General features: G+C 36.8%; 2 protein-coding genes and 1 long non-coding RNA gene across 4 annotated transcripts; 1 reads left to right on the top strand and 2 right to left on the bottom strand.

Moving 5' to 3' along the window:
• The first annotated feature begins 16,200 nt into the window (after positions 1-16,200).
• On the top strand, positions 16,201-42,848 carry LOC110699749 (chlorophyllase-2, chloroplastic-like). Its single transcript, XM_021877268.1, has 2 exons — positions 16,201-16,577; positions 41,937-42,848. Exons 1-2 carry the CDS (start codon positions 16,287-16,289, stop codon positions 42,615-42,617), a joined length of 972 nt encoding a protein of 323 aa, XP_021732960.1. The 5' UTR covers positions 16,201-16,286; the 3' UTR covers positions 42,618-42,848.
• Positions 39,405-40,182, bottom strand: LOC110699750. The gene is made up of 2 exons (XM_021877269.1): positions 39,803-40,182; positions 39,405-39,637 (listed from the first exon to the last, which is right to left on the bottom strand). The coding sequence occupies exons 1-2, from the start codon at positions 40,170-40,172 to the stop codon at positions 39,429-39,431; spliced, it is 579 nt and encodes a 192-aa protein (XP_021732961.1). The 5' UTR covers positions 40,173-40,182; the 3' UTR covers positions 39,405-39,428.
• A 17,355-nt stretch (positions 42,849-60,203) lies between the features above and the next one.
• LOC110699748 lies at positions 60,204-62,848 on the bottom strand. Of its 2 annotated transcripts, XR_002506992.1 has the most exons (3): positions 62,608-62,848; positions 61,631-61,733; positions 60,204-60,460 (listed from the first exon to the last, which is right to left on the bottom strand). It is a non-coding gene; the product is annotated as an uncharacterized LOC110699748 (long non-coding RNA). The 2 variants fall into 2 exon arrangements; XR_002506993.1 differs by lacking the exon at positions 61,631-61,733 and having other exon boundaries at positions 62,608-62,846.
• Between the last annotated feature and the right edge of the window lie 9,241 nt (positions 62,849-72,089).

The following is a 72,089-nucleotide window of genomic DNA, read 5'->3' as shown; positions in this document are numbered from 1 at the left end:
TTCCTTTGAGGTATCTCAAAATTCTCTTGACAACCATTAAATGTGATTCTTTAGGGTTAAACTGAAATCTTGCACACTATCCAACACTAAAGGAAATGTCAGGCCTACTGGCTGTTAGATATAATAATGAACCAATCTTACCTCTGTAATAGTAGTTTGATCTATACTTGTTCCTTGTCGATCCTCATCTAGTCTTGTTGTTGTTCCCATAAGTGTGTGATTTGTCTTGGCATTATCCATGTTTTACTTCTTAAGAAGTTCCTTGACATAATTCTGTTGGTGAATAATGATTCCTTTTACAATTTTCTTTTATTTGGAGTCCAAGGAAGAAATTTAATTGACCTATCATGCTCATGTAAAATTAACCACCCATTAGTTCGGCAAAGTATTTTTTTGTTGCACCAAATATAATATCATCTACATAGATCTGTACAACCAACAGACTAGTTCCTCGAGATTTAAGAAAAAGAGTTTTATCAACTTTTCCTCTTTTCAATTTTTCAATAAGAGCTTTGAAAGCCTTTTATGCCAGGCACTTGGAGATTGTTTAAGCCTATAAAGAGCTTTATCAAGCTTGAAAACATGATTTGGAAATTTAGGATTTTCACAACCTGGAGGTTATTCAGCAAAAACCTCCTCATTTAAGAAACCATTAAGAAAAGCACACTTCACATCCATTTGATAAAGTTTTAAACCCATAAAAGAGGCAAAAGCTACTAGGATTCTAATAGCTTCTAATCTAGATACAGGAGCAAAGGTTTCATCGAAATCAATACCTTCCTGTTGGTAGTAGCCTTTCAAACCAATCTTGCCTTTTCCTTACTATGGTGTCATGCTCATCTAGCTTGTTCCTGAACACCCATTTGAGCCCAATCACTTTCTTATTCTTAGGCTTTGGTTGAAGGTGCCAAACTTTATTTCTCTCAAGCTCATCTAGTTTCCCTTGCATGGCCACTATCCAGTTAGCATCTGCCAAGGCTTATTGATGATTTCGAGGCTGTAGGATGGACATAAATGCTTGGAACGCAAAGAAGTTCCTCATTTGCGATCTTGTTTGAGTTCCTTTTCATATACCACTGATTATGAGATTAGTAGGATGGGAACCTTAATACTTGAATGGTCTAGGTTTAAATTCCCTTGCTAGAACTCCAATCTGAGCTGCTTCTTATTATGTTCCTTCTGCTCCTTCTTCTTCAACTACTTCCTCATTCACATATTCATGTGGTTAAGGAACTTCTTCATTCTCTGGTGGATTTTCATCTGGAGCAGGTTGCTTTTGTTTGGCTGGCTTTTGAGTTTCTTCTTTATCCCTGTCTCTTATCAATCCAATTTCAAAATCATTGTCTTCTTCCTCAACACACTCACAAACTGGTTAACTCCATCAAATATTATGTTAATGCTTTCCTCAACACACGTTGAGCTCTTATTGTTACATTTTTGAGAGCTATTATTGATATCAGAGGCATATCCAAGGAATATGGCCTCTTCACTTCTTTCATCAAATTTTCCTAGGTTTTTCTTACCGTTATTATGGACAAAGAACTTACAACCAAAGGCTCTAAGATGAGATATGTTTGGCTTCTTTCCCTTGAACAGTTCATAGGGAGTTTTGTAGATGATGCTTCTGATTGTTACGTTGTTAAGGATGTAACATGTTGTATTCACGGCTTCATCCCAGAAGTTCCTTGGTAATCCACTTGCAATCAGCATTGTTCTAGCCATTTCCTCAAGGGTTCGATTCTTCCTTTCTACAACTCCATTCTATTAGGGAGTCCTTGGAGCTGAGAAGTTATGATTCATGCCATTTTCCCTACAAAACTCATCGAATCTTGAGTTCTCAAATTCAGTTCCGTGATCTGATCTGAGATGGACTATGGAGTGACCACTGATTTTCTGTATCTTCTTGGCAAAGGCAACAATCTCGTTAAAAGTTTCATCTTTAATAGCTAGAAAAATAACCCAAGTGAATCTAGAATAATCATCAACAATAACCAAAACATATTTCTTGCCACTCTTGCTTTGAATTCTCATGGGACCACAAAAATCCATATGGATTAATTCCATAGGCTTTGTAGTGCTCACCATTTTCTTCAATTTAAAAGATGAGCGAACATGCTTGCCTTTCACACATCCATCACAAACTTTGTTCTGTAGAAACTTGATTATAGGAAGTCCCACAACCAAGTTCCTTGACCTTAGTTTGTCTAGTGATGAAAAGCTAGCATGTCCGAAACGTTTATGCCATAGTAGGGGATCATTTTCAACAACACTCAGATATGTAAGGTTCTTCCTTGGGATTAAGTTGAGGTCGACAGTATATATATTCCCTCTTATTGTTCCTTCTAGAACAACTTTTCTAACTTGTTGTTGATGATGTTGCAAGAGTTAGAAGTAAAACTTACAGAGTTTTCTTTATCACAAAAATGTGATATACTGAGCAAATTGTGCATTAAGCCCTTGACCAGGAACACATTATCAATGGAATGAGATTTTGATCTTCCAATTTTTCCTTTTCCAATGATCTCGCCCTTCTTATTATCCCCAAAGGTTACTGTTCCTCCAGGGTAGTCTTCTAGTGAGAGAAATTTTGATTTATCACCTATCATATGCTTTGAACACCCGTCGTGGAGATACCACGAGTTGTTTCCCCTCACTAAGACCTACAAGAAAACTAAGCATTAGGATCAGGAACCCAGGTTTCCATGGGTTCTTTAGACGTGGATGCAATATCATTTTTCTTGACCCACACTTATTTTACATTTCATTTATCAGCTTTTTCTCTTATTCTACATTGACCATGGAGATGTCTAGACTTACCACAAAAAGTGCATACCTTCATGTTAGGAAGCTCAACATATTTCTTTTTCTTATTCTTTTTCTTGGTCATATAACCAAGTCCTTCAGCTCGTTTTCCTTGAGCTTCAGCTATTCACTTAGGTGTGACTTTTGGGTCAATACTTCTATCCTTTATAGCATTCAGTTCTGTTTCAAGTTGATCCTTTTGATTTTTTAAATTCAAAAGTTCATTTTTCAAATTTTCAAAATCAACATAGCATCTAATCACTTGAGGAACCGCTAGAACTGATATCAGAATTTATGAGCTTATACTGAGTTAATTCAACATTCAGAAGAATACTTTCATTCTTGATTATATCAACTATCTCTGTTATGTGTTTATACTTGATGTCTAGCTCTTTAAATTTGCTTTGGGACTTATCATAGGCCGTTTCCATCTGATCGAGGGTTAGATAGGTCGTTAAACTACTACCCTAATCAAATTAATCATTTATAATACCTAAACTTACACCAAACTAGTTAGTGGCAAGTAAAGGGTCGAACCACTAGGGAAGCACACTAATTCAACATAAATATTCACTAATACAAGAGTAAAAAGGGGATTATTTTTTGCTGGTTTTGTTGAGTAAAAAACACTAAAACTACAAATAGGCAAGAAAATGATGATTTAAATCAAGGGAAAATGACGCTAGGGATACGGGGATGTCAAATATGTTTAGAAAGAGGGGAATAATGATGATTATCATGAAATACATGCTAAAGAACACAAGATTCTACCTAAACAATTCATTCTCATGCAATAGTCTAGGCAAATCAATTAAAAAGGTCTATACTAATAAGGATCATTCTCATGCATCCAATTACTTACAATCAAATCACGAGAATAAAGAAACACAATCCTTAAAACTCCATTTTAATAACTTATTCTCATGCAATCATTAAAATAGAGATGATCTTAATCTAGTACAAATCACTTTCATGCATTTAAACTAGAAAACATCAAATAAAGTGAAACAATAATATCAAGCTATAAAAAATCATGTCTTTCATCAATTTATGGAATGAGTTCAATCCAACCATCATCATTCATCCAATATCAACTCTTATTTTCCACCCCCTTCCCCTAGCTAAAAGATTATCCTAGAAAAGGGAGATTAAACATATTATCAAAACTAGAAACAAACTCAAGAAACTCAAAACAAAACATGATTAAAAAAAATGAAAACAATAATAACTAGATGAACTAAAAAGATTAACAAAAATAAGCAACAATAAAGCAAATAAATAAAACTAAAGGAAAGGATTAGAGATTACTAAATAAAGGACTAATGAAAGATAAAAACTTGAAGTCTTGCTTGATTGAAGACTAAACTTGAGAAAAGTTGAAAACCATAAGGAAATTTGAGTAACAATCTACTTTCTCTCTCTAAAATTATCTAATCTAACCCTAAGAGAGAGAAGCTCTCCTAAAACTAATTAAGAAAAATAGAATAATAAATTCCCCCCTTCTAATTACCCAAAAATGGGTATTTATACAAAGCTAAAAAACTAAGTAAAAATAAAAGAAATGAGAAATTAAGGAGGAAACAAAAGAAAATAAAAGAGAAAAGAAATAAGAAAAGAAAAGGAAAATAAAAAGAATAAAGAAAGAAAATAAAAGAAAAGAAAAAAAATTGAAAATGAAAGTAAACTCACCAATTCCCCAAATTAAACCGTCAGACCCTCAATTCCCCTTCTTCTTCGATTTTTAGCTTCAATGGGAAATAATCCCATACTTCACTCACCATCAAACTCCATCATCAAACATCGTCATAAAATCCCCACCGTTCATCATCATCAACTATAATGGAGCATCAAATCATGGCCTTCCGATTTTCATTAAAATCATGTGATAAGCTCGTGATTGAACCCACATTTACGTGCCCGCGAAGACGTCGCACAGAGGTCACGCAAATGCTACTGCCTCGAATCTGAATTAAGACTCCATTTGTGCGCTTCCTGACAGGGATGCACGGCTGCGAATTGGCTGCTTTGTTAGAGGTTGTTGGGAGTGTGTGACGGTGGTTAATTGGAGGTGAATAATTGTGAGGTGATGCAGAGGAAGTGGGATGTTTTCATGTTTGTTGCGGTTGAGTTCGGTGGCATGCGAGTTGCGAGTTGGCTGGGATTGGTGGCGAAATGGGAGGCGCAGTAGGTGTTGTGGGCTTCTGCTATAGTAGTTGCGGGCTGTGATTGCAGGTGGTTTGGGTGTGGGGTTAGTTGCGTTGCCGTTGTTGTTATTGGGTGTATGGTGGTTGAAATGGGTGAGTGTGCGGATTTGCATCTATTGCTATTGGTGTTGTTGAGGAAAGCAGGGGAGCAGAGGAGGTTTGTGATAGCAAGTGAGGAGTAAGGGAGTGAGAGATGGAGGTTGAGTTGTGGTGTAGGGTAAGGTGTGATGTGGTGAAGGATAAGAGGCAGCAGAATGAGCAGCAAGGGGCAGCAGCTTGCTTAGCTCAAATTTTGTGCCTCGAAGCTCGAACCTTGAACTCGAATATGACTTTGAAACCCGGAATACCCAACACGACCTACAACAAAAACACGAGGGTAATATCAAGAGACAAAATAAAATAAAATAAAGATAAAATAACTTAAAAGTAAAATCAAATGAAATTAAATAAAATAGAGAAAACAAATATGAAAATAAAAGAAAATAAGAAAATGAGATAAAAGAAAAATTAATAAATAAAATTACGAAAATAAACTAAAAACTAATAAAATGCAAAAATGCTCAAATATAAAGACTAAAAAAAGGAAAATAAGCGAAATAAAGCATAAAACTAGTAAAATTATTAAAAACTAAACCGGAAAATAAGCATAAAAATGCCCTAAAAGTGACATAAAAGTCACGTATCAAACTCCTCCAAGCTAAACTTTTTCTCGTCCTCGACCAAATTAACACGAAACACAAGATAAGGAGATTGATTTATTCAAGCAAGAAAAAAAAAGAGAAAAAAAAAAAGAGAAAGAATATACATTAACTCACTTTCGTAGGAATCATGGTCAATTTTAGCAACAAAAGACAAGCCCTTTAAACCACTAGATCGCCCTAGAGAACGAGTGTGCTCTCGTGAGGGTTTCCTAAGAGGTTAACCCACAACTGTAGACAAAAACCAAGGCTAAAAAAAAGAAAAGAAAAGCAAACACGAAAAACAAACACAACCATGACCAACATAACATGGAAAGGTTTAAGAAAACCAATCAAGCTCAAAGGCGGAAAATACTCCATTTGGACTCAAAAAGAAGAGACATGCACCAAAGAATACTTACCTTTCTCAATTCAATGAGGGAAAACACGTTCTAAGATGCTCATGGTTGAAAGAGACAAACCTAAGCTAAGCATAGAGAACTAGAGAATTCATTCTCCGCCCTAGCCCCATCCAAGACGGTCCACGTTCTCTCCACTAGCTTCAAATCACCCCTAGTTAGCTCCTCATGAATCCACGAAGGAACCAGAAAAAGATTCAATTTGTGAAATTAGTGGGTCATCCCGACATCTCAACTATGCAAACTCTCTCCATATGGTTGAAATCTATCTCCCTCCACCAGAATTTGACCTCACCCCTCTAAAGTCTAAGAGTCTTAACTAGGGTTGTAACGTAAGGCAAATGGTTACACTACTAAAATTCAATCAAATTGCGACCGTTTTTTTATGACCGTCATTAAAACGGTCGCAAAATATAAAATCTTTGACCGTTTTTAATACAGTCGCAAAATATAAAATATGCGACCGTTTTTAACACAGTCGCAAAATTGTGACCGTTTTTAAGGCGGTCGCAGATTTACGAGCGTTTTTGGGCTATTAAATTGTCGCAAAGGTAATTAAATATTTTTTTTAAAAAAAAATACATGCATAAAATAATTCTAAATAAATATAATTATATTGCGACCGCTTAAAACGGTCGCAAATTACCGGAATTGCGACCGTTGCAAAAGCAGTCGTAAGTTGCGACCGTCTTCAGCGGTCGTAATAGGATTTTTATTTTTGTAATAAAAAAACAGGTATAAATTGAGTGGCCAACTCCCCCTAATAACCCTAGATATGAACGCCGCTTCTCACTTCTATTTCCTCTCTCTCGCTTCTCACACTTCTCCTCCCTGATCTGCTCTCTTCTGTTTCCTCTTCTCCATCTCTTTCTTCCCATTTCCGTCTCTCCTTTTCTCTTCCTCTTTCCTCTTCTCTTCTAAACGGTTCATGGAAGTTTCCACCTCCCTCTGAACACCGCCCTCTTCTATCACCTTTCTCTCTTTTCTCTTTTACTTCCACCTCCCTTTACTCTCTAAATGTCGCTCGAACCATGCTTGCCTTCTTCACCGGCGCTTGACTTATCTAATTTTGGAGTTCATGGTCGAATTCGACCATGAAAATTTTGGATCTGGAGTTTTCATGGTCGAATTTGACCATAGAAACCCTAAGATGAAGAAATATTAAGAAAGGTATGTTGATTTTCTGAAAATGGTGTTTGTTTTTCACATATTTTTTTTATTTTTGTGGTTTACTTTCGTTTTTTGTTCGAATTTTTGTTGATTTTGTTCGAATAGTAGTTCGAATTGGGTTCGAAATTGTGTTTGTTGGAATTTTTGTGGGTTTTTTGTAAGTTTTATTTTTGTGAGTTGAATTTTTGTGCGATTTGTGTTCGAATTTTTTGTGGGTTCGAAATTGTGTGATTGTGTGTTCGAATTTTTTGTTGATTTTGTATTTAATTGTGCTTTTTTTGGTTTAATTTTCGTGCGTGTTATTTGTGGGTTAAATTGTTTTGATAAATTTATGTTGTTTTTTTGTTCGATATTTGGTTTGAGTTTTGTATTTTTGTTCGAAATTATGCGGGTTGTTTTTGTTGATTAAATTTCTGGGGTTTTTTTAAATGTTTTTTCTGGGTTAAGGGTGGGTGGTGGTGGGTATTGGTGGTTGAAGGTGGGCGATAGTGATGGTGAGTAGAAGGCAGCGATGGCAGTGGTAATGGTGGTCATTTAGGGTTGGCAGTGGTAATGGTTTGGGTGGGATCTGGTTTGGGACTTTGAGTGGATGTAGTTTACGGGTGGGTGCCTGGGTGGTGGGTCTTTTTCTTTTCTTTTTTGTTTTAAAAACTTTTAGCGACCGCTTATGACGGTCGCTAATTTCAATATTTGTAACTGTTCCGTTAAGCGGTCGCAATTACTAATATTTGCGACCATTTGCTAAACGGTCGTTGAAAATAGTGAAAACGGTCGCAAAAAAATTACGACCGTCAAACGGTCGCAATATTTTTTTTTGCGACCAAGAGAATAACGACCACCATGTTACGACTGTTGACGGTCGTAATTTTATTTTGCGACCGTTTTTTTCTATTTTCTGTGACCGTTTGAGGCGGTCGCAATTTGGCCGAAATTTAGTAGTGTTAAGGCGGGGTAAAATTTTGAAAATTTTGGTGATGTTTCCTAAGTGAAGCAAAAGAGTGAACAAACCTAAAAAACAAACTCAAGAAATTACCAAACATCAAACAAAAATACCAATAATGCCATCTCCCCCAAGCTTACTCAACACCAACATTCCATAAAAACAAAAACGAAGTAACGCTCCCCCCAAGCTTGAACAAAGCATTGTCCTCAATGCTTAACTTAGGGAAGAAAACAAAACCTACTTTTCTTATTTTTTTTTCTTTTTTTTAAACTCTTATTTGATGTCCTTGCCTTTTTTTTAACTAAGGACAACTTTTTTCTGGGATGCATTTCCTTTATTACACACAATATATACAATTTACTTTCTTGCTTGGTACAAAGAGCATAATACTTTCTCATTTTCATTACAACACAAAACAAATTCTCAAACCGAAATGCTTCACAAACTAAGGGTTAGGGAAACGAAAGGTCATAAGGCTTGTAATGCGGATCATAATCAAGAAGGGAAATAGGCTCAAAGGGTTAGCAAGAGGAGCAAATACAAAATAAAAAAAAATAAGTAACAAAACAAAAAGAAGATAAAGTAAAATGAGAAAAGGGTGCCCTTTTCCTCCCCTAGAGCTGCTTGGTCACGATCTTGAGAGCTAGAGGACAACATAAGAATTAAGATATTCATAGTCAAGGATCCTAAACGGCGCTCAACAAAATTGATGATGGCTTGAACAATTTAAACCTCACAAGGGATGGGAAGTAAGCAAATACTAACTAAAGAGCTTCATATCCACTATGGAGAGCAACAACATCTTACCACTATCCTGTGAACTAAGGGTTCAAACTTCCTCAATAGTTCTTAACCTTTCTACCTTAGCTTAAAATTTGTCTATCTCAACCACAAGCACCCTCAAACCGTGTAGGCCATCATAAATTAGGAAGAAAAACATTCTTTGGCACATTATCAAAGCAATCAATTCCAAATGCATGAGCGAATCCCAAAACAAATTCATTTCATCTTTCCGTAGTCATGTTTGCCACAAAAAAAAGGAAAACAAAACAAAAGAAAGAGGAAGAGGAAGAAATCAAAAAGGTTCACAAACGAGGCATATAATCCAAATAAGTCCCAATCGTCAAACAATGATCGTTCGATAACAACCTCAACGATCCCTGGTTCTATAGAACCAATGCAAAAAACCTTAAACCATTCAAGTTCTTCCTAAACTAATCCTAAACTAAGCACTCAAAGAAAAAGTAACAGAGTGAAAACAAGAAAGGTCTCATAGAGAAGTTGGCTTAAAAGAATAAAGGAGCATAAAATAGAGTTCACCAAATGTCACTCTGTCCCAAGCTTCCAAAAAGCAAACTAAAAGGCAAGAAAAGACACAAAAGAAAACATTAAAAGAGAACAAAGAAAGAAAATAAAAAGAAAAAAAAAGGAAGGGGAGAAAAAGGGTTAGAAATCCTCCGGATTGCCTCCCGGGAAGCGCTTGTTTATGGTCTCTAGCTTGACCCTTCACCTCATTCAAGGTGGATTAAAGAACATCACCCTCATCAACTTCAGGATTGAATCATAGATGCCCCCAAGCTTGAGAACTAGAACTCCTTGAGGTCTTACATCACCAGAAGGAAAAGGAGGGAATGAATCAAGAGCCAATGGTGGCTCATCTTTTCTCTTTCTCTTCTTCTTGTTGATTCTTCTTCTTTTTTCACTCTTCTTTCTTTTCCTTCTAAATGGGCTATTAAGCTTGGAATCCTCAATATTGGAAGGGCAACCTCACCATACTCAAGAGAGTCTTCAAACCAAGTGGGAATTTCAAGGAAGTCATCATACCTCATTGTCACCTTATCATCACATGGAGGTAAGCTCTCATTAGCCATCACACCATCAACCACATCAACTCTACATACGCTCACCGCCATAGGGCTCTTCAAAACGACATTCTTAACTAGACTACAAGGAAAGGGAACCGAGCCTTCAAAATTGTTTGGTTCACTAAAATCAAATGGCTCCTTATTTTGTTCTTGAACCTTCTTCTCAACCACATCCTCTAAGACCTTGTCCTCCTTGCAAGTTTCGGGTTAATAAGTATGTGAAGGGTTAGTAGATGATTGTAAGGGGAGTTTTGTGGTTAAATGGAGAGAAGATATTTTGGCTAGTTGGGAATCAACAACTTCATTGTGAGATTTGATCTCTTGGAATTGTTGAGTGATAATTTGACGTTGTTGAAGAATTTGGGTTTGTGTGTGGTAGGGTGGGGATTTTTCTTCATACGCTTCAAGACATAGGTCATGATGTTGATCTTGAGAGTTCTCTACTTGGTTGGAAAGGTAGGAAAAATTTTGGGTTGGTGGATTGAAGAGAGGTCCATCTTGGGGGTAGGAGTTTTCTTGCCTTGGAGGTTGTTGAAGTTGTTGAGATTGAGTTTGGGTTACAAACTCTTCTTCCCTCAAAGCCAAAACCTCGCCATATTTGGGATTGAACTCTCTACAATAGGATGCATCATGATCCGTCCCACCACAACGAGCACATGAGAAATCAATGATTTGTGACGGTTTCGAACCCAAACCAACACTTGAGTTCAACTTGGAAAGACCTTCATTCAAGAGCTCAACTATGTGCTTAAGTTGGCCAACTTTCTCCAACTCATAAAGATCTCTTTGCTTCCCTTGGGACCTTGTTTAGCCTCCCCAAGAATAGCTAGTAGCCACTTCTTCAGTTGTAGCTTCAACTTGGCTTTGAGGGATCTTAATCAATTGGCCACCGGCACCCGCATCTAGATTGGCCCTTGACATTGGATCCAAGCCATCATAAAAGAATCTCATGAGAAAATTACGGTTGAATTCATGATGAGGACATGCTCTAATCAAATCCTTAAACCTTTCCCATGCTTTCCCAAGAGTTTCATCCGGTTCTTGCTCAAAGGAAGCTATCTTCCTCCTCATTTTTGCAGTTTGCTCATCGGAAATGAACCTCTTGAGAAAGGTCTTCGCAACTTCCTTCCATGTGGTGAGAGAGTTGAGCTTCAAAATCTTGAGCCATTTCTTTTCTCTTCCGATGAGAGATTGCCGAAAGAGATGCATACGAATGTAATCTTGGCTCACTTCATTTGTTTGCATCATTGCACATAACTCAAGGAATCGGTTCAAATGCTCAGTGGGGTCTTCACTTTCACCTCCGGAAAATTTCTCAATTTGCACCATCCTAGCATATTGTGGATGGATTGTGAAATTAGTCTCGGTGGTCGGGAGAAGTATACCACTCATGAGGTCATAGATTTCCGGATTTCCAAACACCCTAATACAAAGGTCATCCTCTTGTCTTGCCATATCTCTTTGAACACAACAAAGCCAAGCACACGATTAGCAATAACAAGTAGAATTAAACAAGCAAAACAAAAAGGAAATCAAGTAAAAAGACTCTAACAATAGCAAAAATAAATGTTAAACAAGCCGCTTCCCCGGCAACGGCGCCAAAATTTGATCGAGGGTTAGATAGGTTGTTAAACTACTACCCTAATCAAATTAATCATTTATAATACCTAAACTTACACCAAACTAGTTAGTGGCAAGTAAAGGGTCGAACCACTAGGGAAGCACACTAATTCAACATCAATATTCACTATTGCAAGAGTAAAAAGGGGATCATTTTTTTTTGTTTTGTTGAGTAAAAACACTAAAACTACAAATAGGCAAGAAAATGATGATTTAAATCAAAGGAAAATGACGCTAGGGATATGGGGGTATCAAATATGATTAGAAAGAGGGGAATGATGATGATTATCATGAAATACATGCAAAAGAACACAAGATTCTACCTAAACAATTCATTCTCAGGCAATAGTCTAGGAAAATCAATGAAAAATGTCTATACTAATAAGGATCATTCTCATGCATCTTATTAGTTACAATAAAAAAAAGAAAATAAAGAAACACAATCCATAAACTCCATTTTAATAACTTATTCTCATGCAATCATTAAAATAGAGATGATCTTAACCTAGTACAAATCACTTTCATGCATTTAAACTAGAAAACATCAAATAAAGTGAAACAATAATCTCAAGCAATAAAAAATCATGTCTTTCATCAATTTATGGCATGAGTTCAATCCAACCATCATCATTCATCTAATATCAACTCTTATTTTCCACCCCCTTCCCCTACTAAAAGATTAGCCTGGAGAAGGGAGATTAAACATATTATCAATACTAGAAACAAACTCAAGAAACTCAAAACAAAACATGATTAAAAACAATGAAAAAAATAATAACTAGATGAACTAAAAATATTAACAAAAATAAGCAACAATAAAGCAAATAAATAAAACTAAAGGAAAGGATTAGAGATTACTAAATAAAGGATTAATGAAAGATGAAAACTTGAACTCTTGCTTGATTGAAGATTAAACTTAAGCAAAGTTGAATACCATAAAGAAATTTGAGTAACAATCTACTTTCTCTCTTTATAATTATCTAATCTAACCCTAAGAGAGAGAAGCTCTCCTAAAACTAATAAAGAAAAATAGAATAATAAATTCCCCCCTTCTAATTACCCAAAAATGGGTATTTATACAAAGCTAATAAAACTAAGTAAAAATAAAAGAAATGAGAAATTAAGGAGGAAACAAAAAAAAATTAAAAGAGAAAAGAAATAAGAAAAGAAAAGGAAACTAAAAAATAAGGAAAGAAAATAAAAGAAAAGAAAAAAAATTGAAAATGAAAGTAAACCCACCAATTCCCCAAATTAAATCATCAGACCCTCAATTCCCCTTCTTCTTTGATTTTTAGCTTCAATGGGAAATAATCCCATACTTCACTCACCATCAAACTCCATCATCAAACATCGTCATCAAATCCCAACCGTTCATCATCATCAACTATAATGGATCATCAAATCGTGGCCATCTGATTTTCATTAAAATCACGTGAGAAGCTCGTGATTGAACCCACATTTGCGCGCTCGCGAAGACGTCGCGCAGAGGTCGTGCAAATGCTACTGCCTCGAATCTGAATTTGGACTTTTAACTAGTAAAAATGAAACTTTTAACGAGTTTGTTGCCTTTGCCAAGAAGATACAGAAAATCAGTGGTCACTCTATAGTCCATCTCAGATCAGATCACGGAATGAATTTGAGAACTCAAGATTCGATGAGTTTTGTAGGGAAAATGGCATGAATCATAACTTCTCAGCTCCAAGGACTCCCTAATAGAATGGAGTTGTAGAAAGGAAGAATTGAACCCTTGAGAAAATGGCTAGAACAATGCTGATTGCAAGTGGATTACTAAGGAACTTCTGGGATGAAGCCGTGAATACAACATGTTACATCCTTAACAAGGTAACAATCAGAAGCATCATCAACAGAACTCCCTATGAAATTTTCAAGGGAAAGAAGCCAAAAATAACGGTAAGAAAAACCTAGGCAAATTTGATGAAAGTAGTGAAGAGGCCATATTCCTTGGATATGCCTCTGATAGCAAAGCCTACAGAGTTTAAAATAAGAGCTCAACGTGTGTTGAGGAAAGCATTAACATAATATTTGATGGAGTACGGGAACAGGAAGAAGACAATGATTTTGAAATTGGATTGATAAGAGATAGGGATAAAGAATAAACTCAAAAGCAAGCCAAATAAAAGCAACCTGCTCCAGATGAAAATCCACCAGAGAATGAAGAAGTTTCTTAACCACATGAATAGTTGAATGAAATCAAAAACATTTCCTTAAATCATTATATATTAATAGAGTTTTTAATTTATTAAACCAGTTTGTATTTTAATTATTTTATTTCTGTGAAGGAAACAAACTTATACGTTTAGATATAAATTTTTTACATTTAATAACTATTTTATTAAAAACAAAAAGTATGTTAATAAGTTAAAATTTTACAAATTTGATAAATATAAAAAGGGAACCTATTCAACTAATAATATATATTAATATGTAATCCAATGAATGTGCTGATACCTCCTTAGTCCGGTGGTCTAAACATTATCAAAATGTTGTATTATATAAACGCATTCAGTATTTGAACCTTGCGACCATGAAAAAACCTTTTTTTTTCCCCTAAAAACATTTATTATTTTAAAGAATCATTCTTCTGTTTATAAAATCTAGGAAAAATTGATGGGAATAATCCCACCTTTTGAGCATCGGAGATTAATAATCCCACCTTTGGGATTCTTTTTAATAATCCCACCTTTATACCTTATCCGCTCCTAACAGTCCCAGCCGGTCATGTGACTTGTTATAACAAGTTACCAGACACGTGTTGGTCTGTGATTGGTCGAAAAAATAAAAAAAAAATAAAAATTATTTTTTTTTAAAAAAAATTTTAGGAAAAAATTAATAATTAAAAAAACCACCCACCATCCTCGGCCAGGCAACCACCCTCCCCGCCACCTGATCCCGCCATCACCGCCAAAGTGCCTTGCCCCATGACGCCGACCGCCCAGATCAACTCCCCTAGCGCCGGCTGGGGTGGGTTGCGGTGGTTTCGCGTCTGGGTGGTGGTGGTTTCGCGTCGGGGTGGGGATGGCGTTCGAAGGTGGTTTCTGGTCTGGGTTTGGATGGTGGTGGCCTGATGGGGATGGCGTGGCTGTGGTGTTTGTTTTCTTTCTTTTTTTTTTGTTTTTACTTTTTAATTATTTTTACTTTTAATTTTGGACAAATCAAATTGTGACATGTGTAAAATAAACTAAAAAAAAAATTACCTCTTCAACCGGTTACTAGTCACCCGGGACTGTTAGGAGCGGATAAGGTATAAAGGTGGGATTATTAAAAAGAATCCCAAAGGTGGGATTATTAATCTCCGATGCTCAAAATGTGGGATTATTCCCATTAAATTTTCCTAAAATCTAATTTGATAAACGTATCACTTTGAGATCTCGGTACAACATGTTAAAATCACTATAGTTTTAAATGAAATTAATAAAACTTATGATATATATTGTGGAACATGTGGACCAAACTTCAATCCGTGACTTTTTTTTTGTGGTGTTTTAATCAAAATCGTGACTTTTTTGTGCTGTTATTTTCTAAAATTTCCATAAAATAATAAGCCAGGAAATTCAGTCCAATGGATACACTATAAAAATTAATTTGTTTTCATCTGATGTATGTATTTTTACCCCTTAGTCTAGTAACAAACAAACCCCTTGAATGACTATGGATAGTCCACTTGTGTTGGAATCTTGTGGAGGTATAAAGAGACACATTTTGATTTTTCTATAAATTTTCATTTTAAGTATCATTTTTGTATTTAAAAACTCAAAAAAAAAAAGTATCATGAATGTATTGATTATATGATCTTATGACCATTGTATTTTATAAGACTAAACAATGCAATATTTATTGTTATTGTTTAAAATAATATATTTGACTAGTATCAACATTTGATAATTCTTATTATATATAATATTAAAATAAGTCAGGGGGGATTAAAATTAAACTAGGAATAGCTGAAATAAAATTGGAAACTATACCAATGAAATTAATTAGGGCTCTATTGTCATAAAAAATAGATAAAAAAAAATACAAGTTTATTGTACGCACACTTTATTGTAAAGGAAGAAACAAAAGTTAAAATGGTAAGATATATATTAACATGAATACTCCGTATATAAGTCAAGAAGGGGTAAGTAAAAGTATAATTTTTACTAACTAATTTTTTATTATTATCTGAGCCTTATATATACTTTTGGTTTAATCAACAAAATAAACTCTCTTTTCGTCCCATAATGTGGTTACAAAATTTTAAATTAGTTAACTAAGCTTGGAGAGTAGAATTAGAGGATAAATTTGTATACTTAGAGGCTACACTATAATATATATGAGTGATTATTAATAAAATTTAAAAATATTCATAGTGAAATTGTTGCTAGTAAAAAAAATTAAAAAAAAGGTACAAATTTTAAAAAGTTGACATTCAGAAGTTAAATTATTAATTACTGAGACGAAACTAAGAGAAGAGAAAATGAAAACGAATACAGGCCACAAGATAGAAAACTTATTATCCAAGAGAAACGAAAAAGATCACACTAGAAAGTGGGGTGTAAGGAAAAAGAAAGAGATATTATTTAACAATGTCTTCTTCTACCTCAATTTCTTCTCCAGATACACTTGCTAATCGAACCAATGTCTTTGATGATGGAAGTTATCCCACTGCCCTTCTTAGAATCAAAGCAGAAAGCCACTTTAACAACAATAAGACAAACCCACCACCGAAGCCGCTGTTGATCGGAACTCCGTCGTGTTTAAAGGGTGGCGAGTTCCCGGTGTTGCTGATGCTTCATGGATATATGTTATACAACCATTTCTACTCACAACTTATTCATCATGTTGCTTCTCATGGTTTTGTGGTCATTGCTCCACAGGTAACTTATGCTTCTTTAATTATTTGTAAAATGTTATTGAACCAATTACATGTTTATGCTGAAAAATCTAAAATATGCTACTTAGCTAGACTTTTGTGCACGGAATAACAATACATAGGAAATCTAAGGTTGTGTGCTATTTGGAAATAGTGAAAATGATTTTTGTTCATTTGATAAGGCTAATTGGGAGCAATTTAGGGTACACTTAGTGTACAAAGGAATCTTGTACACAAGCATTCCATTGGTTCATGGAGAATCTTTTTTTTGTATGAGTCACCTTCATTTTCATTTGAATTTTAAACCTTGTTTTTTAAATTTTAACTTATGAATTTCAAATTTATCAAACCTTTCATCTACCAAAATTAAAATAGTACTCCATCCGTTTTTAAATACTTGCTCCATTTCTCCATGCGCGGAGTTTTAGGAGAAATTGTAGAAAGTAATAAAATATAGAGGTAGTGGGGTTTGTGGAAAAATAAAAAATTATAAAAACCCAAAAGTATTGGAGAGAATTGAAGGAGAAAGAATATGGAATTAATATTGTTGGGTGCACTTGGTGAGAAAAATTAATTAAATATTATAAAAGCTTTCCAAATTAGGAAATGGACCAATTATTTAAAAACGGTCGGAAAAAGAAAGTGGAGTAAGTATTTAAAAACGGAGGGATTATATAATCCCCCCAAAAAAAAAAAAAAAACTTTGAAATTTTCACCTCATTTTTTTCTCTCTCCTAATTTTTTTTCTCTCTCCTAATGTTTCCCCTCAAATTTATCTCTCTACATAACGAATGAAGAACACTATAGAAATCTTAATTTCTTCGTTGAGTAGTTTGACCCCGGTGCAATACGGGCTGATTTATCTGGTGAAAATCTGAACGTCGTCGGTCAATTTTATGTAATCTTCCGGTCGATTTCGGCCGTACTCGCGGTGGCTTACAATTATTAAAATGAATTGTAGTGATAATATGCATGAAGAATAAACTAATTTGAATAAAATTTTGGTGGATGTGTAAAAACAAAAATAAATTTAGAATTATATGCTGCAAGTAAATAAGTTTGGTTAAAGTTGATGTTTTACAATTTTCGTATAAATTGTAGCAAGAAAATGATTTAATGTTTGCTGCTACGAAGATTGATATTTTACAAAAAAAAAAAAAAACCGATATTGTAATTGACATCAAAGTTTCGTCGAAACACTCATACATAGATTTTAATAAATAAATTTTTTCCACATAATGAACGTGTTGATACTCCTTAATCCAATGGTTTAGAAAAAAAGCTACCTTTGTGTACATGATACCATCGTTCGAACTCTGTGACGGTGTAAAATGTTTTTTTTTGGTGTTAAATATTTTTAATTTTACAGAATCATATCTAATTTTAAAATATTAGAATAACAAAAACATATTTTTATTTTGTATTTTAATTATTTCATTTCTGTGAAGGAAACAAACTTATACGTTTAGATATAAATTTTTTATATTTAATAACTATTTTATTTAAAACAAAAAGTATGTTAATAAGTTAAAATTTTACAAATTTGATAAATATAAAAAATGAACCTATTCAACTAATAATATATATTAATATGTAACCTAATGAATGTGCTGATATCCCCTTAGTCCGATGGTCTAGACATTATCAAAATGTTGCATTATATAAACACATTCAGTATTCGAACTTTGTGACCATGAAAAAACCTTTTTTTTCCCTAAAAACATTTATTATTTTAAAGAATCATTCTTCTGTTTATATAATCTAATTTGATAAACGTATCACTTTGAGATCTCCGTACAACATGTTTTAAATTCTTATACACACTATAGCCTTAAATGAAATTAATAAAACTAATGGTATATATTGTGGAACATGTGGACCAAACTTCAAAGCGTGACTTTTTTTTTGTTGTGTTTTAATCAAAATCTTGACTTTTTTGTGCTGTTATTTTCTAAAATCATAAAATAATAAGCCAGGAAATTCAGTCCAATGGATACACTATAAAAATTAATTTGTTTTCATCTGATGTATATATTTATACCCCTTAGTCTAGTAACAAACAAACCCCTTGAATGACTATGGATAGTCCACCTGTGTTCGAATCTTGTGGAGGTATAAAGAGACACGTTTTGATTTTTCTATAAATTTTCATTTTAAGTATCATTTTTGTATTTAAAAACTAAAAAAAAAATACTATCAATTTTAAAGGAATCATATTTGTATTTGAAAAATCAAAACTTACACAGTATACTGTAATTTAAAGTCTTGGAACTTATTATACCTCATTGATGTTATTAGAACTTATTATACCTTATTGAACCTTGTAAGACCTTATCAAACTTATTAGTCCTTATTAAATTATCAGACCTTACTGAACTTATTGGAACTTATTATACCTTATTAGTACGGGTATCCATCATTCGGATTAAAATCGAAATTTAAACCAATCAAAACAGAATTATTAATTTGGATCATATCCAAACTTTAAATCAAATCGGATCGGATTGAATTTTTTTGAAAATTCGGACGTTCAAATCGAATTGGATTGACCTTGTTAGAATCCAAAATACTAAAATAAATTATGAAATCGTTAGTTTATAAATAAGTATTGTTGATATAATCATGCTAAACTATGATTATAATTATTAATATTTATCATGTAACCTACCTATGTTTTCAATACTTCTATTAATCGTGTACAACTATACTTTTAAGAATTAATTTTTATTATTGTATTTTAATTTTTATTATCACATTAGGCCCAAAAAATATGCAACGTATATTAATTCGCACTTTCGTATTGGGTCCAGATAACCTAATTTTAAATCAGGATCGGATTGAATTTGGTGAGGAATTCAGATCGAAATGGATTTGATAATTGAAATTTAAAATTTATTTTAAATCGGAATGGATTTAGGCTAAATTCAAACCATGAACCGAATGGACACCCCTATTTATTAGACCTTATTATTAGACTTGATTAGAACTTATTGAAATTTATTAGACCTTATTTAACATAATGTAACTTATTAGACCTTACTTAACTTATTGGACTTATTATAAATTACCTTAACTTATTAGACCTAAAACTTATTTTTTTTGCGGTGAAGACAACATGCCCTTAATGAATGACGGTGTGCAATTGAAATAGTTTTAAATTTGACCGCCTATTAAAATATCTCACATTGATTATATATTTAAGATTGAAAAATGAATTCAAGATCCTAACACTTTTATTAATATCAAATCATATTTCTATTTCTCGTATATATTCTAGGCTAGAATTTGAAAATGAAATTCTTATTTTAGTAGCATTATTTTTCAATTCTTTCTAGCCCTTCGCTAATGTTATACTTTTACCTACCCCTTCTTGACTTATATACGGAGTATCCATGTTAATATATCTTTTACCATTTTAACTTTTGTTTCTTCCTTTACAATAAAGTGTGCGTACAATAAACTTTGTATTTTTTTATCTAAATATTTTTTATGACAATAGAGCCCTAATTAATTTCATTGGTATAATTTTCAATTTTATTTCAGCTATTCCTAGTTTACTTTTAATACCCCATGACTTATTTTAATATTATTTATAATAAGAATTATCAAATGTTGATATTAGTCAAATATATTAGTTTAAAAAATAACAATAAATATTGCATTGTTTAGTCTTATAAAATACAATGGTCATAAGATCAGATAATCAATACATTCATTTTATTTATAAAATTATTGCACGTAGTCGATATTGAATGAAACAAGATGCAGAGTCAAGTGGCGCCATAGACTTGTTTTTGAATTATATTTCTTGGTATCAAGTTACTAATAAAAATATTCACTGAATATTTTTTAGAATTTGTAGACGAATGAATTTATCAAATTTTATTATATTGAATGAGATGAAGAAACTTTAGGTATGCGATAATGGTGAAAAAGGAGATTACGTTTTCTCTTTTAATTACAATTTCCAAAGCTAAATGTTGGTGCCACATGAAATTTTACCAGCATTAAAAGTTCATTGTATGGAATTTTAGCGAAAATTTTCCCTCTTTTTTATTTTAAGTTAAATTTTTAATGTTGAGTAATCATTTTTTATTTTATAGAATCATAACTAACAAAAGTAATGAACGAATCATTTATGTTTTACAAAAATTGAAGCTAACAACCATCAAATAATCTTTAGGAAATTAACTTCTGTCTTCTTTTAGCTTCGTCCGCCATTTGCAGCAAGGCAATCAACTTATAAATTCTTCAAAGTTATAAATTTGCAAGGCAATAATCAACCATTACTCCAAACACCAAAACGTAAAAATCTTCCTTTTTTCAATTTGTGGATATAACGAAATAATGTTGAGATTAAAATCGAAATGCTAGCACGAAATTAAATCCATTTTTTTTCTCTTTCTCAAATTAAATCATAGTAATATTAAGTTAAATCAACTTATAGAATATATGATAAGATATTCTGTTATTTTACAATATATGTGATATATTTTGTATAATTATCTTTTGAGTTTCCTAGATCTGAAAGTCAATCCAATTTGAAGAGTTTTACAAGATCTAATATGATATCAAAACTTTAGGTTTACGATTATTTAAGCTTCCACAGTTTTAATTTTTTTAATTTTTCATATTCTAGCTGGCACCCCTATCATAGTATTCTTCCGTTACTAAAATTTCCTCAGCAACCTCCTCAAAAAAAAAAAAAAAAAATACCCACAGCAACTTTAATTCTTCGTTAGTGTGCCTAATTCATTCCCAACTTCCGCTTTCTTTTGCTAATCCTTTTATTTTTTGAAAAATTCATTTGCTAGTACTTATTTTGTGCGCCTAATTTCTTTGTTGTCGCTATGGATAAAGATAGATGATGAATCGTCTCCTAAAAGGCGAAAAATTGCAAAAAAATTCTGAAAATATTATCAAATTAGAACATATCATAGAACATGGTTGATAAAATTAGTAATTGTAATTACAGAAACAAAATTTGAAATATAAAGAGAGAAAAAAGAAAGGGAAAAACGGATGACAATAGAAGAAGATAAAAGCCACACCAAGGTTTAACAATGGAGTTTTACAGAAAAAGCAAAAAGGTTGAAAATAACAAAGATCAAAGAATTGAATGCAGAAAGGATGGGATTCCCATTTTCCAATGCTATATGTTGGCGCCAACCCAATTGTTCCCGCTTCAAAGCTTCCTACCCGGGAAAAAGCCAAAAAAAAGCCCTCCTAATTTTCCCTCTTAAAATTTCAACTTTCCTCCTATATTTAATATGATTTGCTTAGTTGGCGTAAAAATATTGGTGGTGTACAAAAGACTATTATACACTAAGTGTACCCCTAGCTTTTTACTAATTTTGGAGAACATCGATCAAACCAGTTAATTTGTTGAGGATTTTACAGCTATTGATAAATGTGCAATCAGTTAACGACTTGGGAATAAAAACCTTTTCATTTAGAGGTCTACATTTAACAAAACACACTTATTTCTTATATCGCAAATTAGCTTTATAAAAACTGTAGGTAGTGATATTATCAAATTATGTTAGATTTCGGGAAAACTCCTTGGGTTGGAGTGTGTACCATTGAATCATATATATAGTGTTACAATACTAGTCCTAATCATGTTAGGAAACATAGTACGATAAGAATATAAATTATATCACAAATATATACAAATATATCCCACTCTGCGACAAATATTATAATAATCCTATAATATCTATCACACCCCCGCAGTCGTAGCGGGAGGAGGGCGTACGCTAAGACTGGACCTGAATTCCAGAAATAAATCTCGTGGTAGGCCTTTAGTGAAAATGTCTGCAAACTGATATCTAGAAGGAACATGCACAACCCAAACTTCTCCCAAAGCAACATTTTCTCGAACAAAATGTACATCCATCTCCACATGTTTGGTGCGTTGGTGTTGTACCGGGTTTCCAGAAAGGTAGATTGCACTGACATTATCACAATAAACAATAGTAGCCTGCCGTAGAGGACAGTGTAACTCAAGTAAAAGATTACGAAGCCAACACGCTTCTGAGACAACATTTGCGACGCCTCGATATTCTGCTTCTGAACTCGACTTAGACAAAGTGTGTTGACTCTTAGATGACCAAGACACGAGGTTGTCCCCATGGAAACAACAATAGCCCGATGTGGAACGTCGGGTATCAGAACAACCTCCCCAGTCAGCGTCAGTATAAGTAATAAGTCGATGAGAAACAGTTGGATATAAATGTAAACCGTGATCAATGGTACCCTGAACATAACGCAGAATGCACTTCAATGCCTCCCGGGGATCATGCATGAAAAGACACACCTGTTGTACCGCTGACAAGGGTTAAATCGGTCGCTACAATCTAACTCTCAATCAAACAATACTTATACGAACACCCTATAACCAAGTACAATGGCAAATAAAGGTTCGGTCCACGAGGAACGAGAGTAATTGCAAATCAATCTTAAACCTAAGCTAGTTCGAAATCAATGGAAAATGGTGTTCTAAAATACTACTAATAAGATGGAATAAATCAATAAACTAAGACACTAGGGAGAACGGGAATCCGCCTAACCATTGGTAACTAAGCAACAAGGAATCACAGAGACAAACGGGATATGCAAAGACTATAAGTCTGATCAATATCATGTGATAGGAAGACAACGGGCAATACTAAGCTTGGATTTCTCATGCACTTAAGATTACTCGATACATAATCAAACCACATTCAATAATGAAATACTCAATTCACAATCTCTTGTTCAAATCAAGAATATCATGCAATCAAATTCAAGATTCTAGGTTAGCTACTCCTATTATAATGAATTAACATGCAATCGCATATAATCAATTTAATCACAATCCGTTTATCAAAATCAATCCTCAATTACATAGATTACCTAGGCCGGGTTTCATCCCGAAACCCTAGCTAGGAGACTACTCACACATATTCATAATCAAAGCAATAATGAATTCCAAAAGCATAATAGATATAAACATGAATTCTGATTAAGGAATAATAAAGCTTGATTAATAAACAAGAATGAATAATACCAATTGTATTGATGCGAATCAATGGAAAAGTTCAGAACTTTGATATCCGTCGTCAATGAATAATACAAAGAATCTTCGCAAATCTTGCTTCAAATCAATCCAAGAAAACTAAAATCTCTAGAAATATCTCTAAGAAAACTAATGAATCTCTAATACTAAGAACGTTCTCCAATAACTCTCTACAAAGGCTCTCAAAACTATCTCTAAAACTGTCTTTTGAATCCTCTTAAAGTTGGGCCTTATATACGTCTTCTAATGCGGAGAAGTCAAGCGCGCAGTTAACCCTGGATCAGCACGGCCGTGCTATTTGGCACGGCCGTGCTAGCTTGTCAGTAAGTAAACCGGTTTCTTCTTCAAATTGGCACGGTCGTGCTATATATGGCATGGCCGTGCAGCTTCCTGGCACGGCCGTGCTAAAAATGACACGGCCGTGCTGAATATGCTCTAGCACGGGGCTCATACTGAAGCTGACACGGGCACGGGCAACATCTGGCACGGCCGTGCTAATGGCCTGCACGGCCGTGCTGGTGCGTGGATACTTACACGGCCGTGCTATAGGCTTGCACGGCCGTGCTGCCTTGCCTGGGGTTGCTTGCTTATAGGCCAGCACGGGTGTGCCTATGGTAACACGGTCGTGCTGCCTGTGCTATGTAATCAATGCACGGCACTTGAACTTCCTTAACTCCTCGGACTCCGGTCAAGGCTAGCTCGGTTACGCATCAAGGGCTCGGGATCCGATTAAACTCGGTTGATATTACCTAAAAACACATCAAAAACAAACCGAAAACCCGTGAAGCACGTAATATGGGGAACGTAAGCATAACAAGGTAATAATCGGCCAAAGCGGCCCCAAAATACATCCAAAATCATCCTAAAATATGCTCTAAAAGCGCGCCCTAAAGTGCGCTTGTCAAAAACCCCCAAGCTACACTTTTGCTAGTCCTCGAGCAAAAACCAAGGGAAACACACACAAGATCAAATAAACTATGCCATTGCGAACAAATCAAATTAAGCACGGAATGAAATCAATGGATCCTACTTAGAACAACCATGCACGGAAGGAAAACTCACTCAAACAAGCAACGAGACACACAATCCAAGATATCGTTGATCAAAATGCAAACAAAACCTAAACCAAGCATAGAGAACAAAGAAGTCATGCTTCCCTCTAAACCCAACCAAACTGGACACGTCCTCCCCTTTTGCTTCAAATCACCACCCTAATTGGCCCCTCGTGATTCATCGAAGGAACCGGAAAAGTGATATTTTGAGGAAATAACAAAGGTATCCCGACATCTCGATTACGCATAATCTTTCCATAGGGTTGAAAGGTATCTCCCTCCACCGTTTGAGAACCGAACACCTCTAAAGTCTAAGGGTCTTAAAGGGTTGTAATGTATTGGCAATGGGTTAAGGTAGGTGAAAACAATTTAAAAAAATGGGGTTAATTCCTAAATGAAGCGCAAGAATCACAATTCTCAAAAACAATAGTTCAAAAAGATGCAATTCACATTCCACAATAAACATTGATCACACTTTTACACATCCCAAACTCTCTATGTTATACACACTCAAATCACCTTTTTCAAACTTCAAAGCTTTTTATTCATATGTCCTCGCCTTTTTCACAATTCGGACGGCTTTTCTCCTTTTTTTTTTTTTTTGATTTTCTTTTCTTTTTTTTTCTTCTTTTTTTTTTCAAAAACAAATTTTCATATTACATCTTTACAATTAAGCTCACTTTCAAACTTGCTCAAACCAACTATCGATCATTATTCTTGATTTATACACAATAAGCTCAAACAAACCTTGCGAGGTAAACGCTTCACAACTAAGGGTTGGTAAAACATCGGCCATCGGGTTTGTAACATGGGTAACCAAAATGGAATTAAAGGCTCAACATGGTTAGCAAGTAAGATGATGTAAAAAGAAAATTAATTTGTAACAAAACAAAAGGAACAAAATAAGAAAAATGAAAAAAGGTGCCCTCTTCCTCCCTTAAAAGTGTCAAGTCGGTCTTGGGAGCTACAAGTCAACACAAAGATCGAAACATGCGTAATCAAGGATCCAAATATGTCACTCAAGAAGAATGATGAAGGCTAGAACAATAAAACCTCACGGGATTCAAAAACAAAGCAACTACCAATTAAGGGGATCAAATCCACAAATGGGAAGCGACTCCATCTTACCACAGCCCAAAGGCATAGAGTTTCACATGACAAAAGTGTTCTATTTCTACCCTTCGCCTAGACTCGTCCACATTGATCAACAATAGACTCGAACTGTGTATTCATCACTGGCTTAAGTGGAAATAGACATTCCATACACATTCATTCACATTTCGAATCCAACATGAACAATATTCCAAAAATTTTGCAATTAGACAAGTTTATTATGATCCAAAAACATAGGAAAAGACTACGAGGCATATCATATAAGCTAAACCACACATCCTCATAGCAGAAGCTTTTCCTATCTAACACAAACATATGTACAACTAAGCCAACTGAATAAGTTGAAAGGCACATAACGAGGCATAAAAATCACATAAAATCCCAATCGACAAACAAGTGATCGAATGATATCAACATCAACGATCCCAGATTCCTTAGAACCGATCAAACATCCTCGAACCATTCAACTTCTTCCTAAACTAAACTATCCTAAGCACACAAAAAAAAAGAAAAGATCTCACCAAATTTGCTTCCCGGGAGCTCCAATTAACGGCCATAGCATCGTTCTTCAAACTCATGCCGCGTCTCGAATGTTCCCAATCTGCAAAAAGGGAAGACATACTAGCAAACAAGTTAAGGTTAGTCTAGGAAAGCCAGTAAATCTTTTTTTTTTTTTTTTTTTTTTTTTGTTTTAGATGAATACAAGTAAGACCCCCCCAAGCTAGAATCAAACATTGTCCTCAATGTTTATACATCAAGGACTTACAATAGTAAGGAGAGGGAGGTAACTAAAGGGAAAGGGAAAGGGATCACGAGCTAGGCCCGCCCGGGCCATAAGGGAAACGGGAGGCCATATCATCAACACTCCTCTTCAGGTCTCTGAAGGCGGAGGTCATATCCTCGTTCGACCGGCGCAAATCCGCTACCTCGAGCTTCAAATCTTCCATTCCTTGGCGGAGCCAGGCGAAGTCTTGCGCCGGGATCTGCTGGGCCGCATCCGGGCCACCCTCCTCGTCATCATCATCATCATCAGCATTGTCACCTCCTTGGCCCCCGTGGGCCTGCTCATCCCCCTGGTGAGGGTGGGGATTGCGGTTTACATACTCCGTGCCTCCGTCCTCGTGCCAGGCGAAGTCGGGGTCGAAGATCCAGTTGTCTTTGTTGTAAACCACCGTCCTCTCCGGATCGGGCAAGTAGGCGTATGGCTTGCCTGCTACGAGCCACAAATAGCAATCCGGCTGGGATGTCCCTTCAAGCCACTGCATGGCTCTCAAGGTGCGCTTATCAAGCCTCGTAGTGCCTGGGATAGCCTGCAATTCAGAAAAATCAATCCCATTATATTGCGCAAGAATGGTGATCATGCCACCGATAGTAATATCACCACTACCCCGGGCTACACCGTCGAGGTGGTCTAGTAACCACACTCCCATGTCTAGACGCCCGTCCCCACGGGTGAGGTGCCAAATAAACTGTAACTCCCTAATGGAGACTACACCCGAACTATCTCCTCTAGCAAAGATAGTAGAGGAGAAGGTCCTGTGGGACAACCGAAAGGCGGGATTTACGATGGAAGTCGCCTTATCCCTACGGGGATCTCTATCCATTTTCCCCGTGATTTGCCGCCAAAACAACCCGGAGTTGTAGTGTTTTGAGTGGCCATCCTTAGGACCATATTTCAGGTCGGATGTCCACCCAAAGGCGGCATTAACTTGGGCCACCGACATTTGAATGGTGCCCGAGTTCATTAGTTGAAAGGACAAGTACCGGGGTGAGTTATTCTTATCCCGATGCACGTACAAAGAAGACAAAAATTCGAGGGTAAGCCTCTTGTAAGTGAGAGCATGCATGGTAAGGAAAGAATCAAAGTTGGTAAATGAAAATAGTTGAACCATGTCGCTTTCGATCCCTAGAGCCCTAGCGGCTAAAGGGTCGTAGAACTTGGTAGGCCGGATCGGTCGGTGGGATAATCCTACAAATTTGTCCAAAAAGGACGGGTTATTAAAAACAATACCCATGGTGTCCACCGTGGGGGAACCATGGATGAGGATGCATCGTCCCGACCCGGTCTCCTAGTCGATGTCTTTGTTCTAGGCATGTTTGATTCAAGAAATTAAGCACAATATACCAATTAACAAGCAAGAAACTATCCTAGCATGCAATGTACTACCCTAACACTACTAGTTCACCCAAACTTGCAACAATAAAGCACAATTCAACAACAAATATTCAATAAAACGAATGAAATTGGACAAAAATTGCGAAAATCAATGAGTTTAAGAACGAATTCACCGAGGACTCCACGAAGTGGAGTTGTGGCGAGCTCAAAGAGGGCCGAATTTTGCGTCCAATCACTTGAAAAATGCTCCAATGCAAGGAGGGTGCCGAGATCTTGAAAGAAGAATATGGGGAATTAGGGTTTGATTTGAGGAATTGAGGGAGGAGGTTGGGGGTTTGGGTTAGTTTAGAGAGAAAAAGGGTAGGAGAGTTGGAGAATAATGAGAGAGTGCGAGTGAAATCGTGTTTAAAAAAACACGAAAAACTATCCGGAACCCGCGTTGCACGGCCGTGCTATAACTGGCACGGCCGTGCTGAGGTTTGGCACGGCCGTGCCGAATTTGACACGGCCGTGTTGGCTTGGCAGGCTTTTTTGCGAAATTGAATTTCAGATGGCACGGCCGTGCTAAAATTAGCACGGCCGTGCTAGTACTTGACACGGCCGTGCTGAAAATGGCACGGCCGTGCTAGAATGTCAGTGGGCTTTTGAGGTTTGGCACGACCGTGCAGATTTTGGCACGGCCGTGCTGGATTCTGGCACGGCCGTGCTGTCTGATGGCACGGCCGTGCTGTCTGCTGCAGTCTGCATGTTTTCTTTTCCTTCAAGGCACGCATCACTCTCTTCATTCCGACTTCTAACCAATCTTCTACCTGCACAAAAACATACAAGAGCACACAAAACTCACACAAATTAGGAGCTAAACCAACTACAAAACAAAAGAAACTACTCTAGTAAAAGCAAGAAAATCGGGTTGCCTCCCGGAAGCGCTAAGTTTAACGTCGATAGCTTGACGTGGTCACATTCAACTCCTGTGACCGCATTCGAACACATCTATCACACCAACATGGGCTCCCTCATAGTATGTCTTCAACCTTTGCCCATTAACCACGAAGGATTGCAACCCACTAGAATCATAAAGCTCAACCGCACCGGAAGGGAAAACATCTTTGACAGTGAATGGACCCCTCCATCTTGACATCAACTTACCGGGGAAGAGCTTCATCCTAGAGTTATATAAGAGGACTTTGTCACCAACATTGAACACCTTTCGCTCTATCTTCCGGTCATGGAACTCCTTAGATCGGGACTTGTATAGGTTTGCACTGTTATATGCGTCCATCCGAAGCTCCTCCAATTCATGAAGGTCCAACATTCGTTGCTCTCCCGCGCTTGCTAGATCAAAATTTATCTTCTTGATAGCCCATTGAGCGTGGTGCTCTAGTTTGACCGGGAGGTGACATGCTTTCCCGTAGATCAAGCGGTATAGGGTGGTGCCTATTGGGGTCTTGAAAGCAGTCCGGTATGCCCAAAGTGCATCATCAAGCTTATCGGACCAATCTTTCCTATTCTTCGCCACTGTCTTCTCAAGGATGGACTTTATCTGTCGATTGGAGACTTCCGCTTGCCCACTAGATTGAGGGTGATAGGTTGTCCCGCACCTTTGATGTACTCCATTCTTTCGAAGCATCCTTTGAAAGGCCCCATGCACAAAGTGTGACCCGTTGTCACTTATAACCGCCCTAGGAACCCCGAACCTTGGAAATATAATATTTTTGAAGAGTTTCACCACCACCTTGTGATCATTTGTAGGGGAGGCAATTGCTTCCACCCACTTAGACACGTAATCCACAGCCACAAGTATGTATTGGTTCCCACGGGAGGAAGGGAAGGGTCCCATAAAGTCAATGCCCCACACATCAAAGATCTCAAGTTCAAGTATGGGTTTTTGAGGCATTTCATTCTTCTTGGAAATGTTTCCACTCCGTTGGCAAACATCGCAAGTCTTCAAAAATGCCCACGCGTCCCTAAAGATATGGGGCCACCATAGCCCACATTGCAAAACCTTTTGGGCTGTCTTATTAGCCCCCATGTGACCTCCGCAAGGGTCAGAGTGGCACATTTTCAGCACACTATGAACTTCTTCCTCCGGAACGCACCTTCTTAGGAGACCATCTACACCTCTCTTGAACAAAATTGGATCATCCCATATGTAATGCCTTGCATCTCTCCTAATCTTCTTCCGTTGGTTCTTGGAGTAATCGGGGGAAACTCCTCACAAGCCAAGTAGTTTACCAAATCCGCAAACCATGGTAGAATCTTCTCCTTGAGGAGGTATAAAACATCATCCTTCAACTCATCACAAATGGGCAGCCCATCATCTTCTTGTTGCTCCCTCTCCATGCGCGAAAGGTGATCCGCAACCACATTCTCGGCTCCCTTCTTGTCCCGGATCTCCACATGAAATTGTTGTAAAGAGAGGACCCATCGGAGGAGGCGTGGTTTGGATTCCTTCTTCGAAATTAGGTACTTGATGGCAGCATGGTCGGTATAAACAATCGTTTTGGAACCAATGAGGTAGTCCCAAAATTTCTCAAATGCATGAACAATGGCTAGGAACTCTTTCTCTGTAGTGGTGTAGTTCCTTTGTGCTTCATTTAAGGTCTTGGACATGTAATAGATCACGTGAACCCTCTTCTCAACTCGTTGCCCAAGAACACCTCCAATAGCCGTATCACTAGCATCGCACATCAACTCAAAAGGTAGATCCCACTGTGGTCCTTGCACAATCGGTGCCGAAATCAAAACTTTCTTAAGTGTGTTAAAAGCTTGCAGGCACTCTTTGTCGAACTTGAAGTCGACTTCCTTTTGCAATAAGGCAGTCAAAGGCTTGGCTATAAGAGAGAAATCTTTTATGAATCGCTGGTAGAACCCCGCATGCCCTAGGAATTGTCTTACCCCTTTTGCATTGACCGGTGGTGGTAGCTTTGCTATAACTTCAACCTTTGCTTTGTCCACCTCTATGCCTGCATTTGAGATCTTGTGACCGAGGACAATACCTTCTTCAACCATGAAGTGACACTTCTCCCAGTTCAGGACTAAATTCACTCTTTCACACCGTTGTAGGCACTTCCCCAAGTTCACTAGGCAATCATCAAAGCAGGCTCCCCCAACAGAAAAATCGTCCATGAAAACCTCCATCTCGGCCTCCAACATGTCCCCAAAAATGCTCATAATACACCGTTGAAAGGTGCCCGGTGCATTGCAAAGTCCAAAAGGCATTCTCCTGTAGGCAAAAGTACCATATGGACAAGTAAAAGTCGTCTTCTCTTGGTCATCCGGGTTTATAGGTATTTGGCAAAACCCCGAATAACCGTCAAGAAAGCAATAATACTTGTGCCTAGTTAGTCTTTCGAGCATTTGATCAATAAAAGGGAGGGGAAAATGGTCCTTTTTGGTAGATACGTTTAGACGTCTATAGTCTATGCACATCCGCCAGCCGGTCACCGTTCTAGTTGAGATGAGCTCACCATTCTCACTCTCAACTACAGTCATTCCCCCCTTCTTAGGGACAACATGCACAGGGGAAACCCATCTAGAGCTTGAAATGGGGAAGATGATACCTGCATCAAGAAGTTTGGTGATCTCTTTCTTCACCACCTCCCCCATTTGAGGATTGAGTTTCCTCTGCCTCTCAATAGAAGGCCTCGCACCATCCTCGAGAGTTATGTGATGCATACATATAGCGGGGCTAATACCCTTGAGGTTATCAATGGTATAGCCTATGGCACTTTGATGCTCTCTCAATACATCACACAACTTCCGAGTTTGATCCGCATCTAAAGAAGAATTCACAATGACAAGATAAGTTGAATCAGGGCCAAGAAATTCGTACCTTAGATGTGATGGTAGAGGTTTCAATTCTACCTTAGGGGCCTCGTTTACCTCTTTTGTGGTGGCCTTAGCAAGTGCATACACGGGTGTAATTTCCTTGAAACCGTTATCACCATCATCTTCCTCTAGCATTTGCTCCTCTATGTACCTGCTCTCATCGGTATCACTTGGCTCAAGATCATGGTTAGTAGAAAGCAATAGTGTATGCATACTAGAGACAATCGAATCAATAGTGTCAATCATCATGCAGTTTTCGGAAGTAGACAAAGGATATTGCATGCTTTTGTTCAGATCAAATTCAAGGACCTCCTCTCCTACCTTTAAAGAAATCTTGGCACTCTTCACATCAATGAGAGCACTAGAGGTAGCTAGGAAAGGTCGCCCAAGAATAATAGGTATATGATTATCTTCATCCATTTCCAAAACTACAAAATCCACAGGTATCACAAATTTCCCAACTCGTAGGGGAACATCTTCTACCTTACCCTTAGGAAATTTGATCGAACGATCAGCTAACTGTAGGGTAATGTTGGTAGGAAGAAGTTCTCCTACCCCTAATCTTTGATATACAGAATATGGCATAAGACTAACACTAGCCCCAAGATCACATAATGCATTATCAATTTTCATTTTATTAATAGCACAAGGGATTGAGAAATTACCTGGGTCTCCCAATTTGGGAGGCATCTTGTTCATGATGATTGCACTACAATTCGCGGTGAGGTTAACAGTTTCCACCCCATCACAATTCCTCCTGCCACTCAAAATATCTTTCAAAAACCTAGCATAGTTAGGCATTTGTTTTATAGCGTCGGTGAATGGTATGGAAAGGTGAATTTGCTTCAAAGTATCTAAAAACTTACCGAATTGAGCATCCAACTTATGTCTCACAAACTTATGGGGGTAAGGAAGTTTTTGCAATAGATTGGGTTCTTTGACTTGTGTTACTTCCTTTTCATTTAAGACCTCTACAATTTTATCATTCTCTCCGGTCCTCTCCTCCTCACTCTCTATAACAGTATCAGTGGTAGGTGTAGTCACAGATTGACTCCTAGGGGGTACTACTTCATCGCTCCCCCTCAATGTCTTTCCACTCCTAGTGGTGATAGCATTTACAGAGTTTTTAGGGTCAATACCTTGAGGTGGGAGTTTTGACACTCCAACCCCATCCTTTATAGCACTAGCCAACTGAGTAATCTGGGTTTCAAGCATTTTATTATGTGTCATCACTTCATTAAACTTTTTGTCACTGGTGGCCATGAAAGTGTTGAACATTTTGGTCTGTGCTTCCATCATCTCCTCCAAACTAGTCCTTTGCGATGGTCCTTGAGCATTGTAGTTGTCATTAGAGGCTCGGGAGCCACGCGCATTAGACTGTTGGGGATTTTGATTTTGGAAGTTGTTCCTGTTACCATTGTTATTCCAATTTCCCCTGTTATTGGCATTCATGTTCTGATTGTATTGCCCTTGATTACCTGCATTTTGTTGGTAATTGTTCTGATTACCAAAATTACCATGTTGATTATGAGACCTTTGGGGATTTTGGTCCCTTTGGTTCCTGTTTCCCCACTGGTTTTGCTGTTGGTAGTCATAATTATTACCCTGTTGATTATAATTGTTCCCTCTTTGATTAGGTGGTAAATATCTGTTATTGTCATTCCTAGGTCTATTATCATAAGACAAGGCATTGACTTGTTCATTATCACACTCATTACCATCATTATAGTTGGATTGAAATTGGGAATCTACGTTACAGGCAGAGGTATCATGGTCATAAGACCCACAGTTTTCACAGAATATACATCCAGCAGGCATATTATTAGAGTTAGAGTGCATACCTGCTCCCTTAGAATAGGATGGAAGATTTTGATGCAGTGGAGCGTTGAGCTTCTCTTTGATAATTGACATTTCCTTACCTAGATTTACAATTTGCGATGTCAAATTCCCGATTGCATTAAGATGGTCTACCGAATAGACCGCTCCTCCACTCTTGCTCATGGCCTCTCGCTCTCCATCTTGCCAATCCATGTGGTGTCGTACCACATCTTCTATGATATCAATGACTTCTTCTTCGGTTTTGTTCATAATGGGGCCACCTGCTCCCGCATCCAAACTGGTCTTCCCTTGAGGACTCAATCCTCCATAGAAAATCTGTAAAACTTGATATGTTGGGATTCCGTGGTGTGGGCACTCTCTTTGATACTCCTTGTACCTTTCCCATGCTTCGTAGATTGACTCCCCACTCCTTTGCCGAAATCCCTGGATCAAAGCTCTAGCATCGGCCGTCTTCTTTTGGGAATAAAATCTTCCCAAGAATGCTGTCGTGACATCATCCCAAGTGTGTAGAGAGTTCGGCTTCACCTCCTTCTCTAACCATTCGAGAGCTCTCCCAATAAGTGAAAAGGGGAAAAGCTTCAATCTCACGAACTCTTGATTCGCCCCATTAACCTTGATGGTATTGCAGTACTTCTCAAATTCGTTCAAATGAGCCAAAGGGCTCTCATGCTTGGCACCACTAAACTGCCTTCTCTCGATGAGGGTGATCATAGCCGGCCGGATCTCGAAATCATTGGCCTCAGTAGTGGGTGGAGCAATCCCACTTGAAGCTCTATACGCCCCAGGAGTTCCCAACTCCTTAAGGGGTCGTGGTGCTGGCCGATTGGGTTGGCGCGGTATGTCTGCCATTGGAACCTGTTGTGTGTTGTGTTCCTTTCTTTGAGAGTTTGATGACGTCAATCGAGATTTACGATTGCTCCTCAAAGTTCTTTCGATTTCTGGATCGAAGGGTATTAATTCTCTCTGTTTAGACCTGCGCATACACACTAACCGAACCAATTAAATAGCAGGGCTACAAGTGTAGCCAAAAGGGAAAAATCTTTTTGTGCTTTTTTATGATGAACTAGACTCAAGAAATTAAAAAGCAATTAACAAACACCGTTCCCTGGCAACGGCGCCATTTTGACAAGGGTTAAATCGGTCGCTACAATCTAACTCTCAATCAAACAATACTTATACGAACACCCTATAACCAAGTACAATGGCAAATAAAGGTTCGGTCCACGAGGAACGAGAGTAATTGCAAATCAATCTTAAACCTAAGCTAGTTCGAAATCAATGGAAAATGGTGTTCTAAAATACTACTAATAAGATGGAATAAATCAATAAACTAAGACACTAGGGAGAACGGGAATCCGCCTAACCATTGGTAACTAAGCAACAAGGAATCACAGAGACAAACGGGATATGCAAAGACTATAAGTCTGATCAATATCATGTGATAGGAAGACAACGGGCAATACTAAGCTTGGATTTCTCATGCACTTAACATTACTCGATACATAATCAAACCACATTCAATAATGAAATACTCAATTCACAATCTCTTTTTCAAATCAAGAATATCATGCAATCAAATTCAAGATTCTAGGTTAGCTACTCCTATTATAATGAATTAACATGCAATCGCATATAATCAATTTAATCACAATCCGTTTATCAAAATCAATCCTCAATTACATAGATTACCTAGGCCGGGTTTCATCCCGAAACCCTAGCTAGGAGACTACTCACACATATTCATAATCAAAGCAATAATGAATTCCAAAAGCATAATAGATATAAACATGAATTCTGATTAAGGAATAATAAAGCTTGATTAATAAACAAGAATGAATAATACCAATTGTATTGATGCGAATCAATGGAAAAGTTCAGAACTTTGATATCCGTCGTCAATGAATAATACAAAGAATCTTCGCAAATCTTGCTTCAAATCAATCCAAGAAAACTAAAATCTCTAGAAAATTCTCTAAGAAAACTAATGAATCTCTAATACTAAGAACGTTCTCCAATAACTCTCTACAAATGCTCTCAAAACTATCTCTAAAACTGTCTTTTGAATCCTCTTAAAGTTGGGTCTTATATACGTCTTTTAATGCGGAGAAGTCAAGCGCGCAGTTAACCCTGGATCAGCACGGCCGTGCTGTATTTGGCACGGCCGTGCTAGCTTGTCAGTAAGTAAACCGGGTTTCTTCTTCAAATTGGCACGGCCGTGCTATATATGGCATGGCCGTGCAGCTTCCTGGCACGGCCGTGCTAAAAATGACACGGCCGTGCTGAATATGCTCTAGCACGGGGCTCATAATGAAGCTGACACGGGCACGGGCAACATCTGGCACGGCCGTGCTAATGGCCTGCACGGCCGTGCTGGTACGTGGATACTGACACGGCCGTGCTATAGGCTTGCACGGCCGTGCTTCCTTGCCTAGGGTTGCTTGCTTATAGGCCAGCACGGGTGTGCCTATGGTAACACGGCCGTGCTGCCTGTGCTATGTAATCAATGCACGGCACTCGAACTTCCTTAACTCCTCGGACTCCGGTCAAGGCTAGCTCGGTTACGCATCAAGGGCTCGGGATCCGATTAAACTCGGTTGATATTACCTGAAAACACATCAAAAACAAACCGAAAACCCGTGAAGCACGTAATATGGGGAACGTAAGCATAACAAGGTAGTAATCGGCCAGAGCGGCCCCAAATACATCCAAAATCATCCTAAAATATGCACTAAAGCGCGCCCTAAAGTGCGCTTGTCAACCGCATATGCAATATTTGGCCTAGTGAAAGTGAGATACTGAAGAGCACCTCCTAAACTGCGATACAAAGTAGGATCCCGAAAAGGTGGCCCTGCATCTGCACTAAGTTTGGACTTAGTGTCAACTGGAGTGGTTGCAGGTTTACAAGAGGCCATACATGCACGCTCTAGAATCTCTTGTGCATACTTTTCCTGTGAAAGTAGAAAATAAGAGGGTTTTCGGGTCACTACAATACCCAAAAAATAGCTCAACAGACCCAAGTCAGTCATAGGGAACTCAGTTTGTAGCTGAGATATGACACCTGCACGCAACTTGTCAGATGAGGTAGCTAATATAATATCATCATCATAAAGAAGCAAATATGCCATATCATCACCCTGCCGGATTGTGAAGAGAGAAGTGTCACTCTTAGAAATGACAAAACCCAACTTAATAAGAAAATTTGCAAAGCGTTGGTACCAAGCTCTGGGAGCTTGCTTTAAACCATAGAGAGCGTTGCGAAGACGACAAACCTGATTGGGCGCTCTCTGATCAAGAAAACCCGGAGGTTGATGCATGTAAACAGTTTCTTGTAAGTCATCATGTAAGTAGGAATTTATGACATCTAGTTGATGTATCGACCACTGTCTAGCCAAGGCTAAGCTAAGAACTGTACGAATAGTGGCCGGTTTAACTACCGGACTAAAAGTCTCATCACAATCCACACCAATTTCCTGCGACCTGCCATCACATACAAGATGAGCTTTGTGCCTTTCAAGGTCATAATTAGACTTGTATTTATGTTTAAAGAGCCACATACAATTAACAATATTCACTCCCGTAGGCCTAGGCACCAATTCCCATGTCCCTGTCTTAATTAAAGCACTATATTCATCATTCATCGCCGCATTCCAGTTATGGTCATTTAAATCTTGTTTATAGGACTTTGGAAGGGGTGATTTATGATGGTGGGGACCCGAAGGTTGAACGGTAAGGTTGCAATGTTTCGGATTGGGCTTAAAAATTCTCCGTTGACTACGGGTGACTCGGGGTGAAGAAGGTGGTGGTCGAGTGGGTTGTATGGGCGGAATGCCTCGCATAGGTGGCGGGGAGTAATCATGGGTGGGTGTGGTGGCACTGCTGGCCAAGGGTGGTGAGGGCAGTGGGGTCCGCGAGCTACCCGCGGCTGACGCTGGGCTGCCGCAGCCTGCCTGCGGTGTAGGCTGCTGGATTGGCTGCTAGGCAGGGGAGTTTGGCTGGCAGGGATGTTTTGTGGGTTATCTGCGTTACTGGGCCGTGTTGAGGGGGGCTGGCAGGACCTCCTGGGCTGGTTTGTGGGTTGGCAGAAATGGCTGGGCCATTTTGTTGGTGGGGTGTGTGTGGGTTTTGTTGTTGCGGGGTGTGAAGAGTGGGGTGCAACAAAAGAGGGCCGGGAAGGGGAATCATCACCTAAAAAATCATAATCTTGGCTACGAAATTGAGCGATATTTCGGAATGGGAAAGTCGCTTCATAAAAAATGACATGACGCGATATGATTATTTTATTTGTGGTGAGATCAAGACACTGATACCCTCTATGGTCAATAGGATAACCCAAGAACACACATGGTGTAGATCGAGGAGCTAATTTGTGTGGAGCTGTGGCTGATAAAGTAGGAAAACAAAGACACCCAAAGACACGAATGTGATCATATGCAGGAGTTTTTCCAAACAAGGCTAAAGCAGGAGTATTGTTTTTAAGGGCTTTTGTTGGCAAAATATTTAGAAGGTAAGTGGCCGTTTCAAGAGCATAAAACCAATACGAGGGAGGGAGAGACGCATGAAAAAGTATAGTACGCTTAATATTATTAAGAGTGCGAATCATACGCTCGGCTTTGCCATTTTGTGAGGAAGTGTGTGGACAAGAAAAACGGAAAATCATTCCATGGTCAATACATTTTTGCTTAAAAGGGTCATTATCAAATTCCCTACCATGATCACATTTAAAAGATTTAATTTGTCGTTCAAATTGGGTTTCAACATATTTCCGAAAATTGATAAAGGATTGAAAAGCTTGAGATTTGTATTTTAATGGAATGGTCCACACAAAGTGAGTATGATCATCTAATAAGACTAAATAATATTTGTGACCTTGAGAACTACGAACAGGAGAAGTCCATAAATCGGCATGTCTAATATTAAAAGCACAAATAGTAATATTATTAGAATTCTCAAAAGGGAGTCGAGTATGTTTTCCTAATTAACAAGATTTGTAAAACTGGGAGTCATGCTCCTTATCACAAGAAATATGATTTTTAGACTTTAGAAACCTAAAAACTTGAGCTCCAGGATGTCCTAGACGACTATGCCAAGTAGATGGTGAAACAGCAGTGAGTGAGGTAGCAAGACAGGTTGATGGAGTGGAGTTTGTGGTTTTGACTGGATATAAGTCTCTTGAACTATCACATCTCGTTATTATTGTCCCCGTACAAAGATCCTTCACAGAAAAACCAAAAGGATCAAACTCAATAGACACAGAATTATCAGTGGTAAATTTACGAACTGAAATAAGGTTCTTTATGAGTTGAGGTGCAAGGAGGACATCACAAAGGATGAGAGGTGCTTTAGGATGGGGAAGGGAGCCATGACCATAACGTGTTACTGGAATACGATGACCATTACCAACTAAAATATGATTTTTAGTGCTTAAATTAAACAGGGGTAAGAGATTACCAGCGTTGTTCGTCATGTGAGATGTGGCACCCGAATCCACGTACCACTGATTGTCGGGATTTGGAAGTGTCATTGTGGAGAAAGATGCTGCCAAATCCGTGGGAGTCATGGGCTGCCCATATTGGGCCGTGTAAGCCTGTTGTGGCCTGGCTGTCCAAGGACGAACTGTTGTTGCTGCTGAACTGGAAAAGGAGCTGGCAGCCTGGCCCAAGTTAATTGCTGAGCCCACTTTTGGAAGCTGGCCCATAGCTGCTGCTGACTTAGGCTTGCTTGGTTAGGAGGGGTGGACTGGGCTTGGGCCTGATGCTGTTGTTGTTGCTGTCCACACCCCCTTCCTTTGGGTTTGGACTTGCCACCACGCCCTTTATTGCCACGACCACTTCCACCACCACCCCTGCCTTACTGTTGCGGCGGCTGCTGCTGCTGGCCGGCCGCCGTGGTGGTGGTGGTGCTGCTCTCTTGTGCCACAAAAGCTTGCCCGGAGTTGTCTTTTGCGGATTTGCGGGACTCTTCTAAGAGAATTCGGGATCTTGCTTCATCAAATCCAGGAAGAGGTCGAATTTGAGTGATAGATTGAGCCACTCCATCATAGTCGGAGTCAATTAAACCTGCACAAAGACGTAAAACCAAGGTTCTCTCAGACACGGGCTGACCAACATTAGCTAGTTGATCTATGAGTTCCTTCAATTTCTGACAGTAAGAAGACACATCTGGGAAATTTTCAACAAAAAGATTGTTAAACTGCTTTTCGAGATAAATTGCACGAATTTCACCATTATCTTGAAAAATATTGGCGAGCCTATCCCAAGTTTCTTGTGCCGTAGCATTTTTGTACAACACCGTGCTTCGTAAGTCCGCATAAATTGTGTTATAAATCCACTTTTTCATAATTGAAACAAGACGGTTCCACTGCGCCGTTGTGAGGTCCGTAGGACGGGGTGATTTAAGATCTATATGGTCGATAACATTGTAGGAGTGACAATGAATTTCGAAAAGTTCAACCCAACTACCATAATTCCCTTTTTCATGATCAAGAATTTCTGGAACCTCATTCTTGATATTGCTAATGGAATTAGCAGGGTGGTAGTCATTAGAGGGTGGAGGAGGAGGAGGTGTGGGTGGTTGATCATCATCCTTGGCCATTGCTAAGGAAACCCAAACAATATGCTACTGTAAACCAAAAGAAAATTAATTAAAGAGGCTTGATGATGCAGCAAAGTGGACCAAAAAAGGTAGCAAATTTAAGTGATGAATTAACCACGAGAGATTAGATTATGCGGAAGAAAGAGAGGATCAGATTTTTTTAGGAAAGAAATTAATTTTGTGGAACCCTCAAAAAATCTAGGTTATGGTACCATGTTACATTTCTGGAAAACTCCTTGGGTTGGAGTGTGTACCATTGAATCATATATATAGTGTTACAATACTAGTCCTAATCATGTTAGGAAACCTAGTACGATAAGAATATAAACTATATCACAAATATATACAAATATATCCCACTCTACGACAAATATTATAATAATCCTATAATATCTATCAAATTGTTTGTGCAAGATAAATTAATTACATAGTAGTGCAAAATGAAATAATTGTGGCCAGTAAAATAGAAAGCATTGCAAATATTCATGAATCAACAAAAAAGGCAAGTGTTGCATTGTAGCATTGTCCAAGTAGGTTCATGTTTGTTTAGGGGTTTTAAGTATTCCCATGAATATTAAAATTGATGATATTGTTTTTTGCATCTTATTGGAGAAAAATAATTCAAAAAAGAAAAAAAAAAACCTTTATATCGTTTCAATAACAAAAACAGAGTAAAAAGAACATGATATTACTCGTATGTCCTAATTTCTAAACGTATAGACTATAGAGTCAACTGAAATCTTATCATAATTAACATTCTTTAATATTTGATATCTTTAATTCTTTACTTTACCTTATTTTTTGCTGAATCTGAAATTATTTTTACGGAAACAAAATTATATTTGTTGAACTTAAATTATTTTTACTGAACTTAAATTAATTTTACTGAACTAAAATTATTTTTACTAATTTTCTATTATAATTTTACTGAACTGAACTTATTTTTACTAAACTAAAATTATTTTTACTAAACTGAAATTAATTTTACTAAACTGAACTTCTTTTTACTGAACTCAAATTATTTTTACTCAATATTATATTTTTAAGGTGAACAAAACTGGACCTAAGAACCTCAACCCACAACCAAGAAAACCTGGCATTACAAATTTAAAACTTAAAGAAGTGAAAGCTAAATTTATAGACTTTAATGGCCCATTTGATTAGTCACAATAAATGCTTGAAAGAAATGAGAAGAATTTATATGCAATATGAGATTAAAAAAAAATTAAATAAAAATCAACAAATGTTAAATGACTTAAATCGCATGGTAATGTTAGTTTATCCCAAATTAAATTTTTATTCTTCCCAAATACTGTTTATTATCTATTATACTTCCTCTGTTCTTTTTTACTTGACATGTTTCTTTTATCACGCTTGCCAATACAAAACTTTAACGGTCAATAACTTTAATTCTCCATAATTAAAAAATATCAAAGTTATATATTATAATAGTACTTATTGAGACGAGTTCAAAATTATCAACATAAATATGTTTTTCCTTACATATTATTCACAAAAACACGGTCAAAGGAGGGGTGGTGAATAGTGTAAAAGTCAAAGCGGGTCAAGTAAAAAAGAACGGAGGAAGTAGTACTAATATGGTAATGGACCATTTCAATCTTGCATCAATCCAAATGTTACTCTGGGTTTATTATACTACTATTTAGACAAATATAGATTCACAAGTTTGTTTCCTACTCCTATTCAAATAGTTCTACTATATTCATGGCATCCTAATTCATTTATGTTTGTTCACATCTATAGCTATATTCCGTCGCTGGACCAGACTCAAAAGACGAAATAGAAGCCACAGCTGCAGTTATAAACTGGTTATCAGAAGGATTAAAAGACGTACTTCCATCGAATGTACAACCAAACCTACACAAGCTAGCACTTTCAGGCCATAGTCGCGGAGGCAAGGTAGCATTTGCACTAGCATTAAACAAAATAACAGCATCTCCTCTCAAAATATCAGCTTTGATAGGCATAGACCCAGTTGATGGAATGGGAAAAGGAAACCAAACACCGCCTCCAGTTTTAACATACGTACCACAATCTTTTGACCTTAATGGAATGCCTGTGCTTGTGATTGGTTCGGGTTTGGGTGAAATAAAGAAGAACCCTTTGTTCCCTCCTTGTGCTCCGAAAGGAGTAAACCATGAGAATTTTTTCGAGGAATGCCAAAGTCCTGCTTGGTATTTTCTTGTAAAAGACTATGGTCATCTCGACGTGCTAGATAATGATACTAAGGGAGTCAGGGGAATTACTACTTATTGTTTGTGTAAGAATGGAAAATGTAGAGAGCCTATGAGAAAGTTTGTTGGAGGGGTGATTGTTGCCTTTTTAGATGCTTACATACAAGGAGATGATAGCAAGCTCAAATCTATCAGAGACCGAGATGAAACTGTCGCTGTGGAGTTTGACAAGGTTGATGTTTGTCTGTAATTTTTAAGCAAGTGTGATGTATGGATTGTATAGTACTCGTATTTGTATTGTTTATATATCTAGATATCGATCTTTTCTTTACTTTAGCGTAAAAAGAAAACAGAGTAAAATCTTATATGGAAGGCTAAGGCGCGGCCTTTTATTGCAAATGCACAATATGAGGGTCAAAGGCTTCACTTTGCCTTGCTATCTCAATTACAGGAAGACTGAATGTGAATTTAGCTAGAATTCTAAAAGCAATAGTTGTGTTTTTTAAGTTCAAAGTCAGAATTTATTTACTTTTTTTTTTTTTGAATTGAAATAATATTGTATTAATGAGGTGAAATTAAAGTAAAGTTACAAAAAACCAATTAAATTCTAAAATAATACTACGTAAGAAATATATGTTATTACGAAGTCGTTAGTTGGGACGAACTCTACAAGAGGGGGTGAATTGTAAATGAGTTCCTAGTGACTATTTTTGCGGAGTTAAAAACATAATAATAAAGGAACTTGGAATGCACATAGGATTTTTACGAGGAAACGTTCCACGACCCAATTACAAGTAAAATCTCGACCCTTCAAGGGATTTCAGACAAAATCAATCCACTATAATAGGGAACACACCTAGTTACAACCTATTAAGCACATACCTTTCCTCACAAGTTCCAGACTGAACTTGCTACACAATAGAACCCTATTCTACCAACCTAAGTCCCAAATTTAGATTCACTCAGTATTCCCAGAGTACTCACAACTCAGCTTCAACCTAAACCTGCAAACTGTATGCAATATGCTAATCACTCACCCAATACCAAAACAATACAACCCTTGACTCTAATATGTGATTGGAAAGCTACACATGAAATCCGAAACTCATATGACAAAGCATTAGACTTGGCAAAGTTACTCTTTAAGCACTCTTCAGATTTTTCACGAAAAAACTCACGAGTTATGCAAATTATGATCTCTATTTTATATACTTCCTCCGTTAATGGTTAATTGCAACAAAGGGGTATTATTTGTGAGATATAAAATATTCCTTTGCTGCAATTAACCATTAACGGAGGAAGTACAAGAATTACTCGTATGTAAAGTAGGGTTTTCAAAAGAAAGAAATCATTAAATTGTCTTTTCATAAGCACAACACTAAAATAAATCTTTAGAAGAAAATCTTTTGGAAAACTTAACAAAGATATAATTTTAGAAAAGATTATTTATTTTGTAAAACTAGATTTTATAAGATAAAAACTCTTGAAGATCTTTTCTTAAAATTAAAACTTATCTTTTATAAAACTTTTCATATTTAAAAGCTTACCAAGCTTTGCCACGCTTACCAAGCTTTGCCACGCTTCTAATAGATTTCATGGATAAATCTAACATATTTACAATAATCCTAGTAAAAATAAACTTAACAAAAAAGACCTTTGTTTTATAGCTATATAATCTCATCGATCACTGTATTGTAAGAATACTTGGGCTCTACGCAGACCATGACTGAGTTTCTGCTATTTTCAACTCTCTAGCTCCTTGCTAGAACTCGCAAATTAATTACAATTATACTTGTGGAACTAGTTGTCTTCAACGCAATCCAAGCTAATCTTGTCAAGTTCCTGTTAGGGAACTTCTCTTCGTGTTCTTGTTAGGGATCACAGCTATTTCCAATGAAGAGATGTTCTTCTATTATCTTTGACTTTCCCTTGGATCTCCTTGAGTCTTTATAGGAGTCGTCAACTTATAAAGTCAACTTCACATGTTCTTGTTAAACACTTAGAGAAATCGCATTAGTTGAAGTTTTCTTTTATTCATCATCATCACCAAAACCTTTACGCTTAGACAGAAGTACTTATAAAAGCACTGGCAGAACTAAACTAGGACAAGGGGGGACAGTTGTCCCCCCACTTTATAACAAATTTGGTTTTATAGTGTATATATGTTGTTGCAGTAATAACTATATTAATTAATAAGATGGTGCAGTCGTGGTTTGTTTTGATTACATAGTTAAGTGGATTGGGCTTGTGTTTAGAGGACCTAGTTTTGAATCTTTGTACAACATTGTACTTTTTTTAATTATTATTTTCTAAATAAGATAATATCCTTTCATTTTTGAAAAAAATATATCTATCTTAATAATTGAAATTATGTTTTTGAATGAACAAAACCCCCAAATTATTATTCTAATAGGGAATTATGACAAGTGCATTTGATAAGCAATTTTATTTTATGTGTGAAAACTTCAAAATTTTGAACGCTTAAGCAAATACTTTTGGAGGAAGAATTGGTATACGATTGATATTTGTTTTTTTACTAATTATTTTTTATATTTTTGGTTGTAAAAATTTACGTATTACATTTACTAATATAAATAATTACAACGTAGTATCTATCTATCTATACTATATACTAAAGTAATCAGCGGAGGAGACACTTGGCATGATTTTGTTAAAAAAATTCCCCTCCAAAATGCTCTATTTTTTTTTAAATTCTATTAAAAAATTTAAATGACATACATTAATAATTCAATTTTTTTTAATAAAAGTGTTACACAAGTCAGTTACTTTCAATTACTATTATTATATCATTCTTTATAAATCCGTGCATTGCACGGGCCAAAACTAGTAATTAATACTAAAGTAGCAACAACTACATCATTAATTTATCCACATTGTATACGTGTCAGCTTCTCTTTCAATTTTTTCCCACCTAAACTTTGTTTTACTTTCACATTTTTTTAATGCAAAAAACTAAATATTAACTACAAAATAATTTCATACAGAATATTATACATTAAACTCTTCACAATTTTTTTTAACAATCCTTTTGGAAACCATTTACCCAATGAAAAATTAGGTTATGTTTTATTATGGAGCATTGTTTTATATAACTTTCTTTTTTCATTATATCCGTGCATCGCACGGGAACTAATCTAGTAACTAATACTAAAGTAACAACCGCTAACATTATCACTTTCTCCAAAATGTACACGTGTTAATTTCTCATGAATCCTGCCTAAATACATTGAAGATGTCTGTAGGGAATATTTCAAGCCATCCCACACTTGAGCCCCTTTGTGATCATACACTAAAGTATGGTGGCGTCCAAAGGGAAGGAAGCTAGAGTAAAAGAGTCACCAATAGGTTTTAGGAACTTGTAAACCGTTCACAGGGTGAAGGTTACATTCCTTAACAATTTAGGAGATCGTTAACTCCAATAGGCCTGGAACCATGACTGGAAATTCGGGGATGAAAGTACAAATCCCTAAAATATACTGAACCTGCCTGATAATAGGCCTCTACTTTATTCTTCTCGTATTCATGTGTGCTTTCTGACTAACATGCAATCGATAGGTTTACCCTAAACCTGTTTAACTATGTTGATTGAATATTAATGCACAAACAAATCTATTATTGGCTTTCACTTGAATTATAATCATATTACCCTAAACAAGATTATTAATTATCTTATTAAGCGTGATTTCAAGTACCAAATTCCCTTTAAATATGCATAAAAGGCGTGATCAAGTAATAACAATAATCAAGCAACATAATAATAATCATCATAATTATAATCATAATTATCATAATCATGTTAAAGTATAATAATAATAATAATAATAATAATAATAATAATAATAATAATAATAATAATAATAATAATAATAATAATAATAGCAAGATCCTAGGCATGATACTAACAAGATTAATAACAAACCCTAGTATGTCACTAAGTAATAAAGATTAAAGCTTTAGCCCTAACATGAAACTAACATGATATTAGGAAAGAAGTACGAAGCATCATCATACTTGGTATTAGAACTTTTAGTTATTACCCTAAACATGATACTAGGAAGCAATAAAACATCCTAACATGATACTAAGAATCAATAAAATAATCTAAGCATGATTTCTATATCAAAAGATTAATAAAACAATTAAAGTACTTACTTCGATGCCTCGTATCTTTTTCTATTAACAAAATACATACGTTAGTAATTTCAAGGAAAATAATAAGAAAACAATTAAATCAAAGAATAGAAATAGGGATTTGGGACCAAACCCTCAGAAATATTCGAACTTGGCTAGGTGTTTCTAAAGCTAATGTATGAAGAATTTTGTGAGAGGGAAGGTTTAGAAAAAGAAGAGAGAGAGAGAGAAAGCTTCTAGCTTTTAGAGAGATAGAGATGAGAATTCTGGGTGTTGATGATTTTAAAACAAGGAGATACGACTCCTATTTATAAGAAAAATAGCACGGGATCGACGAAAATCATATTCTGAATAAAATACCTCTTGTCGTAAACGAAAGGAGCCAGCACTAGACGACAAGCTCGTCGTCAGGCGACGAAGGTCAGCGCTAGGCGACGACTCTATCGTCTCGCGCAGGTCCAAAAATCAATGCGGTTTCCCACGCGTAATTACCTTTAACACCGGTTGCAGGTAATTAAGCGTACGAGCAGTTTTTGAAATCAGATTTAATATATTTTATTCTAAATAAAACATCTTTAAAATATAAATAATAGGCCATCCTCTAGATCACTGGGACACATTAAAAATCATTGGGCCTAATCTAATTTAATCCATAACTTCCTCATAAGTCATCGGAATTGGGCTTATAATATATCATTGGAAAGCTCTTTTCGAGCCCAATCCAATAACACTATTATTGGACCCTTATTATGGACCAAACCAAATTAGAATGGCTATTTTTCATAAATAGGAGTAAGAAAAGAAAAATTTTAGAAAACAGAAATAGAAATATTTTAATAAAAACATCCTCATCTTTAGACTTTCCATACTTTCACTTTGTTCGATAATCTAATGACGTGAAAGGTATTCATCATTGGGTTCGGTTTTGGGAGACACATTTGGGTGTCTACAATGTCCTTATTTTTTGATATTTTTTATTTTGATATTAATTTTTTTTTAATAAGTGATATTAAATTACTTGAATTTAAGAATTTTTAATTTTGATGAGGAATTTAATTGTTGGTGTGTTTGAATTGAATTGTAATCTTTAAACTTGATGATAAAAAAAATGTCTATTACTCCCTAATTTCGGTCGGAATTGATTTTTTTTAACTAAATTCTATCGGAAAGGTGGTTAAATTCTGTTGCAAACATCTTACGGAATTCATTTCGGTCGGAAATTTTTGACAAAATTTTAATCCTTCGGAAAATATACCATTTCTAACGGAAAATTCGTCGAAAATGGTATATTTTCTGATGGATTGAAATTCCATCGGAAATTTCCAACGAATTTTCGAAATTTCCAACGGATTTTCGATGGCAATAAAATTCGTTGGAAATTTTGTTCTTTTCGGCAGATTTTTTTGTCCATCGGAACGATTTTGTCGAAAATGGCCTGTTTCCTAGTTGTGTAAACCAGCGAATACAAACTGAAGGTTATAGTTTTTTAACTTGTATTAAGGTTATTAGTTTGAGTTATAATTGAAGCAATGTTACAAGCAAGATTATTTTATTGGGAACATTTTGATTTTTATTTTTTAAAAACAAAAAATTTTCGAAGGTTAAAAACCGACTAATGGAGATTAAATATTTTTGCGTTTTTTAACCTATATTAAGGTTATTATTTTGATTTATAATTGAAGCGATGTTACAAGCAAGATTATATTGTTGGGAACATTTTGATTTTTATTTTTAAAAACAAAAAATTTTCGAAGGTTAAAAACTAACTAATGGAGATTAAATCTTATTGTGTTTTTTAACCTATATTAAAGTTATTAGTTTAAGATATAACTATTTCTTAGCCCGAGCAACGCTCAGATATTCACAAGGAAAAAAATTATTTTGATAAATTATTATAAGTTTGAGAAGTATCTATTTATGTTATCAAATTACTATATTAGATACGATAATGTCGAGTACTTATATCTCTAATTTTAGTAACCTGACATCTTCTAAATTTAAAATTGAGTTAAAATCTTTTTTATAGTAGAAAACAAACAATATATTTTATATATTAACTATAAAAAGTTCAAGGGAATATACAGTTTTTTTTTTATTTATCTAAGTTGTTATTATTGCTCTATTTTTGTAGGTTATATATATATTTTTTATGAGCTATGTTATTGTAGACACCCATTTGTGTCTCCCCAAAACCAAACCCGGTGATGAGTGCCTTTCACGTCGAATCATAATCGAATGAAGTGAAAGTGTGGAAAGTTTAGTGTTGCGGATAGTTTTATTTTCTTTTCTTTTCTCTTTGTTTTTGAAAACCTATTTTAAGAAAACAGCCAATCCAGTTTGGTTGGTCCATGATATGGGTTCAATAATGGTGTAGATGGATGGGGTTTGAAAAAAGCTTTCCAATGATATATTATAAGCTTAATTCCGATGAATAATTAGAAAGTTATGGCCAAATAACTAAACTGGGCCCGGTTTGAGCCTTATATGCGGCCCAATGATCTAGAGGAGGGCCTAATATTGATTTATCATTCGGTTTTAGTCTTCTAGATTCTTTTAGAAGGTTATTTTCATCCTAATTCAATTAGCATTGATAAATTGAATTTTATTGACTTTTTAGAGTTTTAGTCAGAATAAAAGAGTGTTTTTAAGGAAAATACGATTTTGTCCTTATGTACAGTTAAATTTTATCTGAATTTAGAAAACGCGTGAAGAATTTGATTAGCGCCTAACGCCAGACATTAGCGCCTGGCACTAATGTTCAGCGCCTGACGCTAACTTGTTTTTTCTTCGTCGAAACTCTGATTCGTTTTTCTATCTTTTTTGCTGATTTTCTCTATAAATAGCCTCCTAAAAACTCCGTTTTTCATCATCAACTATCACCAACTCTCAAGAATTCTCTAATGCACTTCTCTCTCAAAGCTAAAGCTTTATTTCTCTTTTTTCTAAAGCAACCTTTTGCATACAAAATTCCGCATTCACAAGACCAAGAAACACCTAGCATCGTTCGAAGTTGCCTTCGCCCTAGACGTGAAAGGTTTTAATTTCTGAGGGTTTGTTCCCTAATCTTTATTTCAATTATTTAATTCAATTGTTGTTTGTTATTTTCCTTGAAGTTACTAACGAGTGTATTTTGTTATTACAAAGAGGTAAGAGACATCCAAGTAAGTGCTTTATTGGTTTTTATTGATATTATGATGTAGAAATCATGCTTAGGTTGTTGTTATGATTCCTAGCGTCATGTTAGGGTGTTTTTGATCTTTCTAGTATCATGTTTAGGGTAATAACTAAAAAATCTTAATATCAAGTATGATTAAAAGTATGATGCCTTTTATGTTCTTTCCTAATATTTATGATGTTAGTATCATGTTAGGGTTAAAGTTTTTATTTTTGATGCTTAGTGACATGCTAGGGTTTGCTATTAATCTTGTTAGTATCATGCCTATGATCTTATTATTATGCTTTAACATGATTACTTCAATTATGATTATGATTGTTATAACTATTATTATTTATTGATTATTATGTTGCTTGATATATATTTATTGTTATTGCTTGATCACCCCTTTTATGCATGTGTAAAGGGAATTGGTACTTGTAATTACGCTTAATAAGATAATTAATAATCTTATTTAGGTTAATATGATTATAATTCAAGTGATCGCCAATAATAGTTTTATTTGTGCATTAATATTCAACCAACATAGATAAACAGGTTTAGGGTTAATCCTATTAATTGCATGTTAGTCAGAAAGCACACATGAATACGATCAGAATAAAGTAGAGGCCTATTATTAGGGCAGGTTCAATTTCTTTTAGGTTAGATTTGTACCTTCATCCCCAAACTACCAGTCATGGTTCCAGACCTATAGGAGTTGGCAATCTCTTGGTTCATTAAGGGGTGTAACCTTCACCTCGTGAACGGTTTACAAGTTCCTAAAACTTGTTGGCGACTCTTTTGCTCTATCTTCTTTCCCTTTGGACGCCGCCGTACTTTAGTGTATGATCACAGTGGGGTTCAAGTTAGGGGTAATGCTTGAAATATTCCCTATATTTTTTGGCGACTCCGCTGGGAAGGATTTCTATTTAAATTCCTGATATTTATTTCGACAAATGATTTAGAATGAGTGGATGAGACTCGAAAAATTCTAAGTATTTCGTGTGCGTAATTTTGATTAACATTATTGTCATATGCATAAAAAAGATCTCATTGGAAAGACCATCCGTAATGAGTTAAAACATAGGATTTTTACACCTAGGAAATTTGAGGAATATCTTTCACAACTAGGATCGGAATAATGTTGCGCGAAACTGAAAAATTTTATCGAGCACCAAAAGTTGTTGAGGCATGTAGGAACTAGCGTCAGCAAACAAAGACTAGCGCCGACAATTTGAAGTTAGCGCCAGGCGACAGCTTCTGTCGCCAGGCGCTAAAGCCAAAAGCTGGCGCTGGACTCTGTTTGCTGGCGCCTAGTTCTTCCAATATCGAGCCAGGAATATGCGTTCTAATTTCGACCAGATTTTAGCACTGTTTGCTCGATCCTACTTCCTGATTGAGTTTTTCTCACTTTTTTGAAACCCATATGTTCTACATATGGAGATAACCCTATAGGAATTCATGCTCCATCTACCTGATTGAACGCTCCGAGCAACAAAGGGTACATCCGAGAATGTTGAATTCACCAAACCATGGAAGCGAGTTTTTAACTTGCGGTGTCCCATCCACTCACGCCAACCCTTCATGGTTAGGCTTCCGCGCGCTGCATCCAGACAATTAACCATAAATCCGTATCCCGAACTTTAGAGAACTAGAGCCTTGGTTAGGTTACAAACTCATTGCATGATGTTGTGCCTACTTGACTAATTGTGCATTATTGGTTGTGCATACTGTAGACACCCATTTGTGTCTCCCCAAAACCAAACCCAGTGATGAGTACCTTTCACTTCGAATCATAATCGAATGAAGTGAAAGTGCGGAAAGTTTAGTGTTGCGGATAGTTTTAATTTATTTTCTCTTCTCTCTGTTTTTGAAAACTTATTTTAAGAAAACAGCCAATCCAGTTTGTTTGGTCCATGATATGGGTCCAATAGTAATGTAGTTGGATGGAGCTTGACAAGAGCTTTCCAACGATATATTATAAGCCCAATTCCGATGAATATTGAGGAAATTATGGCCAATTTACTAAACTGGGCCCGGTTTGAGCCTTATATGCGGCCTAATGATCTAGAGGAGGGCCTAATATGATTTATCATTCCTAATGCAATTAGGAATGGTTTTAGTCTTCTAGATTCTTCTAGAAGGTTCTTTTCATTCCTAATTCAATTAGCATTGATAAATTGACTTTTGTGGACTTTTCAGAGTTTTAACTAAAATCAAATAGCATTATTGAGGAAAAGATACGATTTTATCCTCATGTACGGCAAAATTTATCTGATTTTAGAAAACGCGTCAAAAACAGGATTAGCGCCTAACGCCAGACATTGGCGTCTGGCGCTAGCATTGGCGCCTGGCACCAATAAGCCAGCGTTGGCGCCAGCTCTGTTTTAGGTGCGCCAGACTCTATTTTGATATTTTTTCTTTTTAGCTGATTTTCTCTATAAAAAACGTATTAAAAACTCCGTTTTTATTCACCTACAACCAGTTTTCATCAAATCATTCACCAACTCTCATCAAGATTCTCTTGATTGCTCTCTCTCTCTCTTTTTCTAAACTGGCTTCTCAGATACAAAATTCCGTATTCATTAGATCTAGATACACCTAGCCATATTCGAAATTGCCTTTGCCCTAGACGTAAATGGTTTAATTTCTGAGGGTTTGGTCCCAAATCTCTCTTTCAATTATTTAATTTAATTGTTTGTTTTATTATTTTCCTTGAAGTTACTAACGTGTGTATTTTGTTATTAAAAAGAGCTACGAGGCATCAAAGTAAGTGCTTTAATGGTTTTATTGATGTTATGATGTAGAGTCATGCTTAGATTGTTATTTTGATTACTAGTATCATGTCTAGGGTAACTTTAATATCAATTATGATTTCTATGATGCCTTTTATGTTCTTCCTAATATTTATGATTGTTAGTATCATGTTAGGGTTAAAGATTTGATTTTTAATGTTTATTGACATGCTAGGGTTTGTTATTAATCTTGTTAGTATCATGCCTAGGATCTTGCTGTTATTATGCTTTAACATGATTTATTATTATTATAATTATTATTATGATTAATTATTATGATTAATTATTATGATTTTTATTATTATGTTGCTTGATGCTTATTTATTTTTAATTGCTTGATCACGCCTTTATTGCATGTTAAAAGGGAATTTTTGTACTTGTAATCACGCTTAATAAGATAATTAATAATCTTGTTTAGGGTTAATTTGATTATAATTCAAGTGATCGTCAATAATAGTTTATTTGTGCATTAATATTCAACCAACATAGATTAAACAGGTTTAGGTTAATCCTATTAATTGCATGTTAGTCAAAAAGCGCACATGAATACGATCAGAATAAAGTAGAGGCCTATTATTAGGGCAGGTTCAATCTCTTTTAGGTTGGATTTGTACCTTCATCCCCGAACCCTTATTTGGTTCAAGACCTTATGGAGTTGACGATCTCTTGGATCGTTAAGGGGTGTAACCTTCACCCTGTGAACAGTTTACAAGTTCCTAAAACTTGTTGGCGACTCTTTTGCTCTATCTTCTTCCCTTTTGGACGCCACCGTACTTTAGTGTATGATCACAGTGGGGTTCAAGCAAGGGGATTAACGCTTGAAATTATTCCCTACAGTTTTTGGCGACTCCACTAGGGAGGATTTCTATTTTAATTCCTGAATTTGTTTCGGCAATGATTTAGAATGAGTGGATGAGACTCGAAACGTTCTAAGTATTTCGTGTGCGTAATTTTGATGTACATTATTGTCATATGCATAAAAAAGATCTCATTGGAAAGACCATCCGTAATGAGTTAAAACCATAGGATTTTACACGTAGGAAATTTGAGAAATATCTTTCACAAATAGGACCGAAATAACACTGCGCGAAATTGGAAAATTTTATCGAGCACAGAAAGCTGCTGAGGCATGTAGGAATTAGCGTCAGCGACCAGAGGATTGGTGCCAGGATTTAAACTGTAGCGCCAGACGCCAGCATTGGCGCCAGGTGCTACAATTAAAACTTGGCGCCAAGGTCTGTTTGCTGGCGCCAAATTCCTCCAATACCGAGCCAGAAATATGAGTTCTAATTTCGACCAGTTTTTCGTATTGGTTGCTCGATCCTATTTCCTGATTGAATTTTTTATCACTTTTCTGAAACCCATATGTGTTCTACATATGGACATAACCCTCTGGGAATTCATGCTCCATCTACCTGATTGAACGCTCTGAGCAACAAAGGGTACATCCGAGAATGTTGAATTCACCAAACCATGGAAGCGAGTTTTTCTAAATCTGGCGGTGTCCCATCCACTCGCGCCAACCCTTCACGGTTAGGTTTTCGCGCGGTGCATCCGGACAATTAACCATGGACCCTCTATTGACTAAACCATATCCCGAACTTTAGAGAACTAGAGCCATAGTTAGGTTGCAAACTCATTGCATCATATCGTGCCTACTTGACTAATTGTGCATTATTTGTTGTGCATATATTCTATGTTTCTCTTAACCGTTTGTTTGACTTGTGTTGAGATTAAATAAATTAATGACTTAAAGAACTTTGCCTAATTAATTAATTAATTAATTAATTTGAGTCAATAAAGTCTAATATTTTAATCAGAATTGACCTAGTACGACTTTAGGCATACCCCTGTTGATTAATAACACCGAAAACAGTCCCAGATTGAAGCTCCAGCATTGGCGCCAAAGTCTGGACTGTAGCACCACTCTGTGGAGTGTGGCGCCTGGCGACAACTCTGTCGTCTGGCGCTACACTACAAAGTGCGATGCCAATCCTGTCGTTTTGCCGACAGTTCGGATTATTGGTCGATTCATCACCTAGTGTCTAATTAACCAGTTTGCTATTTAATTCAGTTAATTTCGCTGTCAATAACACCTTGCCGAGTCATTAATTGAGTCTAAGTCACATAGTCTAGCCACATGGTCATGACACGAGTCTTAACACGTACACTCACTAGTCTTAGCACACACTTTGAGTACACATCACCATGACCATGTCTTAGGTTCATGCATGAGTCGGTCTTTTCGTCATTTGAGTTGGGGGTACATTTTTTTCCTAATTCTTCATATCCCTCCATCTACACCTTTTTTTTCTTCACATTCTATTCCAATCCTTCTTCACTTCCTCCATCCATTGCATGTTGAATAAAGTTTGAGTCAAATAATTAACAATGAATATCCCCAAATTCCTTTTCCACGGTACTTGGCCGAGGAGAGAAGGGCGATTAATCAAGGACAACCTCTTTATTCAAGACTCACTTTTTGATAAACCGATTCGTCAAAAGAGGAAGGATAAAAAGATAATGGCAAGTCAAGAAGAAGTCAATGAGCTTAGGAACCAATTGGTTACCGTAACTGAGACACTGAAGCTCCTTACACTCAAGATCGATGATCCCGTGAAGCAACAACAGATGGACCTCATGCAAGAGAGTCTAAGCAAGCTATCTAGTGACTATAAATTTCAGGGCATGAGTTCACAAGGGGTCTCGCTGGACAAGGAACTTCTTCCGCATAAGTTCAACGCCACTGACATCCCTAAATTCAAGGCAACAGATAACCCTTACTTTCATCTAAGAGCTTTCGAAACCATAATGAACATTAAGGGTATCGATAAGAAGGTTTTCCCCTTTCTGTTCCCACTATCTCTCGAAACCGTTTGTCAACAATTGTTCTTTTCCCTCGAGAAAGAAAAAACCTTTTCTTGGGAGTCGATAACAAGCGCTTTCATATATAGATATAAATGCAACATCCAAGACGAAACAGACTGTAGACAACTTGAGATGTTAAAACAAAAAGAAAACGAAGGGTTCACGTCTTCTTCAACAAATGGAGGAAAACTTCTGCTAATATGGTCAAAACATCCACTGAAAAGGAATATGTGAGGATGTTTATCAAGAATCTCCAAGGGAAGTATTCAAAACACTTAAAGTACCAACACAACTTGAATACTTTCAAGGCTGTCTATAATATAGGCATTGACATTGAAGATGACCTTCTGAAAGATAATAGTGCGAGAGGAAAGAAGAGCAACCATCCTTCTTCTTCCTCTCCCATTAATGAGGTACATGCCACGAACGCCTCTAAACCACGAATCCAAAGATCAAAAAGGATGTTCACTCCACTCGGTATGAGTTATGAAACGGCTTTCGAGAAGCTACATCACAAAGTACTAGTCATGCCCATAGGGCCTATCAAAGATCCAGTTCCAGAAGCCAGGCCACCTAAGTGGGACCCTAATAAGCACTCCAAATATCACCAAGGAAAGGGTCGCGACACTGAGGAGTGTTGGAAACTCAAAGAAGCTATTCAAGATCTGATCGATAACAATGAAACTTCCGAGATTCTAGCCATCGAAGATGACCAAGCATCCTTCGATCCATCACTTCTTATCACACCTGTAGGAGAGCCCGTGATCGAGACAACTTATATGACCTCTCTCGATGAAGTGGCCATAATTGAGGAGGATGAAAGTCTTTTCTTGGATAATACCAGGGAAGACTCGTCAAGTCTAAAAGAGGACGTTCGAAAACTGCAAGATGTCATTGCCATGCTCTTGAATGTGGTAGAAGGATTAGCAAATCGGGTAATAGCCATCGAACAAAATTCTCGCCAAGGGTTTAATGAAGAACTCAATGCTCCTAAGCCATAGGCAAAACGGACCATTGAAGAACACACACCAATAGGAATGACTTACAATGAAGCTTTTGACTATCTTCATGATCAAGGTCAAGACCCTCCACCTAAAAAACGTTTTCCCAATTGGGATCCAAATTCCTATTGTCGATACCATAGAGGTCGCGACCACACTATCGAAAAGTGTCTCGCCCTCAAGGATCGTGTTCAAGACTTCATTGATTTAAATCTCCTTCATGTTCCTCCGCGCGACAAGAAGGCCAAGATTAGTAACGATAGTAACAGTGGCTGTAAAGGGAAGAAGAACGACTATCCTTCTTCTTCCGAAAACACCTACTCTAGTAATAGTGTTGGTACTTTCGACCTTAGTGAGATCCTAGCCATAGGTAATCGAAAGCAACCGAAAAGGGAACTTACCCCTATTGGAATTAGCTACGATGATGCTTTCGATCGACTCCACGCCAAGGGAATCATTACTCCTATTGGACCTCTTCAAGATCCCCCGCCTGGGAAGAGAGTGCCTAGTTGGAATCCAAACGAACACTGCAAGTACCATCAAGGTAGGGGTCATGCTACTAAGAGCTGTTGGAAGCTAAAGGAGGATATCCAACATTTGATTGATAATAACAAGCTTCCTATGCCTCCAGTTAGCAAAAAAAGCGAGTGATGTTAAAGGAAACAACAAAAGACAAGAGGCGAGCTTCAACGACAAGATTTCGTGACCTCTTTTTTCTATTTCTTTTTTTTATTTACCCTTTCCCCAATAAGTCTAGCATAGGCACCTTTTTATTCTCCTTAGATTTATTTTGTAGGATCATTATATATTTTCCTTTAATAAAATGAGAATTTATTTTCTTGCATATGATCATTTCATTTCATTAAAAAAAAAAATCCATGTTAAATTAAGCACAAGGTATACTAATGATTTAAGGCACCCCTTTGTAGCCACATCATATCTCCTTTCACCTTTCTAATATACAATCCTTTCTTCATAAACCACTTTGTGCCCCGTCTAACGATAGACCTTTCTTTTTTCAACCTACATCTACCTAACCTTGGGATGGGATGGTGTGTAACTTATGCAATTCTAAAAAAAAAAAAGCTTGAGTGAATTCAAAAGATTAAAATAGCAAAAAAAATGATAAAAGTGTACAAAAGGGCAAGTGTTCCAATGTCTTTGACATGAACATGTCTTTGATATGAATACGTCTCAGATTGCGTCTCTTATCGAGTGCTCGGTACCGTACCTGAGAAACATCAATGCCAAGTGAGTGATAGACCGCATGATCGGGATTGCCCACACTTATTAAAATGAAATAAATGCTAAAGCAAAAGAAAGAGCTAAAGAAGAGTAGAAAACCTCAAGCATAAAAATATAAAGATTCAAAAACAAGGTTGCACACCTTGGGGGCTTATCAAGGGTCTTGAGCCTTTATCCCTTTCTTCTATAACCTTTAGCCTAACCACGTTACAACCCTTAAAAGACCTTTTTGAGGTATAAATACACTTGTGCGAGGTTCGACTAGAGCTACGTTCGACCTGATTCCTAACGGATACGTAGGCAACCTCACATCGAGGTGCGGCCGTAATAAACATGCATTCACACTTACACCATGATCATATCAAAGGATATCCTATGCTCATCCCTATTCATGTAGAGCTAGACTTGGGGGCTTGATCCTTACATTATTAGCTTACCTAGCCTAAGAGTCACCACCATTTAACTCTTTTCAATAATATCTTTCCACACACTTAGCCCTTGCGGCCTAACTTTAGTGTCACTTTCACACACTACACAGATACATGACCAAATATACTTTCCCTTAGGAACCCTTTGTCATGATATCTTAACGCTGAAGCATGCTTCGTCAAAATCACTCATAATTGTCATTGCATCACGAAGTACGAAGTACTTAGCCTCCATGCCTAAGTTACCCAAATACTTTCATCATTGAGACAACCATTGAGATAGCCTAAGATGGATTAATCCTTGCACCTTGAGAGATAGTATCAAAAAACATTTGACTAAGCTCATTCAACATGCCTTCAAACCTTCGATTCTTTTTTTGCGTCTTTCTTTTTCGGGAGAAAGTCAGTACCCTCCACAAAAATCACGGGTCACGAGTCACACGTGTCATTTCACTTCGAGTCGAGTCAACCTCGAGTCAGTCAATCATATCGAGTCAAGTTTATGCCTTGAGTCGTGTCAAGTCAACGAGTCAAGCAACATCAAACCATAGGTCAACCCTAAGATAATTAAAGAGATTGGCAAAGTTCTATAGTAAAAAATAAATACAGGTGCAGCAGAACAGGGAAGACCCTACCCCAGCGCCAGATGAAAACATCTAGCGTCTAGCAACAGTTTTCAGCGCCTGGTGCTAGATCTCAGCGTCTGGCGACAGAGTCAATTCTTGGCGCCAGAGATATTTCAGCAGCGACAGAGCTCGAAGCCTCTCAGGATGGTTATTTTGACTTCATACAGCAATTTCGGGTTCCTTGGTACGCAAGTTATCCCCTATAAGCAATTTGACATGATTAAGTAGTCAGTTTGATTACAATCACAATAAGTGGTCGGCCTGATGAAAGAGACGCGTGGGCATATTTTTCAACCTCTTTTGTTCAGAGACGCATGAACATCTCCATCAAAGCTCTTTGCTCCAGAGACGCGTAGGCATATTATTCAAGCTCTTTTGTTCAGAGACACGTGAACATTTCCATCAAGCTCTTTAGCTCCAGAGACGCGTGGGCATATCATTCAAAAGCTCTTTTGTTCGGAGACGCGTGGACATATCATCAAAGATCTCCTATTTTCAAGCTCAGCTCTTTCGCTCAGAGATGTGTGGGCATCCTATTATCAAGCTCTTTGTTCAGAGACGAGTGGACACATCATTCAGAAGATTATATAAAAAAAGAAGCTCTTTGTTCAGAGGCGCGTGAACATATCCAAAAAAAAAAGGAAGCTCTTTGTTCAGAGACGAGTGAACATCGAAACAGTAAGGTGGCGTTCCCTAGACTGTGGAGAGTTGTCACAAACAACTAAGGATTGTTTCAAGAGAAGCAATCTTTGATATTATTCCCTTGGACGTGGAATATTATCAATGCGGATGAGGATTGTTTCAAGAGAAGCAATCTGCGATAGTATTCCCTTGGACGTGTAATATTATCAATGCGGATGAGGATTGTTTCAAGAGAAGCAATCTTCGATAGTACTCCCTTGGACGTGGAGTATTATCCACTACAAGAAAAAGGGGAATTTGCGACGGTCAAATTAGTCGCAAATCTGTCGCAAAAATGGATTTGCGACGGATTTGCAACTACTTTGGTTAGTCACTAAAGACCTCGTCGCAAATCCATTTTTGCGACTAATTTTGGTATAGTCACAAATTTAGCAACAACTTTGCAACTGTCATTTAGCAACTAACTTTAAAATTTTAGGAACTAAATTATTGCCCGTCGCAAAATATTAGCGACCAATTTGCGACTGTCATTTAATGACTAACTTTGAGATTTTAGCAACTGATCTGTTTTCCATCACAAAATATTAGCAACAGATTAGTGACTACTTTAACCAAATTTTTAAGACTACGTTGACCAGTATTGTTCGGCGGATTAGAGACTACGAAGACCAATATTTTTGTGACTGATTAGCAACTACTAAGATCAATTATGTGCTACTAACCAATCAGTTGCTAATACATATTTTAGTTACTAAATTTTTGCAATAGATTATTTCTAGTATAAAAACCACAAAGACACCGGTACCTAAATGCTTGGTGCCCATGGTGCACCAGTTCTTACATGAAACATTGCCAAATATGCCCATTAAAAAATGGGTTTTTTTCCCTCTAAATTGAAACAGATACACATACATATATTTAAACCTTGAAAAAAAAAAGTTGAATATTTTCAATAATAATTATTGTAATAAATATTACAATTTTTTCCCAAAAGAAAGTATTTCAATTGTACAAAGTTGATATTAGCATTAATAGGAACATTTAACATCAGCAGCAGCAACAACAACATCAGCATCAATAATTTCAACGTTAATAATAGCGACTGAGGTAGCAGCAACAGGTCTGCTAATGAAAACCAGATAAGTACTTGATAATAATTATCAAGAGAATACACTAGAAGGCCTGTTTAAAAACCAACAAGACATGAATGAATACCATAATATTGTAGATGATTATAATAGAGCTATCTAGATAATTAAAAGATATTATGAAGAGACAACTTAAACTCATCAAGAACCTCCTTGAAAGCTTGGGAAGATTCATAGCAATTTAAGGACCATTAATAATCTAACTTTTCATGACCATTACGACAAAATATGCCTTTTATAGTGGTTAAAAATGCTTTTAATAGCGGTTTTTCAACCTCTATTAATACCAGTCAGCATTGCCATGTGCCAGCTGGTACGACGACAATATGCAGCAACAAAAGCAAACAACAGGTACCAGCAGGGGAAACATATGCGTACATAGCAGGGAGCAATGAAAAATCACGTGGCAATAGGTACAACAGCAAAACGAAGCAATAGAAGCAACAGACACTACAAATAAGGCACCATTTGTTAGATTTTTTCTTGATGCCATGGAATTCGGGAAAGTGTTTAGACTTTACATACATCTTACACACACCACTCTTGTGTCTAAACTGTTTGGATTCACTTTTAGTCCATCCTCTAACATTTCAATTTAACCTCACATGTCTTGAATTTCGCATTTGTGCTATAGCTTTCTGATTGAGATGCAGGGAGCCAGGGACTGGTTTGAGATAAGTGATTAACTGAGATTAACTTAATCTACTCGAACACATCTAGAGAATCTTAGATTAATATCTGAATATCTATACCATGATGTAACACATGAAGTTTATTGTGCAATTAATAGTTATTAGTTAACATAGATCGATCTCAGTTAAGCTGCCATGCACATAGAGACAGCAACATCCAGCGGGAATGAAAAGGCAACAGACTGCAGTGGCAGTAGCAAACTATAGCTAGAAAAGGAGAGCAATATCGGTAACATATTACGCATTTACAAATGGCAGCATAAGGGCAGCCGGAATGATATTGTATAAAAAATAATTTAATCTAATAAATTATTCAGTTGAGACAAATAGAACAAGACTTAAGAAAAGCCATCCAATTCATATATAATATTATAAGTCCAACAAATTGAGAGGGGAAAACTCTAGAATATCCAAGCATTATTGAAATTAATTAAAGGATAATTACCCATAGCTTCACCTAATCCAAGAAGTTGAAACGAATAATCACATAAACCTAGAGAGTGAAGACTTACAAAGTTATAAGTTCAAGAAGTTTAAGGGGCTTATGTGAATTTATTTTTTTCCTGAATTGCATCACATCTTGTCCACAATCAACATCATTTTGCTGGAAGGACACTACAAGAACCCAAAAAAAAAAAAAAAAAAAAAAAAAAACAAGGGAATCAACAATTTTTATTATACCTGGATTTATTTAATAAACTTATTTCATTGCATACTTTTATTCTTTGTAAATGCAAGAATTGGGAAAGTAAATGGCATCAAGCTTAACCAGGGATCAAAGATTTGGCAAGTAGTGTACGAATATTAAGAGTGTAATTGAATCCTAAAGAAAGGATTTTTTTTATAACCAAGTATATAATCCAAATTAGAAATGGTGTGTAAATGTAAAATGTGTCAGCTAAACAAATTAAGATGAAATTATCAAAACTGAAACTATGGCACCACTTGTCCACTTCAATGATAAACTAGAATTATGAAGCTATACTCATTTGTAGGTGATAACACCATAATAAAGAACCAAAGAGCATAAAATAGTTTTTACAAATTACATCTTTGTTGTTTTCCAGCCCAAGTATAATGCAAATTACATCTTCCTTTAGTTGTTTCTGAGGAACATGCGAATAGTAATAATGAAATGGTAATTACAAATACACATTTTTCAGCAACACTAATAATGAAATGGTAATTACAAATACGCAAAAAGCCCCAAAATTTCACCAATAATTTCAAACTTCCATCACTTCAATTGAATTTCAGTAAAATTCCTATCAATTACCAAACCCAACAAGATATATAACAAAAATCAAGCAAAACCATGTAGAAATATACGATTAATTAAAAACGCAAGTTTTGACATTGAAACTCCAAAGCAATTCAATAAATGGACAAATTTAATCAACAAATTGATCTCAATATATAAAAATAGAAAAAAAAACACACTAGAAATTAGAACTGGAATAGATGAACATAAATAAATAAACGAACTTACATATATAGAGGAATTTGCGCCGGCGTCGGTGTACAAGGAATCCGGCGATATGAGCGATTGTGATGGTTGCAGAGGCAGATTGATGGAGAAAGTGAGCAAATGAGAGAGGAAGATAGAGAATTGGGGGGTTTTTCAGTTGTGAGCAGTGACTCTAGGGTTAGACTCAAGAACTCGGTGCCTTAAAAATGAAGAAGCGTTGATGAGGTGTGCTAATAACCTGTATTATCCTGTCATTCACTAAGAGCAACTCCAACATCAAGCTAATTTGACAATTAGCTTGGCATGCCACATAAATTTTTAAGCTAATTGTTATTGTAGCTACTTTGAGCTATTAGCTTATAATTTAAATGAATTTCCTCTCCTTAATTAACTTTTTATATTTCATTTTATTGATTCTACTTTTTAAATTTTTTAGTAAGTTTTTCTCAAAGCAAATTAGCTTGACAAAGCTAACTTGCTTAGCCAAGCTAATTGCATTTTGTAGCTCCAATGGTCAAGCTAATAGCTAGGGATTATTTAATATTGCAATCAAGTCCCTAGCTACAACCATTGGAGTTGCTCTAATACAGTAGTAGTAAGTTAGTAACCAACTAAAAATTGCTTAAGGGGTTAGTTTATTTGGTCAAATTTAATCATATACTTTGTATTAGTTTAAGTCTTTAAGACATCTCATGTATAGGTTCTTCATTTCTTTTTATTAGGATCTTGCTAACGAACGCTGCGGGAGCATTGAATAAGCATTTAAAATAGGAAAAATTAGAAAAAATAATCCCAACTTTCATCAATTTTGGTACAATAATCCCAACTTTGGATTATTTTGGAATAATCCGAACTTTGGGGGGTCTTCTTTTTCTTCAGTCCTTATGACCGGTTACCTATTGAGAAGGTTAATTTTTTTTTTTATGTTTTTTAAAAGCCACTTGACAGTACATGATTAGTCTAAAATAAAAAAAAATAAAAAAAAACCTTTGAAAATTAAAAAAAAACCATAATTCCCCCAAAACCATCAGCCCCCCACCCAAACCACCCCTTCCACCAGCCCTCCCCCACCTCTTCCACCAGACCCCACCCTAAAACACCCCCACGCAGCCGGAAAACCGCCCCCACCTTCCGACCACCACTCCCCATCTGCCGAAACACCTCCCCCTCCCTTCCCCCACCCACGAAACCCTCCCCCCTCCCTTCCCCCATCCCGTAAAAACCCATGAAACCGACCCAAACCACCATCCCCTCTATGCCGACGAACTTATTTCTCACTCCCCCAACCATTTCCGCCCCCTTTCTCCCTGAACTAGCATGCTAAAACCTTTTTAGGACCCATAATAGAAACTTACCTATAATGGAAACCTTAAAACCATTATTAGGGTTTCAATTTTGGAGTATGGCGGTGAAGTAGGGGAAAGGGGCGGAAATGGTATGGGAAGGGGCGAATTGTGTTCGTGGGTACAGAGGAAGGGGGTTTGGGGTCTGGCAGGTGGGGAGGGAGGTTTTGAGGGAGGGAGGGGTTTTGGGTGTTGCGACGGGGATGGTGTTTTGGGTCGGTTTCACGGGTTTTTACGGGATGGGGGAAGGGAGGGGGGAGGGTTTCGTGGGTGGGGGAAGGGAGGGGGAGGTGTTTCGGCAGGTGGGGAGTGGTGGTCGGGGGGTGGGGGCGGTTTTCCGACTGCGTGGGGGGTGTTTTTGGGTGGGGTCTGGTGGAAGGGGTGGGGGAGGGCCGGTGGAGGGGGTGGTTTGGGTGGGGGGCTGGTGGTTTTGGGGGAATTAAGTTTTTTTTTTCTTTTTTTTTTGGTTTCTGATTTTTAATTTATTTTTTAATTTAATTTATTTTTGGACCAATGACAAGCTGACACATGTCATGGTGACCTTTTATTAAAGGTTGTTGACTTTTGTTGACCGGTTTGGGATTGAAGAAAAAGAAGACCCCCTAAAGTTCGGATTATTCCAGAATAATCCAATGTTGGGATTATTGTATCAAAATTGATGAAAGTTGGTATTATTTTTTCTAATTTTTCATTTAAAATATTACTTAAAGTGGTATTAACTTGGGATTGCATGACAAAATCGCGGGTTGATCGGTGTAATTAATGTTCATTTTAAGTTAATCTTTCTACTTTTAGCTAGCTAATCCAACGCTCCTGGGATTTTTGTTAGCTTTTGCCTTCTTATTATCAACATTTTATTACCAATATTTATTAATAATAACAGATACTCATGTACAATATTCAAGTAGTAAATAATCGATTTACCTTTGCCTTACAAGGCTACAAGCGTTTATCATCATTTCATTGCTAAATGGAATGTAGAAAAAGTTCAAATAACAACTAATTTTTTAAAATGATGAATATCAAACTGGTAACAAGATTTATGACAGAATAGTTCAGTCTCATATTTGTTACTGGTTATTAAGGTGGTCGCAAATATCAGTCGCAAATTAGCTACTACTTAGCATCTGCTTCAAAATTAGTCGCAATATATGCGACTATCGGCCTTTTTCAGTCTCAAAAATATTTTTTGTGACTGAATATTATGGTAGTGGCAAATATCAGTCGCAAATTAGCGACCACATAGCAACTACTACAAAATCAGTCACAAAATTTGCAACTACCCGTCTTTTTCAGTCGCAAAAATATTTTTTGCAACTGAATATAAGAGTAGTTTCAAACATTAGTCGCTAAATTGACTTTTTCTTGTAGTGATCATAGCGGAAGAGGATTGTTTCAAGAGAAGCAATCTTCGATAGTATTCCCTTGGACGTGGAATATTATCATAGCGGAGGAGGATCGTTTCAGGCGAAGCAATCTTCTATATTGGAAGCAGTTACAGGCGTAGCGGTTTTCAAGTGGGATGGCATTCTCTAGCTTGCAGGAGGTCATCAAAACAACGGAAAAGCGGCAGCAAATCGGTTACTTTTAGAGACGTGTGCTCGACGGTACAAGATACGCGTTTCTTAACTATTTTATCTGTTTAACTAACGCTAGTTAGCAGGTAACGGCGTTACAAGAGTGATTTAGGATCGCAGAACGTTCTGAATCATTCTCCGTCCCTATCGATACTTTGACTTTTGTTTTCGAAACTTGAGTTTCTCCAAACTCAGTCAAAGTGGGGGCTTCTGTAGACACCCATTTGTGTCTCCCCAAAACAAAACCCAGTGATGAGTACCTTTCATGTCGAATCATAATCGAATGAAGTGAAAGTGTGGAAAATTTAGTGTTGCGGAAAGTTTTAATTTCTTTTCTCTTCTCTCTGTTTTTGAAAACTTATTTTAAGAAAACAGCCAATCCAGTTTGGTTGGTCCGTGATATGGGTCCAATAGTAGTGTAGTTAGATGGGGCTTGACAAGAGTTTTCCAACAATCTATTATAAGCCCAATTCCGATGAATATTGAGGAAGTTATGGCCAATTTACTAAACTGGGCCCGGTTTGAGCCTTATATGCGGCCCAATGATCTAGAGAAGGGCCTAATATGATTTATCATTCCTAATGCAATTAGGAATGGTTTTAGACTTCTAGATTCTTTTAGAAGGTTCTTTTCATTCCTAATTCAATTAGCATTGATAAATTGACTTTTGTTGTCTTTTCAGAGTTTTAATTAAAATCAAAGAACATTTTTGAGGAAAAGATACGATTTTATCCTCCTATACGGCAAAATTTATCTGATTTTAGAAAACGCGTCAAAAACAGGATTAGCACCTAAAGCCAAACATTGGCGCCTGGCGCCAATAAGCCAGCGTTGGCGCCAGCTCTGTTTTAGGTGCGCCATAATATGATTTGATATTTTATCTTTTTGGCTGATTTTCTGTATTAATAACGTATTAAAAACTCCGTTTTCATTCACCTACAACCAGTTTTCATCAAATCATTCACCAACTCTCATCAAGATTCTCTTGATTGTTCTCTCTCTCTCTCTTTTTCTAAACTAGCTTCTCAGATACAAAATTCCGCATTCATTAGATCTAGATACACCTAGCCATATTCAAAGTTGCCTTCGCCCTAGACGTGAAAGGTTTAATTTATGAGGGTTTGGTCCCAAATCTCTCTTTCAATTATTTAATTTAATTGTTTGTTTTATTTTTTTTCCTTGAAGTTACTAACGTGTGTATTTTGTTATTAGAAAGAGGTATGAGGCATCAAAGTAAGTGCTTTAATGGTTTTATTGATGTTATGATGTAGAGTTCATGCTTAGATTGTTATTTTGATTCCTAGTATCATGTCTAGGGTAACTTTAATATCAATTATGAATTCTATGATACCTTTTATGTTCTTCCTAATATTTATGATTGTTAGTATCATGTTAGGGTTAAAGATTTGATTTTTATTGCTTAGTGACATGCTAGGGTTTGTTATTAATCTTGTTAGTATCATGCCTAGGATCTTGCTGTTATTATGCTTTAACATGATTTATGATTATTATAATTATTATTATGATTAATTATTATGATTTTTATTATTATGTTGCTTGATGCTTATTTATTTTTATTGCTTGATCACGCCTTTATTGCATGTTTAAAGGGAATTTTTGTACTTGTAACCATGCTTAATAAGATAATTAATAATCTTGTTTAGGGTTAATTTGATTATAATTCAAGTGATCGCCAATAATAGTTTATTTGTGCATTAATATTCAACCAACATAGATTAAACAGGTTTAGGTTAATCCTATTAATTGCATGTTAGTCAAAAAGCGCACATGAATACGATCAGAATAAAGTAGAGGCCTATTATTAGGGCAGGTTCAATCTCTTTTAGGTTGGATTTGTACCTTCATCCCCGAACCCTTATTTGGTTCAAGACCTTATGGAGTTGACGATCTCTTGGATCGTTAAGGGGTGTAACCTTCACCCTGTGAACAGTTTACAAGTTCCTAAAACTTGTTGGCGACTCTTTTGCTCTATCTTCTTCCCTTTTGGACGCCACCGTACTTTAGTGTATGATCACAGTGGGGTTCAAGCAAGGGGATTAACGCTTGAAATTATGACTAAAAGAACTTGTGCTAAGATTAAATAAACTGATTTATGATCACCGTACTTGTGCTAAGATTAAATAAACTTGTGCTTTAGTGTATGATCACCGTACTTGTGCTAAGATTAAATAAACTGATTTATGACTAAAAGAACTTTACCTAATTAATTAATTAATTAATTAATTAATTAATTTGACTAATTAAAGTTTAATAATTTAATCAGAGTTGACTTAGTACGACTTTAGACATACTCTGTAGAGTTATAATACCGAAAGCAGTTTCAGATCGACGTTATAGCAATGGCGCCAAGATTAAACTGCAGCGCCACTCTGTGGAGCGAAGCGCCTGGCGACAGTCCTGTCGTCTGGCCTACACTGCAAAGAGAGGCGCCAATCTTGTCGTTTTGGCGATAGTTCGGTTTGTTGCTCAAGTCATCACCTTATGTCTAATTAAACAGTTTTCTAGTCGATTAAGTTAATTTTCACTGGTAATACTACCTTGTCAAGTCATTAATCGAGTCTAAGCACTATGTCCCATGGTCTTACACAAGAGTCAAAGCATGTCACTTACACTCACCACATATAACACACACTAATGTACACTTTGACCATGTCTAAGGGACTCTTGTATGCGCGTATTTTCCGTCATTTTTTTTAGGGGGGTAAGTCGGATATTAATCCTCCAAAAATATACACTTAAGTCCCAAAATATATACCTTATTTTTTCTTTTTTCTTTTTTCAAAACTGTAAAGTCTAAATCAATTTGAGTCAAGTAATAAAACAAAAATGGTTTAATTTACAGCGCTGGTCAAGAAAGGAAGGGCGTTTGATCAAGGACAACCTTTTTAATTCAAGTCCAACTTTTCGATAAACCGATTGCTCGTAAAAGGAAAGCTAAGACAATAATGGCAACTCAAGAGGAAGTTAATGAGCTCAGGAACCAATTGATTACTATGACTGAGGCGTTAAAGGTTCTAACCCTCAAGATTGATGATCCTGTGAAACAACAACAGATGGACCTCATGCAAGAGAGTCTGAGAAAACTGTCTAGTGACTATAAGTTTCAAGGGATTAACTCACAAGGGGTCTCGGTGGACAAGGATCTTCTTCCGCAGAATTTCAATGCCAACAACATCCCAAAATTCAAAGCGACTGACAACCCTTATTTTCATTTAAGAGCCTTTGAAACAATAATGAGTATTAAGGGTATTGACAAGAAGGTGTTTCCCTCCTTGTTTTCACTATCTCTTGAAACCGTTTGCCAACAATGGTTCTTTTCTGTTGAGAAAGAAAGAACCTCTACTTGGGAGTCCATTGTAAACGCATTCATTGATAGATACAAGTGCAATGTTCAAGTGGAGACTGACTATAGGGAACTTGAAATCCTCAAGCAGGAAGAGAAAGAAGGTTTTACCTCTTTCTTCAACAAATGGAGAGAAACCTCAGCTAAGATGATTGAGGTGCCAAGTGAAAAAGAATCTGTGAGTTTATTCATAAAAAATCTTCAAGATATGTACTCCAAGCATCTCAAATACCAAAATAATCTCCATACCTTCAAGGCCGTCTACGACATTGGAATCAATATTGAAGACGACCTGGCTAAGCTGAAAGCTGCTAACAATAACTCCAACAGTGGCTGGAAAGGCAAGAAGAACGACAATCCTTCTCTTCCAAAACCACCTATTCGAACAATGTTAGCACCTTTAACTTAAGTGAAGTCCTTGCTATGAATAATCAAGGACAAAAGAAACCATTTAGGAGGAACTTTACTCCTATTGGTATTTGTTATGACACCGCATTTGACCGATTAAATGAAAAAAGTTTTATAACTCCTATTGGACCATTTAGGGACCCACCAATCGAGAAGAGGACAACTAATTAGAACCCCAATGCACATTGCAAATATCACCAAGGTAGGGGCCATCTTACCGAGAATTGTTAGAAGCTTAAGGAAGCTATCCAAGATTTAATCGACAACAACAAACTGCCATTGCCCCTGCCAGCAAGAAGCCGAGCATTGATAGTGCGCCTCTTGCTAACTCCTTAGCCATCAATGATGAGGAAAATGAGGTTGATCCCTCATCTCTTATCAAACCTATCGAATAAATCCATGCAATTGAAGAAGAGGAGGAAATCTTTTTCGATGCCATGGATGATTTTCCAGAATTAGCAAGTAAAGTGGATGTACGGTTACTTACATTATCCATGTTAGAGGGATCGAACTTGCTACGTGAAGCTCTCAAAGTTGCAAAGAAACAGTTAGAGGAGCTTCAGAAAAAGTGTGACGAGGTTCCACCCACGAAAAATAAACCCAGGAGAGAGTTTACACCCATGGGAATGACCTATGATGCTACTTTTGATCGTCTCTATGATCAAGGACTAATCAAACCTATTGGCCCTACCGAGGATCCAACACCAGAAAAACGATCTTCAAGAAGGGATCCCAATTCCTACTGCAAGTACCATCGAGGAAATGGTCATACCACGAATGAATGCTACAGGTTTCGAAACCTCATTCAAGATCTCATGGAATCAAACAAGATCCCATTGCCTCTAGCTAGAGAGAAAACGAAGAAACACTTTTCACTGCAAGTAATTGATAAACCCAGGAAGAGTAATAGACTCTATACTCCAATTGGGATTCCATATGCACAAATGTTCAAAATGCTCTCCAAGAGTGGCGAGGTCAAACCTCTCGAACCGAGACCATTTGAATCATTGAAAACAACAGATAGGTTTTATTGTTAATATCATTAATCAGGGGGTCACATTATTGAAAACTGTTTTAAATTTAAGGATTTAATTCAAAAGATGATTGATGATAAAAGACTAGTCCAAACTCCACAAGAGGAAGACATAAGTATTAATGGAGTTTAGGACAGCGACGAAGAAGACGTTTACTTAAAAGACATGGTAGGACCTCCACCTTCGGTGTCATATGCCATGGATGATTTCTGGGTTGAAGAAGAATCATCAATAGACGTCCTCACAAGATCGGGGAGAATGCAACCTCCTATTTTGACACAAACTATGCCAATAATGCTACAAGTTGCCATACCTATCATAGAAGACAACGACATTTTCAAACAGTTCAAGAAAACCAAGGTTGAAATGAACGTATGGAAGCTTCTGGAAACATCTCGAGAGCATAGGTTCGCAGTAATGAATGCCTTGGATAAGATAGGGATAGATTCTGACACCACTCCTGAGGGGTTAGCTAACTTCCTTACGAGTGATCTCCCTAGTCCTATCAACTTGATCACCTTTTTCGATAAAGACTTACCTCCAGAAGGTGACAAGCATTATAAGGCGTTAAACCTCACAGTCATTTGCAAGAGAATGAATGTCCCTATAACTCTTGTAGACAATGGATCGGCCATTAATGTCTGTCCACTAAGAACCGCGAGGATGCTAGGCATAAGAGATGAAGACCTAACCCCATCAACACTAGGAGTAAGAGCTTACGACAACACTCAACGTCAAGCTCTTGGTAAGATCACTATGAATATAACGGCGGGAGCAATAAAACCCGCTAATACATTCCAAGTAGTAGATATTAAGGCTTCATTTAATCTGTTGTTGGGACGCCCTTGGCTTCATGACCTAAAGGTCGTCCTTTCATCTCTCCACCAACAGGTAAAGGCCATAGTTGGAAGAATTCCCATTACCATCGATGCTTCACCCATGAGGATTAAAGTTATAGAGAATCCAATAATTAATGTGGAGCACGATGAAGATGATGAAGATTTATGGGGCTTTAATGAAGAGGTCTCCTTAATCAAGGAGGATAAAAGGACCCCTCTTTGCCAGGACCCCCACTCCAATATGATAGTGAATGCTATTCTAAAGAAACAAGGACATTTTCCTGGGATGACCCTAAGAAAGAAAAAAGGAATAGCAAAACCGTTGGAATCACCTGGCCTCCCTAAATTAGACACTTTCGGACTTGGTTTTGAACCGACTCGGGAAGATCTCAAGCGAGCCCAGGAAAAGTCAAAGGAACGTAAGGACGCTTGCATCCAAAAGAAAGCAATCCCAATGGATCAGTATCCTCTTACCCTCAATGGACAATTCATAAAAGAAGGAGAGGACTATCCATGCTACGAATTTCCCGAACCGTTTTTCGTAAATGGCATAAGGCAACCGGGATTCGAGATTTTCCTAGATTGCTACTTCATAGACGAAATCCCAACTCCTGTCCACAAGGAGAAAGCACCCCCATGCTTTGACTTTAATGTCATGGGATAACTATTTGGGTGAGAAAAAGATAAGCCAACATACAAAGAGGATAATTCTTCACTCATCCAAACAGTCCTACAAAGCGAAAGCTTTGATCCCTCAAAGCTCATTACTCCAGCGGAAGGATCACTACAAGGGTGGCGCAAGACCGTCAAGGTGACTACTCCAAGTGGAAGGAAAATCTCCATCACAACGGGGCAAGGACCGATGTTCGCAGAGTCGTATGAGTCAGAGTCAGAGTCAGAGTCTCTCCCTATAGAGTCATCTAAGTCTTTAGTTGTAG

The sequence above is a fragment of the Chenopodium quinoa genome, unplaced genomic scaffold (genome assembly GCF_001683475.1).
Source record: "Chenopodium quinoa cultivar QQ74 unplaced genomic scaffold, ASM168347v1, whole genome shotgun sequence".
Taxonomy (NCBI): domain Eukaryota; kingdom Viridiplantae; phylum Streptophyta; class Magnoliopsida; order Caryophyllales; family Amaranthaceae; genus Chenopodium; species Chenopodium quinoa.
The sequence above is the reverse complement of the archived record's forward strand: the minus strand, read 5'-3'. Positions and strand labels throughout refer to the sequence as shown.

Excerpts from the sequence above, each read along its gene's own strand:
- LOC110699749 (XM_021877268.1), top strand. The coding sequence starts at position 16,287 with ATGTCTTCTTCTACCTCAATTTCTTCTCCAGATACACTTGCTAATCGA. Across the intron at positions 16,578-41,936 it reads TTGTGGTCATTGCTCCACAG|CTATATTCCGTCGCTGGACC; the intron begins GTAACTTATGCT and ends TCACATCTATAG.
- LOC110699750 (XM_021877269.1), bottom strand. The coding sequence starts at position 40,172 with ATGGCCAAGGATGATGATCAACCACCCACACCTCCTCCTCCTCCACCC. Across the intron at positions 39,638-39,802 it reads CAATATTTTTCAAGATAATG|GTTTAATTGACTCCGACTAT; the intron begins GTGAAATTCGTG and ends GTCTTTGTGCAG.